Consider the following 72,089-nt stretch of genomic DNA (forward strand, 5'->3'; position numbering starts at 1 on the left):
TAATCAAGGATCTTTTTCTTGTGATTTTATGAATCATGTATTTATTTTATTAACAATGAATTAGTGCTTTAATAATCACATATAGAGAAACCAATGAAGGAAAAGAGACCCAGAAATGGATCAATTATGATGACTGGCCACATAGAGTCATATATGGTGAGTGTGAGGTGTCTGTAACTTGTGTTCACAAGAAACAGAATCTGGTTTATCTTCTCTTGTAAATGACCCTGTGGGTTGATGTTAGGAATATACAAAAATTATATTCTCATTTTGAGTACATAGATTTAGATTTATTATTATTAATGAATCAATAGTCAAACCATTAAGAATGTAATAAACAACTAAAGAGAAAAGAGTGAGAGACATTGTCCAGCTAGGAATATATGTCATGAGGCAATAAAATTACAATCATACTTATGAAGCCATAAGTGGAAGTAGCATATGCCTCTTTGCCTAAGAACCATATAGACAGTGATGAGTAAGAGTCAATATTATTTTGCTCTTGATCAGTCTCAATTTTAAAATTATCTTTTGTTCAGAGAAAATATGTTGCAATATGAAAAATTAATCAATGTCTAAGTGAATAAATAAAATGTACAACACAAGGATCAGTGGAGGTAAAGTTTGAAAACTTTTTATCTGCTGCTCTGCTCTGTACTCCATAGAGTGGACACACTCGAGCTGATTTAAGGATTCTTCCACGATCACACCAGGTGGGCAAGGGTCAGTATATTTATATACTGCCTAATAATGATCACAATGAAGTTTACTTTAACATTGGTTACCATATATAGTTATAAAATACGTTTTTTGGTGAAGAAAACTTTTACGATTTATTATCTTACCGACTTTCCTTTGTTAAGATAAAAATTATACATTAAAATATAAGTACCTTAATACCGAGTCAGTGAAACTCAGAAAGCGAGACTTGGCCCCGGCTTTCCTTTACCGTCTCCCTTCTCTGTCCTCTTCAGAACGCAGACACGCGCCATGACGTGTGCACCTTTCTCAGTCACAGACCCGCTGGTTCCCACTTTAGAGGAGGAGCTCGAGGGTTAATGTGAGTTCGGGTTGACATTATTTTCTTGGTTTCAGCGTGGTTGTTGTTGTTGCTTTAAGTTTATTCCCCGTATTATTAAGTGTGAAGTATCAGTAAAGAAGGCAACTGTATCTGGTAAATTCGGACTATAAGAGAAATTATATCCAGTAATGCATCATGGGAACAGGTGATAATAAAGAGATATATTGCTGTGAGAGTAAATGTATATTAAGTTTAAAGATACGAGGGCTCATCTTGTTTTTTGTGAATAATAGGCTTTCAGAATTATTATTATGATTGGACTAACATTTAATCAATATACAAATATAATGAGGAAATGAGAGAGAATAGTGAATTGATGATGGCTACTGTTGGCCTAGGAGTTACATGGGGCAAATACATGTCTGGAAATCTGAGTTCCAATTTAAACTTACTATAGTCCATTCCCACCTCCCAGGAACCTTCTAGACAGTTGACAGGAAGATCCTAAGATCTTGTTTCCGGTCTTAGTGTTCATGTGTTCTCATCTATTATTATAATTGGATAAATTATAGAATCTATAATAAACATAAATAAAAACAGATCAATGAAGTAGTGTCCAATTATAAAAATATGTAAGGAGGCAAGAAATAGTATTCATATATTATGCAAATCATGAAGTTCAATTCAAAACAAATAACACATTACTGTCACCTGTACAGTTAAAGGATGAATCATAGAAAGTGCTCATAGTCTGGGTGAGTGGTCCAATTAAAATTTGTTTTCTTAGGAGAAAAAGTATATACCAAATCAATGATTGCTCAAATGACTGACCATGCGAGAGGTGAAAAGCAAATGTCAATGAACAGAAGGTCTCAACCATTTATATCATCTGCTCTGCTTCATACTCCTCAGGACAAGTACACTGGGTCTGCTGTAAGGTTATTCCTTGACCATGAGCCATAGAATTGCACCTCTGCTTTAGGAGCCTGGAGACCAATGTGAGTCATAATGAAAGTTCTTATTTTGGTTTGGGTGGTCTGTATTAATAAAAGCATGACATACTCAAGATGGCCAATTGCATCCTCGTGGCCAAAATGGGATTAATAGGCAGCATTATATTAAATAATTCATATATGAAAAATTTTAATAAATATGACAGATGTGATGATGGTTTCAGGCACATGTAGGGCTATCAAGACCCTTTTGAGTTCTTGTTAATAATAGAGCTTTAATTTTTTATTTAGGGAATTAATGAATTAATCAATAAACTATATAGAAATGAATAAAGAGAAAGCGTCCTTTTTTGGATCAATGATGCTAACTGCCAGAGTATGAGTCACGAATGATGAATAATATGTCTCCAACTCTGAGATCCAACACAGAAGGAATGGGTTCTTTCTCTGTCTGCATTTTCATTCTTAATTATAATTGGACCAATGATTTATCAATGATCATATATATATATGGTAGTTGCATTGTCCAATTTAAAACATATGGGTAGGCAATAAATTCTTTTAACATAATTGAAAACAGTGAAAGTCCAAAGAGAAACAAATGGTCCATGACTGTAACCCTTTGGCTTGGGATGCTATAGAGCAGTGATGGCGAACCTTTTGAGCTCGGCGTGTCAGCATTTTGAAAAACCCTAACTTAACTCTGGGGCTGTGTCACATGTAGAAATTTTTTGATATTTGCAACCATAGTAAAACAAAGACTTATCTTTTTGATATTTATTTTATATATTTAAATGCCATTTAACAAAGAAAAATCAACCAAAAAAATGAGTTCGTGTGTCACCTCTGACATGCGTGTCATAAGTTCGCCATCACTGCTATAGCGGGTAAAATACAGACAGTGTTGATATTCTGTGTCAGTGGGAAGTTCACAATAGTTTTCCTGAAGGCCAATAACATAAATCTATTCCCAATCATGAATGCCTAAATGACTGGTCACATGAAAGATGTGCAGGAAGGATCTATGAAAAGAAGTCTGAACCCTTTTGTCTCCTCTGTTTGGACTCTTCAGAACAGATGCTCCAGCTGATTTCAGCTCTGCCCTGGTGATGTTTGCTTTGTTGCCTCCACCTTAGGCGAGAGATCAAGGTGAGTAGTAATCAGATTTTGTCTTGGTTGGGTTAATTTGTTTGAGGGTATTATTCATGGTATTATTAAAATTTAATAATAGCAGCATTATTTACAATTGCTCAGATCTGGAGACAGCTGAAGTGCCCATCAGTAGAGTGGTAGATAAAAGAGTTGTGGGATATTTTACACAATGGAATACTATACAGCTGTAAAAAAGAAGGATTTCTTACCCTTTGAAACAGCATGGAGGGACCTGGAGATTATTATGCTAAGTTAAATAAACCAGTGATAGAAAGGTAAGTATCACATGATCTCATTTATCTGTGAAATCTAATGAAAAAAACAAATTGATGAACAAAATAGGTCCAAAGACATGGAAGCATGAAACAGACTGACAAATCACACAGGGAAGGGGGTGGGTGGGAAGAGATTAATAAGAACCCATGCATAACCCATGGTCAAAGACAATAGTGTGGTAGAGGCCTGGGGTGGGGCAGGAGCCAGGTGGAGAGGGGCAAAGGAGTAAAATGAGGGACACCTGTAATATTCTCAACAAAAAAATTAATACATTTAATAAAAATTAATTTATTGCCCCATGCTAAATATGATATGAAACATTACATTGATTAGTTGTAATTATGTAACATTGGGATTGATTAATGAGAAGGATAAAATCTATGTGGGCAGTTATTCTGTAGACAATAGTTAGATATGCTCAGAGGTGTTGGTCTTTCAGTTGTTGTTTATCATGTATGTATTTTATTATTGTCAATGAATCAGGATTTAATCAACACAAATGTAGAAATTAGTGAGAAGAAAGTTGGCCTCTATGGACCAATGATAATGACTATGTCAGAGGAGTTATGGACACTGAGTAATCTGGAACTGTGAGGTGCAAATATCTACATTATAAAACATAAAATTTTTAATGTTTAAAATATTTTTATTATATTTTTGGGATTCCATTGGCTAATAAAATTATATAGGTTTCAAGCGTACAATTCTATCATACATCATCTATATATTGCATTGTGTGCCACCACCCACAGTCAAATCTTCTTAAGTAACAGCAAATATGAAATGTGGAAAGCAAGAATCAGTAAGGATTAAAGGCTTATTTATTTATTTATCTTCGATTGTGCTTTAGGCTTTTCAGAATGGACACATGTTAGCTGGCTAAGCATTGTTCTTCGCTGCCGAGCTATATGTTTACATCTCTGTGAAAAGCACACGGACCGATGTGAGTAATAGCCACAGTTCTCATCTTGAGTTTAGTGATTGATTTTTTCACGATATCATTAAAAAGTTTTACGTAGGATTTCAGAAGGCCAGGTATAGCTCAGTGATAAATATTGTATTTTATGAAATATTAAATTGATTAATGCATAAGTGCAAAACAATATAATTTTTAAAAGATATTAGATTCCATTTATAGGTTAGGGATATCATGACTCTTCTTGGGTTTATTTTGTATGTGTGAGTAATTAGGGTTTTAAAATTATTAGTCAATAAACAGTGTAGAAATGAATGAAACAAATAGGGGTATACTGGATCAGTGATGACTACTGGTGGCATATGAGTCCTATATGATGACTACATGAAGACTACATGTTGAACTCTGGGGTCCAACATGAAATGTAGTCCATGCCCGTTGTTTGAAGGGATCCCCTAGAAAGTTGTCAGGAATATATGAGGGTCTTGTTTTTGATTTTTATGTTTATGCATTTTCTGTCTATATAATTGAATCTATGAAATAATTAATAAGCAGACATAAATAAAGATGGAGGTGGCAAAATATTGTCAAATTATAAAAGTAGCTGTTTAGTCAAGGTATATTTTAATGTATATTTAAAACACTGATTTTGCTAAGGGATTATATGGTATTCGGTCATTATTCTTTGACTAAGGATGATACAGGTATTGATAAGTGGTAGTTAATATTCATATCTGTCAGTGGTCAGATCAATATTGTTCATTGACTCATGGGAAATTAAAATATATATTGTTCTAATGTAGATTACATGAAGGAGTGACTCAGTGAAAGGTGAAATGCAATGACTAATTACACAGTATCTCAATTTTTTTTTAATTGTCTGTTCTGCCTTGAACTTAGCTTGTTCACATCTAAGATGATTTCAGCATTTCATGATCAGAAGCTCTATGGTTCCATCTCAGTGTTAAAAGCATGGGGACCAATGTGAGTAATAGTCAAAGTACTTTTCTTGGTTTTGTGTGTTTGTTTAAAAAGGTTTTCACTGCATTATTAAAAATGTCATATAAAATAAAAATTATAACCACGGCCTATCAAACATTATATTAAGTTAATTAACGAAAGATTTATAGTCAGTGGAAGTTTTTTTTTTACTTTTTGTGATCTTTGTTATTAGTTAACAAATTAATCAGTAAAAGCATTAATGAATACAATAAGGAAGTAACCTGTACCAATGATGGTAATTGGTCATGTACAAGTCTTGGATGATGAATATTATAGGTCTGAAACTGAGGTCCAACATGGAACATAAATCTATTCTTTTAGTTGGAATTGCTTCCATAAAGAGATGTCAAGAATAAACAGTGATCATATTCTTGTGAGAATTTCCTAGATGTAGATTTATTATTAATGCTACTGGTATATTGGTGGAACCATTCAACAAATATAAATAAGTATTTAAAAAATAAGAAGGTGAGGCATGATCTAACTTTTAGTGTGTGGTGATGCCTCTTAAGAGATAAATGGATAGAGGTCTCACCTCTTTGACTGAGTCATAAATACCCTTCTAAGGAAGAATCCATTATATTCTTCTTGGTCTTAAAGATTGAGTTTTTCCTTTTGTAAGATATATATATATATATATATATCAAAAGAAAAATAAATCAATAGTGAATTGGTGAAATATGGAAAGAAAGCATCAGCGATGATGGGCTCTTTCTCTCTTTATTCTATTTTATCACCTTCTACTCTGTACTCCTGAGAGTGGAAACACTCAAGCTGAGGAGAGCATCTTCCATGTTCATGAGCTGCGTGGTTGTTTCTATATAAGAAGACGAAATGTAATGTGAGTAACAGTAAAAATTCTTTTCTTAGTTCCTGTGTTTTTTAAAAAGTTAATTCACTGTTTTATTAGAAAGCCTGAAATATAATTAAAGAAGGCAAATGCATCTTAGTGATAAATATGGGATATATGAAACATTATATTGATTATTCCAGTGGAAAACTGAGGATAATTAATGAAAGTGACACATTGATGTTAGAATAACCAATGTATAAAATAGGGATATAAAGGCTTTTGGGTTTTGTTTATCAGTGTTTAGAAATTAATAGTAGTAAATTAATGATTTAATCAATGAACCTATAGAAATGACTGAAGCAAAGGAGAGACAAGATTGGATCGATGAGGAGCACGTGTGGCTATATGAGATCCATATGATGAATACTAGTATGTATTGATCTCTAAGGCCCAACACAAAAGAACTATAGTCCATCCCTATTGTTTAAAGGGGTTCTATAGATAGATGTCAGGAATAAACAAAGATCTTGCTTTTGCGGTTAGTCTTCATTCATTTTTATTCTATTATTTTAATTAAATAAATGGGAGAATCTATAAGTTTATAAATAAAGATGAATGTAATGAAACATTGATCAATTATAAAAATATGTGTTTATGTAAGACATACTATTGCTATATTATGAAAATCCTAAAGTTCCTTTAGAAATAAATGCTTCATGACTACTACCTGTATAAAGATGACAAACATTATAAGTCATAGACATTGTTCAGATGCTGGATCAATTTGCAAGATCAACATTGTTCTTTTCTTAAGGGAAAAATAGATCCCAAATTAATCATTGCCCAAACTACTGAATAAACAAAATGTGAAAAGCAAGGATCAATGGAGAGAATGTCTCAATTAGTTGTATCATCTGCTCTGCTCTCTGCTTCTCAGGACAGACACACTGGACTAAGTTAAGGATTCTTTCTTGATCCATCCAGAGCCCTGGAGCTGACCAATGTGAGTTATAATGAAAGTTCTTGTCTTGGTTTTGCTGCTTTGTCTAAGTATATTCACTGTATTAATAAAAAGTGTGAAATCCAATCAAAGAAGGTGAACTGTATTCTAGTAACAATCATGGGATTAATAGGAAGCATTATCTTGATTAAAAGCACATAAGAAAACAAGATAATGACAGATATTAATGTAGGGATGATTCTTTATACATATTAGGGATCTTAAGATCTTGTTAAGCTTTTGATTGTCATGGGGATTTAAAATTTTAATTAGTGAATTAATGAATTAATCAATAAACAATGTAGAAATGAATGAAGACAAAGTGGTCTTCTGGATCAATGATGATACCTGCTGGCATATGAGTCACGGATTATGAATAATATGTGTCTGAAAATGGGGTATTTCTCTATATGCATTTTCATTCTTTATTATAATTGGATCAATGACTTATCAATGAAGAAATATATAAAAATAAAGCTGAATGATAGTTGTGTTGTCCAACTTAAAACATATATGGAGAGGCAATAAATTCTATTAATATAATTTGAAATAGTGAAGTCCAAAGAGAAATAAATGGTACATGACTATAACCTCTTTGGCTAAGGGTGATGTAGACAGGGTAAATTATAGACTATGTTTATGGTGTTTGTCAGTGGGAAGTTCAAAGTAGTTTGTTTTCACAAGAGACAATGAGGTAAATGTTCTTAATAACAAATTTCTAAATGCTTCCATAAAAGATCAATGGAAGGAAGTCTGTTTTTGCTATCTGCTCTGTTCCCGACTCCTCAGAATGACGCACTCCCGCTGATTGTAGCATTCCTCCGTGGAGACCATGTGAGTGATAATTAAAGTTATTGTCTTCGTGGGAATGGCTTCGTTAAGGGTATTCACTGTATTGTTCAAAAGTATTAATTATGATCAAAGAAGGTGAAATAGGCCATGTTAAATATCGAATTGATAGGAAACATTTAATTAATTAATCCATACATGTAATACTAAGGTTAGCTAATAAAAGATATCTAGTCAACGTGGACATGATTCTACAGATAGATGATAGGGATGTCAAAGGATCTTATTCTTGTTTTTAAGATTAATGTTTATTTTTTATAATGAACTAATAAACACATGTTTATTAGAATGAAAAGAAAGAAGGACAGCCACGGACCCATGATGGCTGGTGGACAATGAATACTATGTGTCCACACGAAAGGTACTAGTCCACTCCCCACGTGTCAGTGGATCCTCCAGATGAGCCTGTGGAAGCTTTTTCCTGCCAAGGGCCATGTGGATATTTATAACATCAATTGCTGAATATAATTCACTTAATATAAATTTATGTTGCTATGAAAAAAGCTCCTAGATTTATTGAATTTTGAGTCCCACCTGCAGTTGCCTTGGCAGGGCCAGACCAAATGACTTCGCAGGTCTTACATGGCCCACAAGCCGGTAGTCCCCACCCCTGCTCTAGACAGGTGTGCAGCATATACATTTGTGTTGGTCTGCAGGGTCATGATTTTAATAATATTAACAAAGTATCAATGGCAGAATAAATAACAAGTATATAAATGAATAAAGATGAAGAGGGTGAAGCATTATTCTCTGATAAATATCAAGGTAAATGAATATTAATATGCATTAGAATGAATAATAATTGAACCAAGTGTGTTGCAACTCTAAGGTTCGTAAAAACAATGAAATGGAAGAGTCAGTTATTGCCTGAGTCAGTTGTAGGTTTAAAGTTTATTAATTTAAAAATAAAAATAAGTATTATCATAAATTAATAAATGCCTAAATGACTGTTGAAAACTATGAATCAATGAAGAGAAAGTCCCAATGTTTTTATCAACTCTCTGCTTGGTACTTTTCAAAGGAGGTGATCAAGTTAATTTTGTCTACTGTGCCATGATCAAGATTGTTATGTTGCCTTTATCTAGGAAAGATACTAAAGTGAGTAAAAGTCTAAGGTCTTGCTTTGGTTTGGGTCATTGTTTTAGGATATTTACATTATTACCAATAGTAATATCAGAAAGGAACCTATTGCCCAATAATAAATCTAATAGAAAACATTATCTTGATTAATTAATAACATGTAACATTGAGATTGATTAATGAATGACATAAACCTAAGTTGATAATGATTCTTCAGGTAGAAATTAAGGATATTTAAGTATCTTGTTAAGTTTTTGTGAATAATGTATTTTCATTATCAGTGAATTAATGAATTAATCAACACAAAAATAGAAATAAATGAAGAAAAAGTAGACTTCTGATGGACCATGATAGTGATAACAATTTGAAAATATGTGTCTGAAACTCAGGTCCAACACAATGCCTAGTGAATTGTCTCTGTTATATTCGATACTGTAGACAGATGTTAAGAATATACAAAGATCATGTTCTTATTTTGGCTTCATAGATTTATACTTTTTATTATTAATGGATCTATAGAACCAGTAAAGAAATGTGAATAATAGGTAAAGAAAAAAGGGTGAAGCATTGTGCGACTTTGAACATATGTGGTAAGTAAAGAAATAATATTTTAATTAAAACATTGTGTTCATTAAGAAATACTGAAAGTAAATCAACAAACAAGAAAAACAAACAAAAACTCACAGCCACGGGAGGGGTTGGGAGGGTAGTAAATGCTAATGCGGGTCAAATATATGGTGACGGAAGATGATTTTACTTTGGGCGGTGGGCATATAATACAATATACAGATGATGTATCATAGAATTGACACTTGAAACTTACATAAACTTATTAACCAATGTCACCCCAATAAATTTAAGAAAAAAGAAAATAATTGGGTGAATCTGTTGTTTTGGGTTAGTCTCAAGTTTGAGATGGTTCCTTTTGTTAAGGGAAGATAATATATACACAGAAATTTTAAATACCTATGTAATACTTTAATTTTCTCCTGTTCAACTGTGCTTAGAATCTCTCAGAATGGACCATTTGAGCTAATTAAGTCTCATTCCATGGGGGCAGCTCCATGCGACCATCTGCATGTGAGCAGCACAGAGAGCAGCATGAGTAATGAATAGTCAAAGTTCCTGTCTGGGTTTTAATGATTTTTTTTAGGGTATTTAGTATATTTCTAAAAAGTGCCATAGGGAATTTAAGTAATCCAACTGTCATCCATTGATAAATATTGAATTAACAGGAAACAGTATATTGATTAATGCTCCAATGAAATTTGGGATTATTTATGAAGGAGGTATATTGATATGAGAATAATTCTAAATACATAATAGGGATATCATTGTCTTCTTGGTTTTGTGAATCATCAAGTTTTAAAATTATAATTAGTACTTAATTAGATCAATGATGACTACTGGTGGCATCTGAGTCATATATGATGAATATGTGTCTGGAACTCTGATAGATAGATGTCAGGATCAATACAAATCAATACACAGGTCATGTTTTTGTACTGATTTCATTGATATACCAGTAGATATTTTATTAATAGACTGATAGAAATATTAAACAAATAGTTAACTATTTAAAGAATTAGGATGAAGAAATACATAACCATGAATGTATATGGTCAGGCAAAGGATATTATCAAAATTGAAAGGACATATTAATTAAGAAAACAATGTAGCTGTGAATTTCATCTTTGGTTAAGAATCATATAGACATTGATTATATGAGTCTATTATATTGTTCTGGGTCAGTGTCAAGATTGAGTTTTTCATCATGTTAGGATAAATATACAGGGTGTCCCAAAAAATGTGTACACACACTTTGAAGAATTTATAAAGGCAATGTTTATTAAAATGCATTTCATTTTCAAAATTGAGCTATCAGCTGTTAAAGTATGTATACGTTTTTTGGGACACCCAGTATATACATTAAGATAAAAGAAGAAATATCTAAACCCTGAGTCTATGAAATGTGGTCAGCAGGGATCAATGGCCATTAGGTCTTACATTAAATATCTAGGGATGTTTAGGACTGCTTCAGTGTCTTCCCTGCTTGCCTCTACATAATAGGAGGATGGAGATTAATGTGATCATAGTCAAAGCGTCATTTTCTTCGTTAAGTGTTTTTTATAAGGTAATTCACTGCAGTATTAAAAATTATAAAATATAAATAAAGATGGAATTTATTTCAGTGATAAATATGAGCTATATGAGCCATTATATTGATTAATCCATGTATGAAAAGCAGGATAATTAATCAAAGAGGGACACTGATATGAAAATAATATATGTACAAGTTAGGGGTATAATAACTCTTCTTGGGTTTGGGTGAGTCATAGTGTTTAGATATTAGTATTAGGGAATTAATGATTTAATCAATAAACAATTAAAAAGGAAGAAAATGGGTTCCAATAGGATCAGTGATGACGACTGGTGGCGAACGAGTCACAGAGATGACTACATGTCTGCAACTCTGAGGTCTATCATAAAAGAAACCTAGTTTGGCCTAAGTGTTCATACATTTACATCCTATTATAATTGTATAAATGAGAGAATCTGTAAACAAATTATAAGTAAAGATGAATGTAGTGACATTTTATAACAACTTATTGTAAAAATACGTGATTGCGCCACAAATGACTATTGATACATTATGAAAACCTTGAAGTTTAATTAGAAGTAAATGGTACATGACTGCTACCTGTATGGCTAAGGATGACTTGAATAGTATGATTCACGGTGTTCAGATTCTAGGTCAGTGGCAAGATCAACGTTGTTTGTTTTCTTAAGAGAGAAAAGAATTTATACCAAATTAGTGACTGCCTAAGTGCCTTGCGAACTCAAAGGTGAAGAGCAACAATCAATGGGGAGATTTTCTCACTTTTCTTTTTATCATCTGTTCAGCCTTTTATCCCTTAGAATGGACAAATTCGACCTGCTTTAGGGGTTCTTCCTTCACCATGAGCCATAGGATTGCATCTCTGTTTTTTGGAGCATGGAGACCAATGTGAGTAATAATGAAAGTTCTTGTCTTTTCTGGTATTTGTAGTGAATAATTGTAACATTAATAGTTTTTTGATTAATTCATATGTGCAAAACAGAATAATCAACAATGATATCTTGTTATGAGAATGATTCCAGTTAAATTCTAAGAATGCCTAGTTATATTCTAAGGCCTTGTTGGTTTTTAAGTTATAATTAGTGAATTCATGAATTAATCAATAAACAACATAGAAATGAATGAAGACAACATGGTCTTCTGGATCAATGATGATACCTGCCGGCGTTCTGAGTCACCATGACAAATAATGCATGTCTGAGACGCTGAGGTCCACCTCAGAAGCAGTGCGGTCTTTCTCTTCCTGCAAAGCATGCCTCATTTTATTATCACCTGCTTTGCTCTTTATGCCTCAGAATGGACGCACACGACCTGACTTAGGCATCTTCCCTGGTCCTGAATGTTCTGGATGCATCTATGTTGTAGGAGCATGGAGACCCACGTAAGTAATATCAATATTTTAGATTGAATGGCTTGTTTTATGGTATTCACTGTATTATTCAACATGTTAAATGTAATTAAAGAATATGTGCACCCCTATGTGCATAGCAGTGTTATTTACAATAGCTGAGATCTGGAAACAGCCCAGTGCCCATCAGTAGATGAGTGAATAAATAACCCATGGTACATTTACACAATGGAATGCTATGCAGCTGTAGAAATGAAGGATCTATTACCCTTTGAGATGGCGTGGAGTGACCTGGAGATTATTATGCTAAGCAAAATAAGTGAATCAGAGAAAGACAATATCACAGGAAATCACTTATATGTGAAATCTAATGAGCAAAATAAACTGACCAGGAAAATAGAACTAGTGACATGGAAAGATGGAACAGACTGACGAATCTCAGAGGGAAGGGGGCATTCAAAGAAATAATAAATAAATAAATAAATAAATACAGGGTGTCCCCCAAAATGTATACACACTTTAATAGCTGATAGCTCAATTTTGAAAATTGTACATATTCTTAAAAACACTGCCTTTATAATTATTCAAAGTACGCATATACATTTTTTTTTGGGGGGGGGGAAATACCCTATAAATATAAATATGAAGATGGTGAAACTTTGTCCAATTTTAAAAATATGTGTTTAGATAAAAAGCTATTAATAAGTGTATTGGAAACAAATATCTCTTAGTATGTAGGTACAAAGTGTTATTCTTTGACTAAGTATGATATAGTTATTGATAAGTAATAGTCAATATTCATATTTATCTGTCCCTTGCAACATTGATATTGTTCATTTACTTATACATTATCTCAATTCATTACTTACTGACTAAATGGCTGACTAATAAAAAGGTGACATTCTAGAATTAATGAATTAATATCTCAACGTTATAAATTACTGTTTTCTCTTGTACTCTTTAAAATCCTTGCATGTGGGTGAGTTAAGGGTGCTGCCATGATCACAGCCTTTGAGGCTGAATCTATGCATTAAAATCATGGAGCGCAATGTGAGTACCATAGTTCTTCTCTTGGTTTTGTTGTTTTTTAAAAAAAGGTTTTCACCACATTATTAAAAAGTCTGAAATAAGATCTCTGATTGCCAAACATGCTAAAAAAGAATAATGTTGCTAATATGAAGTATTATGTTAACCTTTGTAGGAAATTAATTAACCTTTGAGGTCATTAATGAAACATATATATTGTTTATGGAAAGTATTTTAAAGACACATGTTAGACATATTTAAGACTCTTGTTTCAAGTTTTTGTGACTCCTTAAGGTCTTTATTTTGTTATTCGTAGTCAATTGATGATTTATTCAATAAATATGTGTAGACATGAATGAAGACAATGAGGCTCAACCCTAGATGAATGATGATGGTTAGTGTGCGTAGGAGTCCTTTTCCCCCCATTTGAGGTGATCCCATATGGAGAGGCTAGGTATCGAAAGGATCATGCTCTTGGTCTTTGTATACATGAATATTTAAAAATTTCATTAGAAATGGCAACGTAAACAAACAAATATATAGTCAATACATATGAAAAGGGTGAAACCCTCATCATTGTTAAAAATATATAGTGGGATGGAAAATAATACCACCCCGTGTATATGTCCTTGAGTAAGTATGAAAAACAGTGATAAATAGTAGTTGGTTACCGATGGAGTCAGTTTCAACTTTGACATTTGATTTATTGAGAGAAAAATAAATAAATATGACCAGACATTAATAAATGCTTAAATAACTATGCAAATAAATACTGGAAACTCTGAATCCACGGAAAGAAAGTCTCAACATTTTTATAATGTTTCTTTGGCCGTTTGTCTCCCGAATGGACCCTGGAACTGATTTTGGCTTCTGCAGTCTGTCATGTTCCCTCTGTGTATGAGAAGCGGTCAAGGTACCTAACTGTCATGTTGTTATCATGGAGTGGGTCGTTTGTTTAAGGATATTTACAGTATCATTTAAAGACATTAAATTCATAAAAAGTTAGCCATGTCTCATTGTTAAGTATGACATGAAACTTTATGTTGATTAATTGATAATGTGCAAGATTGGGGCCCATTAATGAATGAAGTATAGTCTATGTGGGAAATGATTGTGTAAAATGACCTCATTCTTAAGTTTTTATAATCCATGAATTGTTTTTATTATTATGAATGAATTAATCATTTTATCGATAGAAATGTAGTAACAGATGATGAAAAACAGACCAAGTCATGGATCAATAATGATTCTTGGTGGCGTAGGAGTCATGACGATGAAAATACATGTCTGAGACTCTGAGATCTAGAACATAGTCTGTTTCTTCTGTTGAAATGGTTTCTATAGAGAGATGTCAGGAATATAGAGATCATATTAGTGTATTGATTTCACAGAGATAGATGTGTATTTATTAATGGAATAGTGATAAAACTATTAAATATAAATACACATAAAGAATGAGGTGAAGTATTGTTAACTTATGAAGGTTTTGTAGTGAGGTAAAAGGTAGTAATGCCATTGAAAACATTGATTCCCATTAAGAAATTAATGGCTCAATCGATCACCTCAGTGACTAAGGATTATATAGATACTGATAAGGAAGTCTATTTTATTCTTCTGGGTCAATCTCAAGATTGAGTTTTTACTTTTCTTAAGATAAAGAATGTATATTAATAAAAATTAATACATACCTAAATACTGAGTTAATGAAATGTGTGGAAAGCAAGTATCAATGACAGTTAGTTTAATTTTATTTTTTATCTGCTGTGTCCTCCTCAGACACTCTCGAGCTGATTTATGCATTATCCATGGTCACCAGCTTTCTGGTTGCCGCTAGTAGGAGGACAGAGATTAATGTGGGTGATAGTTCAAGTTTTTTTCTTGGTTTCAATGTGGTTTTTTTTTAATTATTCATTAGAAAGTGCAAAAGATATTTAAGAGGGCAACTCTAACTCAGTGATAAATATGGGAAGTTTATTTTATAAAGATAAAAATAAATTTTACCATAAATGAATAAATACCAAAATAATTATGGAAATTATAGATCACTGGAGACAATGTCTCAATCTTTTTATCATCTGTTCTGCTTGATACTCTGTAGAAACACAGCACCCAGCTGACTTAAGCTTTCTTCCATGATCAAAATGAGATGTCACTTCTGTTTTCAGAGAGACAAGGTGAGTAGTCATCGAGGTTCTTGTCATGGTTTTGGTCATTTGTTTAAGGTAATAACCTTAATCAAATTCCCACTATTATTAAAAAGTATTAAATATAACAAAATGTTATCTATGGCCCATTGAGTAATATAATATGACACATTATGCTGATTAATTGATAATGTTCAAGATTAAAGTTGCTTAATGCAAAAGATATACTGTATTGGGAAAGATTTCTATAAATAGATCTTAGGGTTATTCAGGATTTTGTTCTTGCATTTTTGTGAATCATGTGTATTTTATTACTGTCAATGAATTAATGATTTAATTGATACAAATTTAGGAAGAAAGGTGGCCTCACATGGACCACTGATGATGACTGGTTCATATGAGATATGAATAATGAATAAGATGAATCTGGAATTCTGAGGTTTAACACAAAATATAATTAGTGTATTCCCTCTGTTAAGAGTCCTAGCAACAGAAATATATGAAGATCATGTTCTTATTCTGGATTCCTAGATTTAGATTTATTATTATTAACAGATCAATGATTGAACGATTAAACAAATAAAAATAAAGAAAGAAAAGGGTTAATTATTGTTTAACTAAGAACTTATGTGATGAGGCAAAAAATATTAATAATAATTGATGCCCATTAAGACATCAATGAATTGAAAGTTTTACTTCTTTGTTTAAATAACACTGATAAATAGACACTGATGACTAAAAGTCAGGTTTATTGTACTAGATCAGTTCCAAGTTTGAGGCTGTCCTCATTTAAAAAACTAAATTTATTGGGGTGACATTGGTCAATAAAATTATATAGGTTTCAAGTGCACAATTCTATGATACATCATCCGTATATTGCATTCTGTGCCGCCCACCCACAGTCAAAACTTCTGTCACCATATATTTGACCCCCTTTACTTTTTACTACCTCCATATCCTCTTCCCTTTGGTTACCACCAGAGTGTTGTCTGTTGTTCTTTTGTTAAGAGAAAAAATATATACATTTTGAAAATATAAAAATTACCTATATGACTGAATAAATGAAATGCAGAAAGCAGGATCATAAAGGATATCGTCTCAATTTAAAAAAAAATCATTCGCTCTGTTTTGTTTGAGGGGGTTTTATTGACAGATGTCAGGAATACACAAAGATGCTTTATTACATTTTTGATCTTTGTGTATTTTTATTCCATTATTATAATTTGGTAAATAAAAGAATCCATCAATAAATATATAAATAAATAAAGATGAATGGAGCAAAGCTTTGTCCAATTGTGAAAGTATGTGATTGCGCAGGAAATGCTCCGACATATTGAATACTCTGATATTATTGAGGAAGTAACTGGTTAAAGGGCGTGTTCTCTTTGGCTGATGATACTACAGACAGTGTGAAATAATAGCCCTTGCTCTGCGTCAGCGGCAGGAATGATACTGTTTATTTATTTCCAAGAAGATAAAATGTTAACCCAAATCACTACCCCCCTGAATGACTGACTGAATGGAAGGTGGGGCGCACAGACCAGTGCAGACAGTGTCTCCCTCTTTTAAAAATCATTTCCTCTGCTCTGTACCCTGCAGTCTGGACTCACTCGAGCTGATTTAAGCATCACGAGCTCCATGGCTATATCTGTGCATTATGAGCATGGAGAGCAAGGTGAGTAATAGTCACAGTTCTTGTCTTGGTGTCATTGTTTTATGTTTTTTTAAAAAAATATTCACTGTGTCATTTTAAAATTGTGAAATGTAATTATTGAAGGACAGCCCTGGCCCAGTCATAAATATGGGGTTCACAGGAAGCATTGCTTTGATTAATCCCTAAATGCAACATGGAAGTCGAGTAATGAAAGAGATTTATCGCCATGAGTAATAATTCTATAACAGAAGTTTTATGAATGTATCTTACTCTCAAGTTTGTGACTTTAGGTATATATTTTATTATTATTGGTGACCTGATTAATTAACAAAATTCATGTAGACATGAATTTAAAATCTGAGGACCATGTCTGGATCAGAGGTGGCCACTGGTGGCATAGGAGTCATGGATGATGGCTGCTATGTGTTTGGAACTCTGAGGTCCAACACAATACAAATCTCGTCTATTGTCATGTTGGAAAAAATCCTATAGATAGATGTTAGAGATATTTAAGATTCTTATTCTTCTAATTTTATGGTTCATGGATTATGATTATGTTATTATGAAAGAGTCAATATCAAATAATTAATGATGGAGAGCGTGAGGCATAATCCAGTTATCAAAACATGTGGTAAGAAAGAAATTAATATAATTTGGAATGGATAATAAGGGGACCAAGTGTGTCACCCCTTTGGCTAAGGATTACAGAGCTATTGATAAGTAATAATCTGTGCCTTGTTTTGGATCAATTGCAAATTCAACATTTGTTTTAAGAGAAAATACCCAACTAGTCCCATAAATTAAGAAATGTTAAATTACTGAGTAAATGAAAGGCCACTCCTGTGCTGATTTTAACATTTTGCCATGGCCTCCACATCAATGGCCATCTTAGGAGCATGCACTTCCAGCATGAATAATAGGTGCAGTTCTTGTTGTGGTTGGGAGGGTTGGGCTGGTTAATGCATTATTGATAAGTAGACAGTATAATCAGAGAAGACTAAACATGACCCATAATGACCATGGGATCAATAGGAATGGGTATATTGAGGCAGCCATATTTGAAACACTGGTATGTTTCTTAAAACATCCATTCAAGAAACATAATCTCGTGTCTATGGGAAATGATTTTATGAACATTAAGGGTGTCAGAGCTCTTATTCTGAGTTTCTGATTCATGTATATATCTTTCTTAGTAAGTTGTAAATTAATGAATAGATCAATAGACAAAGAATGAATGAAGACAATGATTCATGTGCTTGGACCATTGGTAACGCCTGGCGGTGCATGTCGAGGATGATGAATAACATGTGTCTGGATGGCTGAGATCTGACACAAAAAGAAATCTAATCTATTGCTCCTTTAGATATGATCCCATAGACAGTTGATAGGAAAATATTCAGTTATCCCATTCTTGTGCTTTTGTAGTTCATGGATAATTATTACAGTGAGCTGATACATGAAGGGTTTAACAAATAGAATTGAATAAAATCCCTGCCACACCAGTTCAGCTGTAGCGTATGTAATGAACAAGTGTCAGGACCAATCTATCTTTGAGGATCTGGGATTCATGTTTCTTTAAATTTCAGAATGCAGCACATATAGACAGATATATGAATTCTGGGATGTCTTTGGTCTACTGGTTGTTTCTTTTATTACTGCATATAAAGTATTTATAAAATTAAAGATTAAGCACTATTTAAATTAAAGAAGGCCAGTGATAAGTTTTGTTATATACCTAGAGCTGTTGTGCCCACTAAATTCCACAGTGAAGTGACACACCAGTAGTTGGTAATGAGCAGCAATTGCACATGCGTTACTATTACTCAGTGCTTTTGTACTGAGTGTTTGCAAAGATCTTGCTTTTATCACTGTGGTGAATAAATAAGTTCATAGCTACTAGTGGCTCAGAGGGACAAAGGAATAATGTTTATGATTTAACCAGTTCCCCGCAGATGATAAAGCTTTTAATTAAGTAAAACATTTGGCCTCCTCTTAGTTCTGTGGGTGAGGGACAGAGTTCTCATGTTGGGTGGCTTATTGAAGGGTGTTTGTTATGTTATTAAATGGATAACTAAGTACTTGAAGACAATGGCAGTCTATTCATGAGCCAGAGATAAGACTGTGACATAAAGCATTGTTTGTGATTAATTTCTTTCATGTTTGCCATATTAAAACCCCAGTCTGGGCCTTTTCATTTATCGGCATTCTTTTGACATCCCGTAGGATGGAAGCACCACAGCTAATTAAATTATTCTGCAGTCATGAAGATCTTCGCCTTATCCCTCTGGGGAAGATGCATACCGTGCTATGTAAGTAACAATGTTCTTGGTTTGAGTGGTTAGTTCATAGGTTTCCATTACATCATTAAAAAGGCACAGAAGTGGGCCTTCAGCTTAAGTACCAGGCACTTTATGGAAGAGATGATGCCTGAGCCAGTAACAAGCTCACAAGGCTCTAAACTCCATGAAGTCAGGAACCACACTCACATGCCCATTGTGCCGTGCATGTATATCGCATTTAATAAACCAGTGGTTCTCAACCTTCCTAATGCCACGACCCTTTAATACAGTTCCTCATGTGGTGGTGACCCCCGACCATAAAATTATTTTCGTTGCTACTTTATAACTGTAATTTTGCTACTGTTATGAATCGTAATGTAAATATCTGATATGCAGGATGTAGTTTCGTTGTTACAAATTGAACATAATTAAAGCATAGTGATTAATCACAAAAACAATATGTAATTATATATGTGTTTTCCGATGGTCTTAGGTGACCCCTGTGAAAGGGTCGTTTGAGCCCCAAAGGGGTCGTGACCCACAGGTTGAGAACCGCTGTAATAAACATTAATAGAATGAGTAGCTGAATAAACAATGATTGAAATAAAGAATGAATGAAGCAGTGAGTTAATGAAAGAATGAGCCTTTGTGTCAACAAAGGATGAAAAAAATGAATGAAAATACGAAGTAGCCCACCAATGGGTGAATGATTTGGCAGTGTGTTGAATAACTAAATTAATAAGTGCATACATGCGTGATGAATTAGTGAATGGACCTGTAAGTAAAATTTTCAAAAAGGGAATGAGTGATTGAATAAAGTAGTTCAATGACTCGTAAGTGAAAGATGAGTGTACAAATGGATGAGTGAATAAATAAGTGAATCTCTGAATGAGTTAATGAACTGATGGATAAGTGAAAATTAATTAGTAATGAGGGAATAAATGAACCAGTGAGTCAATCAGTGAATGAGTCAATCAGTGAATGAGTCAATGAATAACCAAATGACTTGATTAATAACTCAGAAAATGAGTGAACGAATAAATGAATAAATCAATGAAAGAGGAAAAAGTTGAATAATTTAACTAATGAGTAAGTCAATGAATGAAACGAACTAATGAGGGAATGAATCAGCAAATGGAGAGGAATGACTATATTAGAGTGAAAGAATAAAAGAAGGAATTAGTGAGTGAGTCAATGAGTGTGTAATCCAAGAATAAATTAGCTGCTCTGTGAATGGATGATTGAATATGCAAATTAACCAATAAATGAGAGGATGAGTCTGTGATCCATGTGTGAGGCAACTAGCGAACGACCTCACCATGGGCCTCCTTCCCTGTCCACTCCAGAGAGTTAGCCCCACCCCAACCTCACAGCACGTGGTAGTTACCTCACCCAGATCACCAGTCTTACTCCATCATGAACATTTGTTCAAAGTCATCACTCAGCTGATGTGCCCTGAGAGCCAGAAACTGGGTCAAATTTTTCTCCGTGTCCCCGGTGCCTTCCCAGCCCTGAGCGTAGCAGGTGCCAGTAAATTATTACCGAATGAATGAATGAATGATTAAAAATACATGTGCTTTTGTGGAACCAGGATAACCCTTCTCAGGCGGCCTGAGAGCCGCTCTGTGGTGAAGTGCGTTGCGTATCAGATGGCCGGTATCTCCCGTCCAAGTTCAGATTCTCCCTGGAGTCCAGCGCCAGACAGTGAGGCAGGATACTGGCAGTTCTGACTGCCCTGGATGTTGGCCCGTCCTTGGGCAACATTGGCTTGGCATGGTGGAATGGGAGCCCTGGGTCTTCCCGAAAGCTGCCCGTGTGCCTGCCAAGACAAGAGATTGAAAATAGCCCAGCCTTGTTTTTATGCCTCTTGTTTTTATGCCAGTGAGTGGGCTTGCTCCCTGCCTCCTGGTTCTAGTTGTGGGACTTTGGGTTACATGCGAAGCATCCTGGGACCCAGCCTCAGTGTCATCCATGAGATGGAGACACTGACGCCCTCCAGCTGAATGGTTGTGAGAATTAAGTTGGCCTAACAAGAGCTCACGATAAGGCCCTTACATGGCGTAGGCTCCTCGGTCAGGTCAGTGGGGGAGAGAGATGAGCAGACTCGGGAGTTTCTGCAGCTGCCTGGCTTGGGAGGAGCCAGCTGCTGGGTTTCTCTCCAGCACCAGCTTGTCAAGGAAGCTTATAGTGCCCAGCTTTGATCTGCCATGTCCACCCTCAAGTGTTGCACTTAGATGTGCCGCCAACTCACAAACTTAGGTTGGGTGGCTATGCATTGCATTGGCCGTTTCTTCTCTCTCCATCTCCCATATTCACCCTGAGCCTCTTGCAGTGGCATCCCCAGGAGCCCTCCCACTGCTAACATTGCTGTAGTGTCCACAGCGCACCTCTGCCTCCAGTCCCGCCCCTTTAGCATCTCTCCAGTGGGCCAGGGTCACTGTGGGCTCACGTCAGTCTTCCGGTTGGTCTTCCTGTCCCTGCTCTAGTCTGTTCTCACTCCAGTCATTGTCATCTTTCTAGAAGGCTTGAGGATGAGTCCCATGCTCTTTAGAGCCTTCTTGTGAGTTCTGGAAACTCCAGGCGAAGTCCAAGCCCCTTGGTTTCCCACTCAAGGGTCTTCATGATTTGGCCTCTAGCCACACCTCCCACCACACACTCCCTGGCCTTTTGTACCAGCTATAGCCGCTTCCCCACGTCTCCGTGTGTCTGTGTCTCTGGGCCTTTGCACAAGCTCGTCCTCTAGCTGGAGGGATGAATGACCCCACTCTTAGAACGGATACATGGTTGCAAACTTGACCTCCATTCAGAAACGTCTGTTGCTCTGTCATGACCTATTTAGGTATCTACCTTCCCAATCAGACTCTGAGCTCCCTGAATGTGGATACTCAGTCTTGGGGGCCTCAGAGCCCCTACTGTCCAGTGTGGAACCTCTGCTAGTGGATCCCCAACTCGGTGACAGTAGCCATAATGTAGGTATTAGTCTTCCTTCTCAATGTCTGGGGCACGGCCCCAGTCCCATTTAGTGCTCTGACGGCTGATGGGTCCGTCAGAATGCTGGTTGGATGGCGGAGTGAATGCACGAAAGAATGACTGTGAGGTTGTCATCCTGGCACAGGACAGGGTCCATGGTGCTGAGGAGCAGCATCCCCGCCCTCCCGAGGCCTGTCCTCCCGATCCTGCCCACCCCACTGTGCCTCCGCCTGCGGCTCATTAAGAAATATGTAACCTTAATCCTTGAAATTGCCTGGGATGGAGCGTGTTTGCAGTCCATGACACAGACATGGGGATTTTATTCCTTCCTTAAATAAATCTCACTCCCCCAGGAAGTTTGGACAGGATGTGGGCAGTTGGACTAGGGCTTGAAACTGAACATTTTGCAAAAGGCCCGTTTCAAAATTTGAAACCCCGTGGCCACTGGCCAGAGCCGAGCCTGGTTTGCGAGGTCGCTGGGCCTCCTCTCAGAGAAGGGAAGGGAAGGAAGATCAAAAACAAACGGCTGCTGCCACTGAGCGGGCCGACGGTTTGCAGGAAGAATTCCGCGGTTTGGTTGCCTCTCTGATGAAGCTGGAGTGAGCTCGGTCACGGTCACCCTCATTAGCTCTTTTCTCAAGCTTTCGGCTCAGGCCTCAGACCTTCCCAGAGCCCGAGGAGCCTGAGCTGGTCCTGCAGACGATGGGACAAGTGTCTGAGCACTAAATGGGACTGGGGCTTTGTCCCAGACGTGAGGAGGAAGAATAGTAACTACATTATGGCTATTGTCACCAAGTTGGAGATGGGTGACATCAAGCCCTCATTGAGGAAACAAGCCTTGGGAAGGCAGTGCCATGTTCCTGGTCCCATCAGGGCCACAGTCTGGCTTGGGCAGCCCTGACTCCATGCCCAGTGCCTCTCCAGGCTCCTCCGGCCACAGAGCTCAGAGCCTCGCTTCTGGCTTGGCCACCAGGGCCCTGGGTGCAGGCCACCCTCGGCCTGCCGGAGCTTGTCCCTTTCCACTTGCTCCCAATCTCCTGCTTTCATGACCTTGGGGAGAGCTTCCTGTGGGTGCTGGGCTGTCTGTCTGTCCTTCAGACCAGCCATTTCTTCAACGAGCAGAGCTCCCAGGCATGGCTGGGACTGTATCGATGGGAACAGGGTGTGGTGAAGGTCAACTCTCAAGTCCAGATCAGGGGTGTGGCCACGGTGGGTCTCAGCCGTGTTCGGCAGGACTGACAGGGAGCTGCAGGACCACCCGGCCCAGGGGGGGCAAGTTACAGTTAGTGTTTCTGCTCTGCTTAGAGCTGTGGTGGGTTTATGAATGGGCATTTAATCCTTAAAATGTTGAATAAAGATCAAAATACAAAAGGACCTTCATGGAACAACGATGTCTGGTGTCATGAAACAATGATGGCTGGCAACCCCAGGTACACATAGAATTTGATCAGATTCTACCTGGGGTTGCCGGCAATTAGAGTAACAATAGCCAGAACTCAGTGAGTTGAAGTCTGAGAGGCTTGATCTGCTCAGCCAACTGCATAGCCACCCCGCCCCCTATTCTATGCTCTTTACTGTCTCCCAGAGTCCTGGGCTAGACCTGACACCTGGCCCCTGCTCCTTGCTTCATCCTGAGTGTCTGCTAATTACCCAGTTCACGCCTCCTATCGGCTCTGTCACTCTGGGAGGGTCTCCCTGACGCCCCAGCCCCACTGGAGCTGCTCAAGGTCTTCCCCGTACAGAACACCCGTGTTCAATACCATCTCTATCCTTTTCCCCTGGAATTTTGAGTATCCCGGTGCTGAGTCCCCCACCCAGGAGTGGTTCCGTGCTCCCGGTACCCCGTGGGTCAGACAGTTGGGTTTTGTGACACGGCCTTCTTGTCTCGAGGGTCGTCTGCAAAGATCCTGGAGGTGTGGCTGCCTGAGCACAAGCCCCCCTGAGAGGACGCCTCTGACGGTGGAGCCCTCGCCTCCCGGGTGAGTTCTGCGTCTCCTGCTGACACTCTAGGAAGCATACATGCCGGTGGGAAAGGGCCAGACAGTCTAGGTCAGTGGTTCCAACGTGGGGCACAGGCCCGCCGGGGGGCAATTTGATTTTTAAGGGGGGCAATTGAGTTATTAACAGTCAATGTTTTGCATTTCTTATGGTTCTAGGGGCCTCATATACAGTATATAAGTATATATTGTGACATTTATGAATTTCAGTTCTCTATTAAATGTTTTGAACTTTATTTGCTATTTTTTCATATCACTTCATTATTATTATTATTATTTAACAATTTCTTAGCGATTTCTTCCTTAGTACTTCACCTGTCCTTTTGTTCTTTTATTTTTGTCTTTCATGGATGCCATGTTCTTTGGAAGCTTGTTTAGACCAAGTCAGTGGCCTTTTAGGGTTCCTCCATGTGAATAGGAGTTCACTTTTTGAATAATAAGAATTATATGTCATGGAGGGTGGGGGGCATCAGGATTCTAGAGATGCTAGGTGGGGCGTGGCCAAATAAAGGTTGGGACCCACTGGTCTAGGTCATGTGAAGACTGTAGGTGATCACATGGGTGGGTGGAGCCCACGTGAGGGCCTCAATGGCCTCAGCAGGTGCACACCCACCGGGGGCAGGGCAGGGGAGGCTGGGCCAGTCCTGGCAGATGCCTCTCTAAGTGTACTGCAGGGCCAGTAGCGAAGCTGCTCAAAGTTATCCAAGGTCCTTCTAGGGAGAGGGTGAGCCAAGAGGTGAGGTCAGCAGGGGCTCGACCCTTGACCCTCGACCCCAGAGAGCTGTCCGACTGGTCTCAGGTCTCATCCAGGCGGTGGGGCCGAATTCACTTCCCAGCTGACCAAAAAGAGCCCTTTTTGGCCACTTGAATCGGGGCTCGGGGTTACCGTCACACTCCTGCCCCAAGCGAGTGTCCTCAAAAGTATGCAGGTCACTGCATTCTGTGAACTGTCATGGAGATGCAGTCAGTGGGAGCCATGAGAGATTTCCCATAAAGGACTCTCAGCCAATAACTGAAACATCTTGAACGTAATTCTAAAAAATAACATTTCTTCTCATTACAAAGGAAAAATGCATCTGTCTTATAAAAACTTGTAAAATGCTAAAAAGAATAAGCTGGTCCCACCATTCAAAGATGACCACTGCCCACATTGTGGGAGCTGCCTCTCATCTTGTGTTTGCCCCATCCATTTCGTGTGTGTGTGTGTGTGTGTGTGTGTGTGTGTGTGTGTACATACGCATATGTATGTATGTATATTTTTAATTGGGGATCCTCACTGTCATCTTAACTTTTTCACCCAACTCTGAATGTTTTCCCATGCCGTTAAGTAATTTCCTGTTTGTTTTTTTGTTTTGTCTTTATGGTTACATAGTGTCTCAGCAAATGACTGTACCATAATTGGCTTAATTGGTTCACTCGCATCAGATATTTAGATAATTGGTTTAATTGGTTCACTTGCATCAGATATTTAGATAAGTCTAAAAGTTGGCTAGAGCACCTTGGGGTGAGCAGCCGTGTTCCTTCATCCTCACGCATCCCTGACTTGTTTCCTCGGTTCCTTTTAAAAGTGAAATGACCGCCTCAAGAGCCATGAGCTTTTTATGGCCAGATTGACCTCCTCAAACTTTGTACCAACTGACATTCTCAGAATTAGCTTAAGAAGGGCCTGCTTCTCTGCTAATTATGGAGGTTTTTAACATTGGCTCTTTTGTCAAAACATGGTCTTCCGTTCTCTTTATTCCCAGCTCTTTTATTATCTTTGATATGAGCATATCCCCCCATATCTTTATTGGTTCTTTGTAGTATCTGAATGGCCAGTTCAGGTCCTTTGCATTTTTCATTTCGTTTATTTTAGATGAGGTCACGCATGTGCATCATTTTGAGTCACATAGTTCTGCAAGGTTGTTTTAGAAGCTTCAGTCCTCAAGCCTCCCAACTCTTCAATATCCTGCTCCACAGCGCAACAGGGTTGCTTTTTAAATGAATTCTCTTGACATTTATATCCATATTTCTAAGTAATATTCTTACTTTTCTTCTTCATTTTTTTTTTGGGGGGGGGGGGGCGTTAGGCATTATCTTGACTCTTTACCCACAGAAGGTATGACTTTCACTCACACATGCCCTTGAGTTCACCACACATCCGTTAAGCACACCTCCGCTCAAAGATGTTTACTTCAGTGTTGTTTGAACAGTATTCAGTCTTTACATGATCATAACATTGTAAACACTCTTGACAATGGAACAATGCAATATATGATGCTTTATCTCTTCTTCAAACTTTTTGTTTCTTCTGGAGTTGATAATTGCTGTGTCTTTATTTCTTTGTTTATTTTTTCTTTCTTTTATTTACTTTTTTTCGTTGATTGGATTTTAATGAACATCACAAATTTATACTAAGCTTATCAATATATTCAAACACATTAGTGTTTTGTTTGTTTTTTTCATGCTTTATCATTTAAACAAATCTCTTCCTGGCACCTCTTGCCTGCTCTGTTCTGGATTGGTTGATCTTTGGGCTTCCTGCCTGTGTCTTGGGCTCTTCCCTCATTTTCTTCCTAGGGATTCCCTTGATCCTTTCTCCTTGGTTGAATTCCCTGATGTCATAAACCCTGTGTTATCCTCTCTTTTTGGTTTATTCCCCTGTTTTGCTGCAGTGCACACTCTAGCAAAGTGTAAAAGGATTCATGGGAGATAAACTTTTGGAGACCTTTCACATGTGAAAAGGCAAATATCTAGTTCTCACTGACATTGATAGTTTGTCTGGGTATTGAATTCTAGTTGGTCATTTTTTCTCTCCTCAGATTTTTGAAAGCATAAATAATTGTCTTCTGACTTCTAGCATTGTTGAGAAGTCTGAAGCCTTTGGGATTATCTCTTTTATGTGATCCTCTCCCTTCCTTCCTGATACTTAAAGGATTTTCTCATTGTCTTCTAGTGTTTTAAATTTCATTTGTATGTGACTTGATGTAGAGCTACATTCATCTATTTTGCCAGGTCCTTTTGATCTGAAATCTTGTGTCCTTCAGTTATGGAAATTTTTCTTGAACAATTCCTTCGATAATGACCTCCCTTCTGATTTCTTTTTCTAGAACTTACATTGCTCGAGTATTGGATTTCTTTGACTAGTTGTCTAATATTCTCATATTTTCCCCTCTGATTGTCCACTCTTAATTTCTTTGTTCCCATTCTGAGGTAACTTTTTTATTTATCTTTTGACCTATTTTCATTTCTATGGTCTCTAATACTCAAGATTTTATATTATATTCTAAATTTTATTTTATAACATTTTGTTTCATGGGTGCAATTGCTTCTTTGAGCTTCCTGATAATATTAATAGATTTTCTTAAAATTTCTTCTCCCTATAGCACCTCTAATCTTTTTTTCCAAGTGTGTGTATTTCTAACCTCCATGTTATATGCTTTTCTCAACTCGATATAAATACAGATGAAATAGATAGGTCTCTGTTCTAGTTATCTTCACTTTTTTGTCTCCATGTAACACATTTTTAGTCTTCTGTCAGTGTTAAGGAAGCCTTCTGCCCAGGGAGTGAGGATTTGGGGAGCTGCCTTCTCAAACAGGTGTTCAGCCAACTCTTATCATTTAGGCCCAAGTTTTCCTCCCACACTGGGGTACCTGGTGCTCTCAATTCCTGAGACTTCTGTGGATTCCTAGAATGCTGGGCTTTATTTCTGTTTTCCTCAGAGCCAGTTTAGGATTCCTAGCTTCGAGTCAGTTACAACTCCCGTCTTTCTGCCTTTGTCTCTGTGTACTTATGCTCAAAATGAAAGTCTCTTCACACGCATTTAGCAGTTTCAAGGGGTGCCAGGAGCAGGTGAACATCTATATTCCATTCACCATATTAAACTGGAAGTTATTTATCCATTTCTCTCTCTTGGTGTGTTCATCTTTTATTTTTATTTTATAAAACCTTTCAAAATTAGAATAGTAACTATTTTTTTTATCATGTATTACCAATGTTTTTTTCTTCATGAAATTTTTAACTTAAAAATTTTATGTTGTAAAAATCTATCACAAAAATTTCTTAATAGTTTCTTCTTGTTTAGAAAGACCTTTCCCATCCTGAGCTCATATAGTCACTTTATTTTTTCTAGTTTTTTCGTGATTTCATCTTTTATAGTTGCATCTTCAATCCATTAATTTAATTATTGTGAGAAATAAGTATATGTCCCATTTCCACATTTACCACATGCTGGATATTTTTATAGTTTTTGTTTCTTGTTGTGGCTTTCTGTTATTCCATTAATCTGCCTATTCTTACACCAGTGTTGCTTTGTTTCAATATGTGGTGTTGTTATAATGTGTGTTATTATTTGGTGGCAATAGTCTTCCTTAATTCTTATTTTTCAAGTTTATCTTGATTAGTCTCACTTGTTGATACTTCCAGATGAATTCTAGTGATATTTTGGAGTTCAAAAAAATCATTAGAACTTTTCTGTGAAATTTCATAAAATTGTAAATTACAGAGAATTGATATTTTTGTTACTTGGGCTGTGCATGATTATTTGCAGTTTAATGTATATATTCACATTTTGTCAGATTTTATAAATTTATCACTTGTCATTAACTTATTTCAAGGAATTAAGTACTGCTTGTATTATTCCTCTTTCTTATATTTCATAACTGCTTATTACTGGTGTGTTGTGAAGAGATTATATATTTATTGTTATTGGCTGTCTCACTGATTTCTCTCACTTGGTCTACAAGATTTTAGTTGAACGTTTTGGAATTTCTAGGTAAAGAACCATTCATTTCTATATAATGCAAATTTTGCCTTTTTCAGCATTTTTTCTCTTTTATTTCTTTTTCTTATAGTATTGGCTAGATCTTCTAAAACATTGAATTGTTGATAATAGAAATTTTTATCTTGATTCTGGTTCACTATTTAATATGGTAAAAATAAATTTAGGCTCTACAGTTTTCATAATGCTATTGAAGTATTTATTTCTACTTAATATGTGACTAAAATCAGGAATGAATGTAGAATGTTATGAAATGGTTTTTTGATATCTATGGAGATATTTACGTTGTTTTTCTCTGTTGACTTGATACAATGAGTTATAATAATGTTTCATAACTTTGAAACATTTTTGGATTAATCTACCTGTTTTGGGCATATTGTTCTTTTAATAGATGACTGGATTTGCTCTGCTGTTGTTTCATGTAGGACTTTTCCAATTTGTCTTTTGTTGATTTTGCTGTCAAAGTTATGCTGGCTTTGTAAAATGAATTAGGAAATATTCCATCTTTTTCTATATTCTGTACCATGTATACATCACTTAAATTATCTATTCCATGAAGGCTTGAAATAATTCACTCATATGACCTTCCTGAGATAATTCTTTGAGATGTTTCCTATTTCTTCTGTATTTCTTGGGTTCGTTATATTTTCTACATCTTTAGAATTTTTTATTCTTTTTCTAATATAGTTCAGTGTTTAAATGTGCAGACATTTGAAATTAAATGTGCAGGCAATTTGGGTTCATATTTGTGCTCTGTCATTTTCCATGTGACCTCAGGAAAACAATGTCTTCCTCCTAATTCTTAGTTTTCTCATTTGCTAAATGGTAAAATGAGAGCCTGTAGTTAATAGGGCCACTGTGAGGGTTACCGAGATAAAGTAACTTGCACTATGTCTGGCACAGTAACTGCCCAATGACTTTTTTAACCTAATAATAATCGTAGGAAATAATTTCTTTTTCTGTGATATAAAAATTCTTAGCGTAGAGTTTTAAATATTACTTTTATGACACATTGTAATCTATTTCTATGATTATATAATATTTTCAATTCTTAATTTTGTGTATGTGTACTTTATCTCTTTTTTTATTTGATGAGTTAGAATAGTGTCTATTAGAAGTTTTTCATAGAATCAGTTCTTGGAATAATTTATCAATTCAACTGTTTTTGTGTATGTGTTCAAATTCAACAATATCTGCCTTTTGGTTACTTCTTTCTGCTGTCCTTAAGCTTGTTTTATGGATTGGCCTATATATCTCTTATGTTATTCTTCTTTAATAATGAAAACATTTCATGGTATGAATTTGCCTCTGGATGCAATTTTGACTGCATATCAAAAGTTTTAGTATGTAGTCTTTTTAATATTTTAAAATATTTGTAATTATGCTTTTCATTTCTTATTTTTCTTAGAAGAAATGATTACCTGAATTAAATGTGCAAAAGTTAGAGCTTATTTGAAATTAATTGCTAATTTATTTGGGTTGTGTGTTGTGGCTTATACCTTTTTATTGAATTGTGGTTATATTTCATTGTGGGTTGAGAATGTGGACATAAAAATTCTACTCTGGGGAATTTATTAATGTCTTTGTGCCTTATACAGTCAATTTTGTAAATGTTTCGTGGGCCTTTAAAATAAGGTGTACATCTTGTTTATAGGTTACTGATTTTGATGTGAAGACAATTAGTTTTACTAGGTTTACAGTTTAGTCTTTTGGATTTTCTTAGTAAAGAATTAAGAATTCTATAAACAATCACAATTTTAATCTCATTCTAGTAGTTTATAAAATTTATCTATCTTTTGTTTTATCATATCGGTTAGAGCTTCGTGGACAGTGTAACCTAATAATCATGCCTTATGCATCTTTTCTTTGTTTCTTATTTTCTGTGAAATATGATGTGACTTGCCTCTAAGATTATCATTAACTTTTTGCCTATTCAATGTCTTTACTATTGAAAGGGCTTTGGAAACTGTTTTTATCTGTTTCCCCCAGTTTGGGATGTTGTTCTATTCCTCATGTAAATGTTTCTGACTGTTATATCCTTGTGGCTGTACCTTTCGACTCTGAGAGGTGATTTTCGTCGGCCTGCTTAATGATTTTGCTCTTGGGTACTTGGAATTGTTCTCCTGCCTCTGCTTTCTCCTCATTTGTGTATCTGAGTTGGGTAAATTGACTTTCTCATGTAAATGTTTCTGGAAGCCTGTTTTCAAGACAGAGTGTTGTTTGAAAGCTGAAACAGACACTTGCATGTTTGGAAGGAGTCTGCTCCACGAGAGCTCACTGTTCTGCACAGTTGCAGACAATTTCTAGCATTTTCTTCTGTCCAAGCACGTAGTTGACTGCCTTACGTCCGATGACCAAGGCTAAAGATTGGCCACAATGGGCTCACCTCATGATTCCCATTTTGTCTTAATTTTTAAAGTATATATGAGATCTATGGTCTTACCACCGATATCCCTAATTTTATTTTTCCATTTTCCACTTATTTTTATAAAATAATATGAGCAAAATGTAATTAAATACTGGGGTTTCAATGCGGCCAAGCCCTTTATTCAGACCAAATATTACCCAGAAGTCCAATAAAGGAGACCAAATCCAGGCTGCCCTATTTAGAGCTGGGCAGTGACCTCAAGCTGTGGGCATCATTTTGCCAGAGACATGGGGTTGGTCAGTGATGGCGAACCTTCTGAGCTCGGTGCGTGTCAGCATTTTGAAAAACCCTAACTTAACTTTGGTGCCGTGTCACATAGAGACATTTTTTGATATTTGCAACCATAGTAATACAAAGACTTCTATTTTTGATATTTATTTTATATATTTAAATGCCATTTAACAAAGAAAAATCAACCAAGAAAATGAGTTTGCGTGTCACCTCTGACACACGTGTCATAGGTTCGCCATCACTGCGGTAGAGGCAAGCACCCCTCAGAATACCCTATGAAAGCCTCTGCAATGAGATATTTAAACAATTGTACACAGAAAATTGAACTAATTGCTATATGTGCAGAACTGGGATGCCATCGGTAGGGAGTCGATTGCTGGCAGTCAGCTGGTGTGTAAATTCCGTGGTTTTTGACATGTCTGTGCATGAGCGTGTGGTTGCCTGAACGTCACGTGCATGAAAATTGAGATCTTCCCTTTTATCTGTGCCCATACCTTCTATTTGAATTTTTGGAATTCATTTATTTAAAGTGTGTCTCAAATAAACAATCTATAGTTTAGATTTGAGGCTGTTGACTTGAAAAATTCCCCTTTTAGGAATGTGTAACCCATTTACATTTCTTTCTTGATTCTCTTGTATGGACTTAAAAATTGCACTTAATGCTTGTCTTTAAATTTGTCCCTTTCCTGGTATCTTTTGTTATACAGACTACATTTCTCTTTTTAAAAAATTTACCCTGGGGATTTCCGAAAGTACACAAGCAGCTTCTAATGTTAGGGCTTACATTTTAGGTGTTTGGTTGATTTCTTTCTCTCTCTCTCTTCTTTCTTTCTTTCTCCCTTCCTTCCTTTCTTCCTTCCTTCCTTCCTTCCTTTCTTTCTTTCTTTCTTTCTTTCTTTCTTTCTTTCTTTCTTTCTTTCTTAAAACCAAACATCTATATTTCTTTATGGTAAAAAAGAACTACTATTCTCTTGACTTTGCCCTATGTATAATTATTAAGCTGAGTATGTATCTGTTTCTGCCCACCCCCCTGTGTGCACCCTTCCAAATGATAAGGTGTGAATGGGTTTCATCACCAACTCCTGTACTTAGCTCCCAACTGCCCCGCCTCCGGGAATTGCCTGTCTTGGTTTTCTCTGGTCCAGCCCCCTCTGCAGGAACCAGAACTCCTTACTGTTTCTGGACTATAGATTGTAAGCCTGGAATCCTACCACTTTGTACACTTCCATGTCCCCCTATCAGCACATGGGTTGAATGTCCGTCTTTCTCCTACTAGACTGTGAGCTCCTGGGAGACAGGGTCACTGAGTCAGGGCCGCATTGCCCTCCGCACAGGGCAGAGGCCAGCAAACGTGTCATGGCTGCGTGTCTGAGAGGACATGTGGGCAAGTCAGGGCAGGGATGAGGAGCTGGGGCGTAAATGAGTGCACGAAGGTGTGAACTTGAAGGCGAGAACTTGGGATGGAGAAGGGTGCAGAGCCAGGGGGTGAATTAGCGAGCTGTTGAGAGAATGGCTGGGCAGATGGACAGGGGAGGCAGTGAGCAACGACCGGGGCCTGAGGAAGCGAGAAGAGCCACCGGCTGGCCGCCGTCTGAGGTTAGAGGCTGTTCGGCCCAGGCTGCGTGTTCGACCGCTGCGAGGCTGGGTGGGGAAGGTGGGTTTGCCCACCTCTCTAGACGTCCAGGAAGCTGTTGGGGACACATGCCACTTTATCCGGGAGGACAAGGACACTTCGTTCAGAGCTGTCCTTTCTTTTATTCCTCACTACTTTGTAGAATGTCTGGTCCTGGTGACCGGGGCACCCGGAGGGGCTGGTGTGACATCTTCTTGCCCAGAGGCATTCCGGTCCCAAGGGGAGACATGAGCAACTTTCTCCTCAGTCATGGACACAGAGCAAATAAAAGCCACCAGAATAACTCCCCCAGCCTCCCGCCATTCGCCTTGTCCCCTGGGGTGTCCTTCCCCAATGACCAGAGGAGGCCACAGCCTGCACTAGCCTAGCGGCCCACTGCCACCTGCGCTTGGCTCCATGCTCTGACTCTCAGGCGTCTTCATCGACACTTTGGCTGCATGTCAGAAAGCCTCTCCCTGACCTGGAGCCTGCTGAGCCTCTTACCATGCTCTAGTCCCTTTAATCTGAAAAATCTCGGGAACCCATCTCCTCCTGCTGGCTACCACCCTCCAGGCGACTTCTTTGTATTTCACTTGTATTTGGCTTTTGACCCTGCCAGTGTGTTGGAGGAACTTTCCTTAAAGTCACTGGGGACCTGGCATCTCCACAGGATCTCTCACCACCACTCAAACTCAACTCCTGCTCCTCCCCAGCATTCCCGGCCTCAGCTCAGACAGTGGTGCCACCCGCTCCTGGCTTCCCTGCCAGGCACCTGCAAGGTTCTGGACACTTTCTTATTGCTCGCAGCTCCTCACCCCATCTGAGACATGACCAGTCTCTCCTGCTCTTCTTCCTGACTGTTCTCAAACATGCCATTCCCTCATTTTTTGGACTCCTATACTCTTTCTCCCTACCCCTATTATTGCCCCCAACAGTACTCTCTTTTCCATATCAGGAAGAGATACCTCATGAAAACATGGAACGCAGGCACTTTATTAGATAATAAGGACTTCCCCTTGGATGGAGAATAAAATCTGTTACGTTTCTTTAGCCGTTGTTATAGTTGTCCTAATGATCTACCCCCATCCAGCTCCTCAGCCCCATTATTGGCGCGTTTTTGGCTCTCCATTCACAAGGATGCGCTTTTGGTTACCAGGCTCCCTTCAGAATGTGCTCCACTCATCCGGTCCATGAGCCATGTATCTGGTTCATGCTTCATCCATCTGGTCCACGAGCCATTTACTTGGTTCATGCTTCATTTACCTGGTTCATGCTTCATCCGTCTGATTCCCGCTCCATCTGTGAGGCCCATGAGCCATCTCTGTAGTCCATGCTCCATTGATCTTGTCCATGCTCCATCCAGTCCTCTGCTTCCATTCTGCATTGTCCACTCTTGTCCCCTCTCTTCCTGGCTTAGAATCTTCATTATTGTTCTTCTTCTTTTTAGTCTCTTCATTCTTCATATTTTTTCTAAACTTCTTCTAAGAAGCTCCCCCCCCAACCCCCCCCCCCCCGATTGGTCAGATCTTATTAAATGCTCCCTGCTCCTTCACAACACTTTGGCCTCTTCTAATTTTGACATCAGTGCCCTGCAAACATTTCTTTCTATGTGGGTTCTCTGCCCTCCTGCTAAGCTAGAAGCTGCAGGAGGGCCAAGCCCTCTGGCTCCAGCACCTCACGGGTCTTTAATGAGCATGAGCTTATTTCTATGACTGACCACATGGACAGTGTGACTGGGCTGGAGGAGAGGCACAGGCAGGGTGCTATGGAGGATCCGGGGGTGAAAAGGCCGGAATTGGCTGGGGTCGTGTCAGGGCTCAGGGAACAGGGAAGAGAATGGGAGTGAATGTCATTCTAGGGAATTTGGTCTTTAACCACCTGTGTTGTGAGCAGGAGGACGACCCGCTGTGCACTGGGATTCAAGACTTTGGATAACCGGGCCCTCTCACCATGCTGCCTAGGAGCCGACCCTTCCCTTTCCTTGGAGACCAGCCCATCTCTTGGCTGTGCATCCCATTCATAAGGGGTTGTGGTATGGACAGCTGGGCTACCAGAGGGGATGGGGAGACCCAAGAGAAGGCCTCCTGGGGGGGTGGGTGCAGATGTTGAGGTGGAGCTGGAAGCGCGCACCCCCACTCAGGTGGTGTGGAGTATGGTGAGGACTGTCATAGCTCGGGTGAGCTTGGGCAGGCTGTTCCCCAGAACTCGAGGGGCCCTCTTTCACATGGGAGCTCTGCCCTTAGAGCTTCCCACTCCGCCATGCAGAGCCAACCACTGCCCTTCCCTTGGGTTAAGACATAGTTGACCATGTAATGGCCAAAGCGTGGCCCAGGTCGCGTGGTCTGCCTCTTCTCAATCTTTCCGAGTTGGCATGGCCTTCCCAGGGGAGATGCTGCTTCTGGGGAGAGGCACCTCTCCCCCCCTCCCCCAGCACTGTTCCCCACACTTGATGGGGGGTGTTTGTGTTCACACAGGCCGGCTTCCCAATGCCAAATCAGGCTCGGAAAGCTTTCTGGAAGTGACACCAGCTTGAGGGACACACCCTGGCTCTGGGGTCAGCAGCACTCCATGGTTCCTGAAGAGATGGTAGACTATGGAACGTAGGCTTTATGATTTTTGACCTATGTAACATGGTCCACTAACTCTCGGTATCCACTCCATCCTCGGAGGGCGCCCCGGAGGTGTGGCCAGCGTGAGGGAAGAGCACACGGGGTTAGCGCCAGCACCGCTCATGGTAACGCCCGCTGCCTCTCTTCCATGCCTGAACTGTGCAGCCAGGCCGGTTAAAGGCATCCTCGGGTGGGGGTGGGGTGTCTGGAGGTGACAACCTGGGGGCAAAGACGCCGGTTCCAGCCTCAGCCATGGCACTTGAAGACATGCTTTTCCATGTGGCATATGCACCAGGAGAGATTTCACTCCCCAGTAGCCCGGCTGGCTTTGGAGGGCTTCATGGAACTGACACTACCTTCAGGGGGACCCACCAGTCCAACCTCCACCATGTTCCATGCCATTGAAGAGATAATTCCTTATGTGGAAGTCCCGTTTGTACTCATGTCCACCTCTGGTTGATAGTCAGTTCAATCTCAGAGGGTTTCCTGGAGGCAGTGACAAGATTGGGATGAGACGGAAGTTCCGACCTTAGGGAGCCTGTTGGCCAAAAATGACATCTGCTTTGTTTACGAAGATGGCATGATGGCTACTGCTCACATCCAGTCCAGCCTAAGAGAGCCCCTGACGTGAGGCAGAGATGGCTGTCAGTCATTCCTTGTGCTGTACTTTTTATTTTTTTTATGCCCCCAAACTAGGGCTCACACCCTGGGCTTCACATGCCCTGAGATTGTTTGCTTGGCCTGCTCAGTCTGACTAGAGCTCAGGTGTCCTTTTCGGTTGCTCACAGGCCATCTCATAGTTTTCACTTTGCTCATCACTCCCCGTGTAGTTCTCTTAGCCAGCCACATGGCATACCACTCTCCCACGGTGCCCACCTAATTCATTCCCTCCGATTCACCAGGGTGCCTGGCACATAGTAGGCACTTATTCAGTATTTCTGGAGTGATGAAAGCCATAAGTCCACTTCTGCTCAGTGGGACGTTCAGCCTTGGAGGGCTTCCTGGAGGAGTTGTCAGCTTTGGGGATAAGCCACCAGTTCCAGCGTCAGCATCAACTCCTGACGGTGGAGACAAGACTCCTAGCCTGTGTGTGCTTGTCGCATGGTGCATGTGTTGTGCTCGACCTGCCTCTGGTTCGCCCCGGTTCTGGAAGGCTTTCTGGACGTGTCCTCAACCTCTGTCCTCGGCGTCCCTGTGTGGTACTTGGAGAGATAGTAGACCGTATAGCGTACGCTTTATCTGTGACGTATGTAACACGGTCCACTAACCCTCAGTATCAAATCCATCCTCGAGGCTCCCGGAAACCACCCAGCCGCAGGGCGGCGCCCCTGGACGCGACGTGAGGCCTCTCCGTGACACTTGAAGCTGGTTTCTGTAGGGCATGCTCTCTTCTGCATGATGCGAAATGACATTCTCTCACTCTTCCTGTACCAACTTCTGCCTCGGGAAATCTCGCCATCTCTGGGGAGGAGATCTTGATTCTTTCTGGGATCGGTGCTGCTCTATGGCATTCAATGACATGGTTGACTCCACAACTCTTGTCTCGTATCCACCATTACCTGCTTCTTCTCAGCGTCAAGTGCAGCCCTGAAGAGGTCCCCAGACGCAACCTTGGACGCAAGCCTTCTTCCAGCCGTCCCTGCCACCGTGCGGTACTTGAAGAAATGGTTTACCGTCCCACATACATTTTGAATATGTATGTGGGACGGTAAACCGCTTCTTGGTATCCAGCCCAGCCGTCCAAACCGTCCCGCAGAGCCTGAAGTCAGAGACGCAGCGCGGCCTTGGCGGCGTCCCCGTGCTCCGGTACCGGCCTGGCGGAATGGTAGACTGTTACATGTGTACCTAACCTGTTCATGCTTGCAGCACCGTCTCCTCCTCAGTGTCAAACGCAGCCTCCAAAGGCTTCCTTAGGACAATGACCACCTCTTGGAAGGTGTCCTGCTTCTACGCCGGCACATCCCCCCAGAGTCCCCGAAGAAGCGCTGCTCAGTGTCGCGAATGTTCACGAATGAGGGATGTTACACGTCCTGCCCCTCGTCATCCTCCAAGCTCTGCTCCGATGGCTTCAGGACCAAGTGCCCCTGGAGAGGCAGCTAGGGGTGCGCGAGAGACAATGCCGCGCCAGGTACTGGAAGACACACCGACTCACGGTTTTCCATGACGATGCGAGTCCCGTCTGTCTTTCTCCCATATCGAGTCCAGTCATGTCAGGGAAGATGCCCTGGCTCTGGACTCAACTCTGACCATCGACCCTCCACGAAGATGTGCTGGGCCCCGCCGTGTGCATTACAGTTGATGCACGTGCCATGGCCCGTGCATATCTCCCCCTACCTCCCGTCCGCCTCGAAGAACTGGCTGAAGATGCCGCCGGCCTGGGTCATGTGGGAGCCCTGGTTCCGGCGTCCACACCCAGCTCACGGTACCTGGAAAGGGTTGGACTGCATTGCATGTCTGTTATTAACCGCCTATGGAACATGGTCTGCTTCTCTTCAGTATCAAGTTCAGTGTGAGGTCTCCAGGGAAGTCACATCTGCCTCTGGAGACGAGCCGCCAGTGATGCTGAGGCATACGTGGTAGAAGCTGACCATGCTTCATATGTTTTACTCACAACGCATGTGACTCGGGCCTCCTTTTCATAACAGCAAATGCATCTCGGGGGGGCTTCCTGGAGGCAATACTAAGTGTTAGGCAGTGTTTGTTCTGATGTCATGTCCACTCCTGGTCCCCGAGGGGGTTCTCTGTGCTGCGTCCGCTGCATCTGTCGCAGTCCTTGCATGGTGGCCTCTTCTCAATACTGCATCTCGCCTCCAAGGGCTTCCTGAAGGGGGTGCTGGCGAGAGGACAGAGACGCCGGTTCCGACAGCAGCCCTTTCTACGGTAACTGAAAAGATGGTTGACCATAGAACATGCGCTATCTCTAAGTCGTATGTAATATGGTCCACGTCTTCTCAATATCAAACTCAGTCGCCGAGGGCTTCCCCGAGGCAGAGCAGACTTCGTGGGAGACACACTGGTGTGGCTTCGGCACCTTGCCTGGCATGTGGAGAGACGGTGGACCGTAGAGCATGCGTGCCATTTGTGACGTATGTGCTATGGTCCACTCATTCTCGGCATCAGTCAGCCTTCAGGGACTTCCCAGAGGCCATGCCAACGTGACCGCAGGACCTGTGTGGCAGGCACCGTCCAGCATCCATCACAGCCGACTGGCAGGAGACCATGTGCTTGTTTTCATGACCTTGGCTGTTGGGTCTCCCACCGACACTTAACACCCAGTCTGAAGGTGGTCGTGGCATTGGATGTGGGTTTGTGGTCATTGTCACACTTGCTGATTGTGGATCATGTATGGTGCCCATTGCAAGGGCTTCCTGGAGGAGGTGATGCCAAATTGAGGGGAGAGGGTCAGTGTCACATCCTGGTATTCGAAGATGCGGTTGACCATGGTGTGTACGCTTTATTTATGACGTAGGACACATGGTCTACTTCTTCTCAATATCACCTCTCGCCTCAGAAGACTTCCCAGAGGTGCTGTCAGCTTTGAGGAGGAGCCGCTGTCCTGGGCTCAGCACTGCCGCTGCTTGGTACTTGGAGAGAGGTGGTCCGTGGCGCGTTCGCTTTATTTATGGCGCACATTACACGGTCGACCTCTTTGCAGTATCTAACACCGCCTCGCAAGCTTTCCCGGAGCTAACACCAACTGCGGGGCGGGGGCCCTCTCTCTGCGCTGCTCTCCTCTCCTCTCCTCTCGGCTCGGCTCGGCGGGGTCTGTGACGCCTGTCCTCTGCGGTGGTAGCTCACCTGTGGCGGCCTTCTGCCCCGCACACCTCTGCTCTGCCTGGTGGCTTCGAGGGCGGGAGCAGGAGATCGGCATCCACGCGTGCCTGGATACATGAGATGGTTGACCAGAGAGCACACGCTTTATTTGTGTCGTTTGTGACCTGGTCCACTAACCCTCAGTATCTAATCCCCCCGGGAGAGCTTCCGGAAGCGCCGACGACTCCGGGGGACGCGGCGACGCCAGCGCCGGCGCCCGCCCGGCTTTACTGGACTCGGAAGAAAGAGCACCTGTGAGGTGTGCGCCGCACCCGTGACAGCCGTGGCCAACTCGGACTTGTTCTCAGTAGGATCCCTGTCCTTGGAGGGCTCCCTGGAGGGGAGGCCGTCCACTCTCGGGAAGGGGCATGCTGTCGGCGCCACCCCAAAGTCCTCCCGTGGTCAGCGGACCAGAGTATGAGCACTTGACTCACGACGTAGGTCACTGGGCCCCCCCACACCTCAGTAGCCAGGGGGGTCCTTGGGAGGAGGACCTTTGGAGGAGCCAGCCTCAGCTTGGGGCATCTAAGAAAGGTTCCCCCAGGGCGCGGGGGGGGGGGGCGGGGTTAACCAGAAATGTGATCGCTCTAAGTGACCAACATCTTCCTAACTTCACCACCCTCTGGCCATGAGGCCAACTTCAGGAAGTTCGGATGCCACTGGGGTCTGCCCCACCGAGGTACTTGGACAGGTGGTTGATGGACAGCATGCGTTCGACCAATAGTTTACGGCAGCAAATTGACAAATGCGCAGCATCCTGGCCCGATCAACAGGCTGTCCAGGACTGAGCGCCATGTCTGGTGCTCTCATCAGTGGTACCTGGAGAGAGGTTTCCGGGTTTCTGTTTCTTTAATGAGGATGAAACACCACCTGGTTAACCTCTTTTCCAGTATCAGATTCCAGCTTCAGCGGACGTGTCACTGTCAGTTCCCATCCAGTCGACTCTAATCAGTGGCTGACCTCAAAGCCTATGCCTGTGTCTATGACTGATGTCACCTGTTCTACTAACAACGGTGGCCAGTCATAGTAACAGGACTTCCAGGACTGAACGTCAAGCCCGGGGAAGCATTCCTGCCCACGTTAATTGGTAGCATCTAGAGACATGTTTTCGAGGAGGGAACACACCTGGGTAGCCTCTTTTCTAGTATCAGGTCCCCCCTTGGAGACCCCCTGGTCCAGATCCCAGCGTCAGGGAGGGGGCGCCTTGCATATGAATAAGTGGTTGGCCACCAAGCCTGTCCCCTATTTCTGAGTTTTACCACCTTTTCCACTAACTGTCAATATATGATTCATTTTTAGGATGACTTCCCAGGGCGGCACCTGCCGGGAGGACAACGGTAGTCACGCGATAGCTCCGTGCCCCAGAATACGCAGGTAGGTTCGCTGGGGTTAATTTATCTCGCTTCCGATCAGTAACCCACAGCCAGCTGAGCTCTTTGTCTGGCCGCACTTTAGAGTGACGGCTGGTCTTTGCCACCTTCAGTGGGTGTGGAGTTAACCCAGCCCATGTTGGAGGAATGCCCTTTGCATGGAGCATGTGCCCAGGACAGACAGTGTAGGTGGCCCACACCACGGCCCCTCTGCCTCCAGTCTATACTGAAGGAGCATTCTGGGCATAAGGACATCTTTGGGGAAGAAATAATGGTTCTGGGATCAAGATAAGACCATAGGTATCCTTAGGATTGGACTGGGTGGGACCTGTTTATTTCTAACAAGAATTCTAGAGTTGATTTATGTTAAATCCGGAGGCAGCCTTGTTGTTATGTGAATGTCGGGGGAAGGCTTTGTCCTCAACCCTGATCCAGGAGAAGTGAGCAGATAGGCCGTGGCTTACCAGGACACCCTGCCCACTGACCACTGCATCCAGCCCACCCTTAGGAGGTGATGCTGACTTCAGGGAAGAGGCTGTGTTTCTGTAGGTGGTCCTCCAGGTATGCTTTCCTTTGGTATATTTGTTTCTTTCATGATGAATCATCCTGCCGGCCGCTCTTCACTCAAAACCCAGCTTGGAGGACTTCCCGGACAGGACGGAAGTTGTCATCCCAGCCCAGGTGAGTGAGCCGAGCTGTGTTCTTCCCTCGCTCTGCATGTTGTGTCTGACACTAACACTCCTGCCAATCCTTCGCAGGAGGACTTCCTGGAGGCGACGCCAACCTTCAGGGAAGGAAGTTCTTCCTGGCCACTTCAAAGGCAAGGCTTGGAGGTAGGTTGTTGGCCCTGCATTTTGTTCAATGGCCCAACTCTGGGTCCTGGGCTCTTTCGTGGTATTTGGGGAAGGGGCATCGGGCTCGCAAGAAGGGCCAGGTCTTTCCATTTCCTCCCCCGTTTGTCTGACAAGAGACCTCCAGATGCGGTGGCAGCAATGATCGACACAACTGACCTCCATACCAGCTGATGCCCAACCATCATTCCTGCCACCTGAAAAGAACCTGGCGGGAAAGAAGAGAAGGGAGGACCTGTGACTGCGGTGGGCACGCCATTGTCTGCTGGACCCCCGGTAGCTGGCCGCTGAGCTCTCGGAGACTAGGCGCTCGGTGGGTGAGTGGGGTTCAGGAAGTTGTAGTGGGTACTCCCTTTACTTAGGACTCTCCTGATACCTGACTCTGATTTTAGAATCACAGCTCTCCTGGAAGACTGCCTGGACCCCACAGCCAAGTCCACGCGGGGCCTGGTGTCGGCCCGCAGCAGACCACGTCGCCTGCCTCCTGCCCACAAAGTGCGGGTTCACTCGTGAGTGCTCGCCTGATGCATGGACCTTGGTGTGCAAACCCTTGCTGGGGGCACTTCCCAAAGGGGGCAAGGGCTCCACCATCAGGAGAGCTCCCGGGAGAGGTTGTATGCGAAGTATTCTCTTCCTGGCAGAGAATATTTCGTGGGCGATCTCTTTTCAGTATCCTAAAGGGTTTGTTGACTGACCTCCAGAAAGACTCTTGAGTCTGCCTGGTGCAATGTAGACTCGGGAGACCTTGGAGGTGACCCCAGCATGCGTGAAGATTCTGTGGTTTTCTTTTTGTTGTGTTTTTGTTTGCTTGTTTGTTTTGATCAGTGCTAATCCTCGATACTCGAAGGAGAGGTTGTCCGTGTTGTGTTCTCTTGATTGATGATGAAACATACACGGGAAACCTCTTTTTTAGTATCAGATCCCACCCTGGAGGCACTTACTGTTCCCGGTGCGGCCTTCAGGGAGGGGTCGCTACCAGCTCTCGGGGACTCACGGGCTGGGGCGGGGCTGGGGCGTGGCCCTCAGGGTCCAGGCCTCCCAGGGCCAGCTCCTCGGAAGGGAAGCCAACTTTGGGAAGGGCCCACGTTGCTGTGATGAGGGAGGCTCCTCACTGTGGTGTCCTCTGGGTGACAACGCATGGCGGACGGTGGGTCTTCAGTGTGAAGTCCCGCCGGGCGACTTCCGGACACACCAGCAGCGTCGCTGAGCGGACAGTAGTGCCACCCACTCTCCAGGGTAGCTGAGGGGATGGTAGACCGGTGACGTGCACTTTATTTACGATGTAGGTCACCGGTTTGACTATCCGTCGGTACCCAATTCAGCTGTGGGTTGACAGCGGTTCACGTGTCAGCTGCGGAGAAGACGTGCGAGGATTGGGGACCAGTGGGAACCTCCAGTGTCTAAAGGGGCTGCCATAGGGGGCTCCCCCTCCTACCTCGTTAGAGTGAATATAAGCAATTGCCCATGGACAATCTCTCTTTCGTTGTCAAATCCCACCCAGGACTCTCAGCCTGGCCCCAGAAAAAGTCAGGGAAGGCGCGCCCCACAGCACCTGCTGAGTGCAGGCTGCATGCCAGTTGGCTCAGTCTGTCTTAGGAGGGCGTGTGTGTGCACCTGTGGGTTTGCGTGTGGGGGCACACTCGCGTACAGTCGTGCTGCTGTAGGGTGCGTCTGTGGCTGTGATGTCAGTTCTAGTCTGTGGTGCCTGAACCGAGGCTGCGACGAGCGTACCACGTACATGATGAAGGGTACGCGGCCCGTCTTTTTCAGGAGTCAGCGCCACCCTGGAGATTTCCGGGATGTGAACTGGGCCGTCGGTGTATCCAGCTCCACTGGCACCGCCGTCAGTGAAGGTAAGAGTGCGATGTAGCCCCGAGAGCACGTGTTCCGTTCAGCACACGTGTCTCCTACCCGCTAACCCCAGATCACCTTCCCAGGCCTCCTCTGAGTGGAGGTGGGGCTGGTCCTCTGCCACTTCCTCCTGGGCTGGTGTTGTGTTCACAGTGACACCGGGGCACAAGCCGGTACATGGAAACCCAGAGCACATTCTGCTCATGGATTGTTGGCCTAAACAAGTGTCACGTCCAAGTCCAAAGGCAAGGGGAGAGAGGTGGACTCCACCCACAAAGAGGCGATGGCCAGGGTGTGGATGTGGGGCTGGTGAGGACATGGAGCCATGGGTCAGTTGTCCACATGGGTCACTGAGAACTTGGGGTTCATCGTCATTCACCCCCAGTTTCCTGTTGAGTTGAGGCTGGCTGCCTGTGGTGACCCGTCCGTGTCCAGGGTTCACTCCATTCATTGCATTTGCGGCTGCCTTGTCCATGAGTCATCTGCTGTGTGTTGGACAGTCATTGCACGCGTCCCTGTTCCCACCCCATGAAGGCTTGTACCCATACATGCCCGGCCCTGTTTGCTCTCAGCCAGTCTGGGGGAAGCTGCCCGACCTCCAGGAAGCAGTGTCACGCCACGGCTCTGACCCACGGTACTTAAGGAGAAGTTGCCCGTGTCTTTTTCGCTGTATTGGTGACGAAACATTCGCGGTGCACTTCTTTTTCAGTATCCCTTGCTGCCTTGAAGACGTCATCGTTCGGGCGCCAGAGTCAGGGAGGGCATGTTGGCACTTGTGGGTTCTGGTCAAGATGGTTGCCACATGGCATCTTTTCTCCCTTCCTCAGTTTCCCTTGATGTTTCTCCTGAAAGCTGCCCTCTTCCTGCTACATGGTTTGGGTTGGAATCACACACACACACACACACACACACACACACACACACACCCGGGTGCCCAGCATTAAGTGAGTTACTTATCCCTCCATGTTCATTAGTTCAAAGATGGGCCCATAAAGCCACTGAGCCAAGGGCATCCACAGAGATGTTTGCTGAGGCTACCGGGAGAGGAGGTATTTATCCCTGACCAATGAGAGCTGCTACCGCCTACCCCCTATGCTCCTGGTCACGTGGGCCTTGAGGCTGCATGAGTGAACTCTGCAGACCCAGAGGGGAATGCCTGCACCATAAAAGGCTTACTGGGGAGTCAGAGAGGAGTCAGGACCTGGGTGATGGCATTGGAACCCCTGGATCAAACCCTGCCTGAAGCTTGCCCTGCCTCTGCACTTTTCAGTTGAATAAGCCTATACATCCCTTTATTGTTTAAGCCACTTTGCATTGGGCTTTCTCTTACTCGGGGTATAAACGGGTGACGTCACACACTGTGTGGCTGGAGAACGTGCATGTTTTCAGTGATGGGCGTCTTTTAGCTCATCTACCCTTGGTATCCTCTCGACAGTGGGTCCTTGGTGAAATTACTTTTTCTTGTGGATTTACTCTGTACTTCAAAAGGATTGTCCTGGTGTTTAATTTATGAGTTACAAGTCATACATGATGAATAAGCTTGTGTCCAGGTAGGGCCATTGGTGTGGGCCCCTCTCCAGGAGACCTGAAGGGCTCATCTGACCTCAGAGTGCCTGTCTCCCTGGGAGGACTCCCTGGAGGTGACGCGGCCCTGGGGGAAGACAGCGTCTTTGCTCCTGCTGCTCTTTGGCGCTCCGTGATGGGTTTGCTGTATGTGTCACAGGTCATACTGGGCCGCTGGTGCTTGAGAACCAAACTGTGCCTGGAGGGAACTGGGAGTGCTGTGAAGGAGGGCCGCGGGTGTCAGGACCATGCAAGGCACACGGCAGCTGGTCCACAGGGAGCCGGTGCTGGCCTGGTGGCTCCATTCGCCAAATTCCACATCCTCCGTTTCCTGCGTCTCAATAGGAAACTCACTGACTCACAGAGGAGACTTCATTTCAGGGTCCGGGACCGTCCGTTGCAGAGCACGTCAGCCCCTGTTACGAATTCTGCCCAAGAAGACTTCCGGGGACCCTGACGCAGAGGCAGGCTGGGATGGGTCGGCTTTATCCATGGTGAGGACCCCCCTTCCCTGGGCTCGAGTGGTGTCTGCCTCCTCAGGGGGCCCAGATGCCCCTCTGCTGTCCCAGCCCCATCGCCACCCCTAACCCTGTGTCCCCTCACCCAGGTGGGCCGCTGGAGGTGACCGGCACGGACGATGGCATCGCGCTCCCCTGGTACCTGAAAAGAAGTTGCCCATGTTCTTTTCGCGTATTATGTGACGAAACAAACATGGTGCACTTCTTTTCCGGGATCAACTCTCACCTTGCCCGATGGGACTCTGGGGAAGGGGCCTGGTTGTCGCTGCCCCTCTGGGTACGTACACGGAGGACTCGCCCCCGTCCACTGTGCGTTGGAGGCTTCGGGGACACTCCGTGTTTGGCCGTCCTCAGTCCCACCGCAGGCCATGCCACCTCTAAGAACAGGCACAGCTAGCGAGACCCGGGTCACAGGCTGCTCCCGAGGCCGGGAGACACACTTCCAGGCTCGGTGGTGGAGCATCCCCAGCCTTCAAAGGGCATTCAGAGGAGAGCAGCCAAAAACACCACGCAAACACCGCATTAATGACAACAAAACCTGTGGCCGCGAGCCTGTCCTTCAGGTCCCTCCCGAGGGGGGCATGGTGGTGGCCAGGGGTGCATTTTAACGGGCGTGTCGCCTGGCGGGCTATCACCTGCACATCCACAGTAGCTTTGACTGGGGACAGCGACCCTGGCAGAGGCCCAGGTCCCTGTGGTTCTGGGAGAGCGGTTTCCCCGAGAGGTCATGTCACTGCGACCCATCCTCTCCAGCCCGACTCTTTCCAGGTTCCGGTCCCCCTGAGGGATGTGCTCCTCAGTGCCATCCATGGAGACGGGACATTGGCGTCAGTCCGGTCAGGACCAGCGCGTGGATGTGACTGCGGAGCATGTGCCTCCGAGGTGCCCCCACATCAGTGCATCCTCGGCCGTCTTCCTGGAGGTGGTGCCATGGGGCTCTAGTCTGTGGTACTTAGAGAGGGCTTTGTCCAGGTTTTTCTTGTGACGAATCATTCTTGCCCAACCTCGTTTCAGTGTCAAATCCGACTTCGAGGAGAGGCTGTTGGAGCCGGGACTCAGTGGCATTAGCACTTGGGTAAGTAAGGGGTCGTCATCCAGAGAGTGTGCACGGAGCCCTCAGGGTCGCCTGGCGACCTCTCCCCCTTCCCCTTAGAGACCACCTGCCCAAATACATGTTTGGTCCCAGCATCTGTCTTCCCAGGAGGAGAAGTGATCCAAGATGCGGCAGACACACCAACCTGTCCTCCTCAGTCAGCTACACCTTCCAGATGGGGGTGCCCACTGCAGGGGAGGCACAGCCACGGGGCACCTCCCGGGAGCAGGTGTGGCCGCCTGACCCCCAGACCCTCAGGAGGCCCTCCTGTTGGGGTTCTGATGTGAGTCACCAGTGCAGTGTGAAGGACAGTGCCCCCTGGTTCTCTGCCCCAGGACACCCGAAAGGTACAGTTCTCTTTCAGAACGGGCCTCGCCGCCCAGGTGGAGGGCTCCTGACTCCTGCTGCTCCTGCTGGGGGGGGGACAGGGGTGGGCCGGTGGGGCACGGTTCTCCGCTTCCCCCGCTCATGTCAGAGGAAGCCCCGAGGACGCATCGCGTCTTTGATGGTGTTTCTTCTCTGTGCACTGACCCCCACCCCGATCTTTGCAGGAGGACGCCCCGGTGGCCGGGGGAGAAGCGGGGTCACAGAAGCTGGTCTGAGATGTTCGAAAGGAGGTTGTCCGTGATGTATTTGCTTTGATGATGGCAGATATTGCACGGTTGATCTCTTTTCCTCATCAAATGCCTTCTGAAGGACACTGCACGCCGGTCAGGAGCGGGTGGGCGTGGCCCCTCGGAGGGTGGGGAGCAGGTGGTTGACCAGATGGCACGTGTTTTCTTATAGCTTTTATGCTGAGCGTGTAGTTAATGAATCATCCTGTAACCCCGTTTTTCTTAAGGTAAATCTATACGTGTGAAAAATGAGATTCTGCAACACCCATTTGTCTTTTAAAAATCGTCAAAGAAATGTAAACAAATCCATGTGTGACCCAGTTTTCAGATTTCTGGGACACTCGGGGCATAGACCCCGTGCAGCCCCTTGGCTTCCGAAGCTTCACTTCCAAAAGAAAAAGCAAAAAGGACAAGTTAGAGAGGATCTTGAAGAATTTTTATGGCTATGCGGCGGGCCCGCCAGTGTGTTTGTACAGAACTGTTTTTAATGTAACTTTATTTCAATAACTTTTTAAAAGGCACGAAACCAGCTTGCTCGGGAAAGTTAGGACAATGCCCAGGTGCCTCACAGAAGCGGACGAGAACGCCTTTGCATGATCCTCAGGTGTCCCTCCCTCCGGCCCCCCGATCGTAGGTGCTACCCGGCTCCCAGGACCCCGGCTGGAGCTTCCCTTCCTGTGGGTCCCCGTGTGCTGTTTTCTTAAACTTGCGGGGGGGCTCCTCGAGTTTTGTGGGCAGGTGGCTTATTTAACAAGTGGTCTCTAGGGAAGGCCACTCCAGGGGGAGAGGGAAGGGGAGGGGGGAGAGGGAGGGGATAGTGACAGCGAGGTGAGCAAACACTATCCTCAGCTTGCCTGCCCCTCAGCCTCCGCAGGGAAACTCAAGGAGGGATGCCAGCTTCTTGGGAGAGACAACAGGTGGGTTGACACTGTTCCCCCAGGACACCTGAAGGAGGGGCTTTGTGCCTAGTCACTGCGTCTAGCCCAGCTCTTGCCTGGCCACCTGCACTTCAGTGAAGAAGATAATCACCCAGCCAGGAATTATTCCCTGACGGCACACCCTCCTGATTCACGGCCCCGCTTGCAGGAGCCATTCCTGGGGACATGAATGATGGTGGCCGCAGAGGGACCCGTAGGGTACTTATGCCTTCAAGCACCTGATCCCTAACCAGCATGTCTCCTTTCTTCTTGACAGGGCTTCATGGAGGTGGAGCAGCCTGGGGGGGCGTGGCCTTGCGCCCAACAGTGGGGACCACCTGGCCAGGGGCTTCTGCTCTATTTGTGATGAGTTGTGCTTGGGGGGCTTTGAGGGTAGAGCATTGCTTCCTTAGGAAGCGGTGGATGCTGGGAGGAGCCCTGGTCCCTTGACCCTCAGCGTCCATTTCTCCGTAGGAGGAATGCCCTGCCCCACCCTTGTGCCCAGATGTGCGTTTTAAGTCTGAGACATTGGGGGACCAAGTCCAACTTTAGAAAAGCAAAGGCCGGTGGCCTTTTGTGGACCATGAAGGTGTGGTCGTCCATAGAGCACATGCTTTGTGGATGGCCCATTCCTCTTCAATTTCTGTTTAGGAGGACTTCCTGGAGGTGACGGCAACCTTGCCACACAAGGAGGAGACATCCGGTTCCCCCGGAGGAGCAGGGTGAGTGACTGGCAGGGCCAACGCGGGTCCTGTGCTCTGACTGTGGGGGGTGAGCGCTGCTTCCTCAGCCACCCATTCCTTCCTGGGACGTGGGGCGTGTCCTCCCCTGGGTTGTGCTGGCTCTCGATGAGCCTGTGCTCAGGTTGGTGCCCTCCAGTGCTGCTTCGTTGTTGGTATTGAAAAGGTAGGTTTTCCTTCTATTATTACAGGCTTTGTGGTTAACCATAGAGGAAACCCACCATTTCAGTACCTAACATTTTGTTTTCAAGATAGTTCTGAGCACCAAGTCCGTCTCAGGGAATAGAGACAAAGGTCACCAACCTCCACCCCTCCCAGGGGTGGGGCGTGGGGAGGGGGGATGGAGGGCTGGTCCCCGTGGCGATGAGACAGGTCCTCCTTCGAGCGCCCGGAGGCCGGCGCCTGGTGCACCTGTCTCATGTGCCCTTCATTTTTGACAGATGACGCGTGGGTTCCTGTTTTCCGGACTAAATCCTTCTTTGGTATTTAAAAGGCGGATATTCCTTCTATGTTTATGTTATGTACCATTAAACGTAGAGGAAATTCCACCTTTTCAGTATCAAATACTTCTTCAAAACGCTCGTGCACGAACCCACACCAGGGAGGCCAGGTGGGGGCGGCCCTGCAGGGTGAGTGGTGGGATGGTGGGCCACCCAGCCCATGTGCCTCCTTCCTGCCACATCTGTGAACCACCCACTGTCCAGAGGAGGGGCTGGGGGCTGCGGGTTGGGGGCTGGGGGCTGGGGCTGGAGGCTGGGGGCTGGGGCTGGGGCTGGGGCTGGGGCTGGGGCTGGGGCTGGGGCTGGGGCTGGAGGCTGGAGGCTGGAGGCTGGCGTCCGGTTCTTTCCATGCCAATTACACGGTCTTTCCTGTGTGATGTCGCTTTCATTTCAGAGGGCTCGTGAGCAGGTGCACACTTCCCAGGATTCATCTTCCTTGGTATTTAAAAGGTAGATTTTCCTTTTATGATTACGTGGTTGATGGTTAGTCATAGAGGAAAATCCACGTTTTCAGTATCAAACGCTCCTTTGGAAACAGTTCCTGGATGGACGCCGGGGTGGGGGGTGGGGGGTGGGGGCGGCGAGCAGGGCCCCGCGACCCAGGAGAAGTGAAAGATGGTGGACGGCGGAACATGTGCTTCATTCGAGCCATATGTCTGCCGACCATCACCTTGAGAAGCCCCCTGTCGCTGAGGAGCCAGCAGGGCAAGGGGCCGCCGTGTGTGGTCACAGCTCGGCCACGGGGCTGGACACAACTTGGCTTCCGTTTTGGGGAGCTTTGCGTGGACGTGTCCTTTCCGGAACTCGATCCTCCTTTGGTATTTAAAAGGTGGATATTCCTTCTATGTTTACGTGATTCATAGATAATCATAGAGGAAAATCCATGTTTTCAGTATCAAAAGCTGCTTAGGAAATATTTCGGGAAGGGGCTGTAGGGCGAGCCCCCCTCCTGGCTCCCTCGGCCTGGGTGGGTGAAGGCCGTGGGCCGTAAGGCGTAGGCTGAGCGAAGCCAACCTGGGGAGGACCCGGTTACCCGGGGGAGCTTGTCTGCCCCGTGTCAGTGTCACTGTCATGTTTGACGCAAGCGCCAGGACAGAGTCCTTCCTTGGTATTTAAAAGGTAGATTCTCCTTCTATGAGTACATTATTTACGATTAATCATAGAGGAAAATCCACGTTTTCAGTATCAAATGCCGCTGGGAAACCTCCGAGGACGTGAAGTCGCCATCAAAGAAGCGTGGTCCCCGGAGCCCCCCAGCTCTGTGAGATGCGCCGTGTGCCGCCCGCCCTCGCGTGCACTGTGTGGTTGAGGGGCTAGACTCCGTATGGCTTCACTGACCTGGAATGGATTTTACTCTCTGTGTGTTACCGAGTTTATAACGCGTTTTCTGGACTTACCCTCTTCCGCGGGAACCTTAGAGGGCACTGCTGGGGCTGTGGAGTTTAGGAAGAGGTGGAGTGGGGTACCACTCCCGGGACGTGGAAGGAATGGAGGCGTGATCGATCTGTCTGTCTTAGGCTCACTCCTGGAGCTGATGCCAACTTTTGTTTTCAGTCAGAAGGATTTATTCCTGTTATTTTAAATGCAATATAATTTAATTTTTTCCACCACCGTTTATCCCCTCTATGCCCTCTTCCACCTCCACCGATTCCTCCCCCCGATGCCAACTGTTTTGTGAGAGTAGCTTTGCCACCAGTGGTATCATTTGCTCCCTGAAGAGAGGTTGTCCTTCCGTTGTTATTATTTGTGATATGTGTTCAAGGGCAAGCTCTCTCCAGAGGGCAGAACCTGCCTGGGGGGGCTCCCTAGAGGCAAGGCTGGCTGCTCCCGCGGGGGCCAGTGCCAGAGCATGGCTGGCCCAGGGCATGCGCCTCTCTCCTGCTGTCTGTGACTCGGTCTTCTCACCTTTCTCATCCCACGCATCCTTCCAGAGACCTTTCTGGAAGAAATGATGACTTTGGAGATGATGCAGTGGTTTTCTTCTCATAGCTGCTGTTCTGTTGGGAAAGTGGTGCTTTCTTAACAGTACCCATGAGCTGCTACTCTGGTCAGTCTCACCAGACATGATGCCCAGCCCTGAGATGTGACCTCAGGGTCCGTCCCTCTCCCGGACAGGTGACAGAATGGTCAACAGCAAAGTTAGGGTCTCATTTTAATTTGGGTCATCTGGTCTACCTACCCTCCAGGCCTAGCTCATCCCTGGGCTGACTTCTGGGCCTTCATGTCCATGTCATTCAGAGGCAGGGGAGGGGTGTTGGTGCCCCAAAGTGCTGTGACTTATGGGACTGGGCACTGGGACCCTGAGGCCGCAGTGCCCCCTTGTCCATAGGCATCTTCCATCGTTGCCAATTGTGACGGAAAGACTGGCATTCCCTAGGTCATTTTCATCATCTGTGTAAGGAGGGAGTGTGGCCTGGGGTCTCCTCTCTCTTTGGTGGATCTTGCACAGATGAACACTTCTGAGTAGCAGCTCAGGTGGCTTTCTGCTCGCAATGCCAAGTTCAGGAAAAGGGCCGCTTGTCTTAGCACTGCCTCGCGATTAGTGAGTGTGCGGGCACTCGTGGAGTGTGTTGGTTCTCCTTCTTGCTTTTTCTCGTTAATGATGCATGCTATCATGTTTTCTAACCCCCACCAGCCTGTGTGCCATCGGGTGGGCTTGCTGGAGGCGGTGGCTTTGGGCAGAGGCATGGTTGTTGCCCCAGGGTGGTTGTGGGCCACGAAGGAATGTCATAGGGGATTCCTTTACCTCCACTTTCTGCCAAGCCATTGGGTTTGGCCTGTCTTTGGGGAGACAAACCTATCTTGGAGAGATCCTGGCATGTACAGCCCCTTTCAGAGCTGGGTCACAGCATGCAGGGTGTGGGGTTGTCACTGGCCCTCCCTCCCCCCACCTTGTACACCTCCCCCGTCCCCCGTCCCCCCCCCCCCCCGCCTCCATGGTCTTACCCCCTCCAGGAACCTCCTCTGTGGAAGGCGCGTGTGGTCCTCACCGGAGCTTCTCTTTGGTACTTGAAAAGAGAATACCCTTTGTATGTTCACTTTATTAATGGTGAATGTACAGGGGAGACTCTTATTTGCGTATCAAACTGACCGGGAAGGCACCTGGACCCAGAAGCCTTCAGGACAGGGTCGCTGATGTCAGCCACGTCAGGTATGTCCTGGCTTCCCGGCCTGAATGTGGATGTGTTCCCTCTGTGATGGTGCCCCCAGCTCCTCCTCAGGCACTCCCCGGAGGCCAAGCCTTCTGGGTAGGCCACCTATTGCCTGCACTGGTTTAATGGTGGTTTGCTTTTTTAAAGATGAACCGTACATATACCTGCCCTATGTCAGTGCCAAGCCACACCCAGGAGACTTCCTCACGTGGAGCTCATGTGTCACGGGTAACACATGAGTGGCAGTGGACCACAGAGCACCGACTTTATTTATGATGGTTTCCAGCCTGATTGACTAACTAACTCCTGTGACTCTATCCTGGAGGACTTCCTGGAGGTGGCATCTGCCTTTGGGAGGAAGCTGAGATTTGCTCATCATTACTCCTCGTCAGTGTTTGGTGGACATTCTCCGTGTGGCCCCTGAGATGAATCTGTAAGAGCTATTTCTGTGTGTGATTTGTGGTTCAAGTCCCACCTGGAGACAGTGTCCTCCACAGGATCGGCACGGCTCTAGGGAAAAGCCGGGGGAGCCATCTGTCTCCCTGGACCAGGTACGTGGATGTTGGAAGGTCAGAGGGAAGGGCTTCTGTCTTGATGTTTGTCCTCTGGCCCTCTGACTTCCTGTATCTGCTCATGTCTAGGATGCTGGCCAGGAAAGCAAGCTCTGGGGCTGTGTTGGTGGAGACGATTCCTGGGCCGTGTGACTCTCCGCCTTGCACACGTTGACTACCAGCATCAGAGGAGGGGTGTTGCAACACCCCTGTCAGGGAGAATGAACATCGTCCAAGAGAGGTGAGCCCCTCACCGGGGTGGGGCGATTGGGAGGGGAATGAGTCAGCCCACCTGTTCACCTGTAGCCTTCAGTCCCACTCCTGTAGGGTAGGGAACTCCCGGGAAGAGGCCACCATGGGAGACTGGCCATAGGTCTGAATCCTTTTTGGTAGCAGACCTTTACTAGCATGGCTTCAAGAGGGTGGTGAGGAGGGGGCGGGCCCTGGGGAACACGTTGGCAGTCCTATCTCTCATAGACACTGGCCACAGGGCCTTTGCTTCTATACTATGTCCATTCACTCAGTCCCTATGCCCTCGGTGCCCATACACTGTCGGCAGAACTTTCTGGAGGAGGTACCCACTGTTGTTCTGCAGAAACCGAGAAGCTGGGCTCTGCGTGCACTCCAAGGCCATGGGCTTGAGCTCCATTTCGGGAACAAGTTCTGATTTGGACGGGTGCCTGGAAATGATGCCAATTTCACTGAGGGGCAATGGCATCTGCCCCTCCCCAGACTCTGAGGGATGGAGAGCTGACCTGTGGGCACACACCTGGCAGGAGGTGTGTGCCCCCTGGCCTGCAGATCCTGCATCTCCCACCCCCTCTCTAGGACCAACCGCGCGAGTCGAGGCCGGCCCCGGGATCGATAGCGGTGGACCTGCCCAATGCTATTGTTTGGTACTTAAAGCGAGGTTGCCCTTTGTATATTCGGGTTTTTGACATAGAATATACAAGGGCAAGCTCTCTGTGAGTATCAAACCTTGACCCAGTGCACACTCAGCGAGGGATGCGGTATGTGTGTGCATGCCAGTGCGTGTCCATTTGGTGTGTGGCACCTTGCTCGCGGGTCGCCACTCTGCAGAGATGATGACACAGCCACACGGCCGACTGTAGGGAAGGCAGTGGCCTGGGGCACACCGCCTGCCCTTGTTCTGTGTGGCCGGGGGTGGGGTGAGCAGGCATGCGCTGTGTGTGGTCTGGTCCGAGCCCCCCAGGCCAGTGTCCGTGTGGGGTGGTGCCGTGTCCTCCCTGTGGTTGGTGTTCCGTGCTCGAGCCCGCATGCCTGTGCTGTGTGTGTGACCTGGCCCACTAACCCTCAGCGTCTAATTCATCCCCAGGACTGCGCCTGGAAGACGTGCCGAGGCCTCCCCAGGCAGTGGCTCTCTTTTCCGTGCTAAACTTTGGTACTTGGAGAGTGGTTATCCCTGTCCTGTTCGTTTTACTCATGTCGAATCGTACAGGGTCATCCACTTTTTCAGTATCAAGAGCGCAGACTGTAGAGTTCGATTTCCTGTGTTTGGATCCCGCCTCTGACACTTACTAACCATGCAACCTTGGGCAAGGATTTCATCGTGTGGGGCCTTCTGTCCCACGTGTCCCACGGGCATCGGGGGCTGCTGGGGCGGAAGGAGTTAGACCGTGTGCGAGGCGCAGGGCAGAGCCTGGCCTCAGCCCTTCCCGCGCCGTAGCCTGGAAGCTCTGTGCTCTGAAGCCCGTGGTGGCGGCGGTGGTGGTGACGGTGGTAAATTATCTCCTGGGCGTTTTGGAGCGATGTCCCACGTGGACGTCAGATGCCCCCTCAGGTATGGGGATGGAGTGTGGAGCCCAGAGTTTATGCTGTATTTACAATGGCGGCAACCAAGGGCAGCAGCGAAGCCCTTCTCGGGCGGCATTTGGAAAACCCAGAGCGTTGTCTTGGCTCCCTGTGAGAGGGGCCGGCCTTGGCCTCAGCCTCAGCCTCAGCCACCATCCACTTTCTGAACGACTCGCGGGTGCAGACGCCAAGCAGCGTGAGGAGTGGGTTATGGGGCATGTGCCATGCCTGTGGGGGGGGTATGTGCACATGCGTGCGTGCACGTGTGTGTGTGTGTGTGTGTGTGTGTGTGTGTGTCTGGAGTTCTGACTTTCCATCACTGTCCAGCCCTGAGCCACAGACCTGGAGGTGCCGGTGGTCCTCTCCGTGCTCCTGTTTCATACTTGGGGAGAAATTATCCTTGGTGTGCTCGCGTCTTTTGTGATGAATCATACAAGGACAATTTCTTTTTGAGTATCAAGCCCTGCCTCGGCGGACGTCCTGGGCTCCATGGCCAGTTCTATCGAGATGTGAGCGTCCGCCACTCCCCGGGGCTGGTGCTGGGGTGGGGAGGAGAGAGCGTGCCGCTGGCCTGTGGGGGTGCACTTGTGCTCTAACCTTCAGGACCCTGGAGGCGAGGCTGTGCTTGGCAAGAGGCCTGTGGGACCCTGGGTGCGGCCGCCGGCCTGCGCTGGCTATGGGTGTGTGTTATGGGTGACGCGGCCTTCACGGGCCTGCTTCTTGAAGGCACTTCTTGACCTAGAGCCAACTTTTGGGACAGGTCGTTGGTGTCCGTGCCCCTCCCCGCACCTGAGGGATGTGACTGACCCCCAAGCACATGCCTTCTCCTACTGCGTGAAGCGTATCTGCTCACCCTCACTGTCTGGGGAGCACTTGAGAAGAACTTTCTAGAAGGGACACGGACTTTGGAGAAGATGCATCTTCTGGATGGCGCAGACCTTTGGTGCTTAAAGAATGGCTGTCCGTAGTATGGTCTCTCTATTTATGGTGATTAATATCGGACAACCATTGTTTTAGTATCCAAATTTGCTTCACAATGTTCTCTCGAGCCCAGCGCCGACCTCAGCCCGAGGACACGGGTGCCTGCCCCGCGGCGCACGCCTCTCCTGGGGACCTGTAGTCACCAATTCAGCCGCCAGCGTGCTGCCCTCACCCTAAGACCAGCTTCGGGGTGGAGGTGCAGAGTGGGCGTTTGGGGCCATTTGGAAGATGTTGATAATTTCTCATCTGTCTTTCTCTTCTTGTATTAAATCTTAGCCACGAGGAATTCCATGAAGAGATGTTGGTGCCAAGCATCTCTCTAGGCAGCTAGATGGTGGCCCCCCCACCCCCGGCCTTTGGCATACACTCAGAGCGTGGAAGGCTTCCCGGAGGAGGGCCAAACATTAAGGAAACAGTACAATGACCTGCCTCTACGACTGCTTGGGGCTTCTGAGCAGCCGTCCCTGGAGGGTTCTGTTTATTTTTGAAGGACGTGGCATGGCCACGTGCCCTTTTTTTGGATCCACTTTATCTTAGAGACTCTCTCTCCCATGGGACACAAACTTTAGTAATAAGACACTGGTCAACGGCACCTCTGGGGTGTGCATGCGTGTGTGCATGCGTGTGTGCGTGCGTATGGATTGTTGGCTAGAGTTGTGCTTCTCAAACTCTAAAATGCTTCTAAGATTTTCATCACCTAGGGATCTTGTTAAAAGGCAGATTCTGATTCAGGGACCAAGATTCTGCATTTTTAGCAAGTTTCCAAGTGATGCTAGTGCTGCTGGTCAGTGGACGCCGCTCGGAACCGTTTGGGGCTGGAGAGTTGGAGATATGTGCTTTCCTTGCGCTGTGTCCCGCCCCTGACCCCCACCGTCCCTATGCCGTCTGTCCTGAGGCCTCCCCAGAACCCACGGGCCGCCCTCTGATTTGCGAACCCTGGTGATCTGGGGTGGGCTCGCTTTATGGAAGAACACCATGCACTATGCCTCTCCAGAATCACAGATGCCCCAAAGGGCTGCCCATGTACATGACCCGCTTCTGGGAGAGGCTGCAGGTGTCTGCCCAGGGCCAGGCTGGTCAGGGGCTGGGTCAGCAGTGTTGGTGGTGGCTGGGCCCTCTAACTCTGTCATCCTCCATTTCCAGTTAGTCCAAAGGACATGTTCCTGGGACCCAGGCCATCTTGCCCTGGAGACCCTGACTCAGGAGCCACGGTGCCCCGTTCTGTCAGGGGAGGTATTGTCCGTGATGGCTCTGCTTATCTTATCCTACAACACGCGTCGACCTGGTTTATTTACTGACTGATCGATTCAGGTACTAACTTTTAAAAACTAAAGGTATTGGGGTGACATTGGTTAACGAGATTATAGAGGTTTCCAGGGCGCAGTTCTGGTTATCAGATTCTTCTTTCATTTTTACTTCAGAGTTGGACCCGCATTGGAAGTCTCCCTGAGCGAGGTTGTCATGTGGGGGGCGCGGAGTCCGGTGTCGGGGCTGCCTCTGGGCGCTGGGGCCAAGGCGCGGGGCTGGGTGACGGAGATGAGACCACACTCGTGCTCTCTTTACAGGACGGGAACGCCCGGCTCCCTGGTCCCCGGGACTCGGCTCATCCTGAGAAGAGGAGGCAACGACGACGGTGGGGAAGCGGCCGTGGTTTTCATTTCAGAATATTCAGGGATATTTGAGGAGAGGTTATCCGTGCTATGTTCGCTTCATTCATCATGAATAATACATGGTTAACCTCTTTTTGAATATCAAACTCTGCCTCGAGGGCCACCCGCACAGGAGACGTGAGAGCGTGTGCCTTGTGTGAGCCGTGTGCCCCGAGGGTGCGCTTCCCGGCAGGGAGGCCAGCATGCGACAAGCCGGGGTTGTTTTGCAGTGTTTTTTGCAGTGAATTTGATGTGTTTTTACCATTTGTCCAGTTACCCCCTGTCAATGCTGACCTGCCTGGGAGAGAGGGACCCTGGGGGTGGGCCTCTATGTCCCTGGACTGCAGGGTGGGTTCCTGGGTGCCTGACTGTGCCCCTGACCCCAGGGGCAGAGTTCCCCGCAGCACTGACCCTGACCTCCATTCGAGTCCTTTGCAGGGTGGCTCCTGGGGCTCACTAGCCACGCTGGAGAGGATGCGGTCGCTGCTCCACGGGGACATTGCGAGCTTCCTTCCTTCTCCAAGACTTCTCCGAGGGCAGTCTGTGCTCCGGGGTCAAGAGGCACCCAGACGGCTCCCTGGACGCTGGCCACTGGCCCAGGTGTGTGAAGGGCAGGTCAGCTTCTGCTTACCCGCTGCTTCTCCCTGAGACCACTACCCTGCTGTCCTCTTCCTCAGCAGATGGACTCCAGGAGCCGCTGTCGCAGAGCCAGGGGCCTTTCCTCTCCGCTCCCGCTGCACTCCCTCTGCTCATTGGTGGGGAAGACCGCGCGGCCGATAGGATCCTCCTGCTTACGGGGGAGGAGGGCCCATGTGTGGTGACCAGCACAGTGAGTCCTTTCTTGGAGTCCGTTCAGGATGGGTGCCTGTTGGGGGCTCCAGCTTCCCCATAAGCAGTCTGTCAGCCTGGCCCTAAGGTACGTGAATACACAGTCGAGCCCGGGCCTGTTGCTGATGCTTGTGCCTCCCATCCACTAACGCAGAGTCCGTTCCACCCGCAGGAGAAGCCCCAGGAGAGATGCCAGCTATGGACACGGGGTGCCGATGTTGTCAGTGTTAGCACGTGGGGGTGACGAGGGACCATCTGGATGCTGTTTCATTGTTGGTGAAAGACATCACACAGTTGACCTCGCACTGGTGCCATGGAAGGTGATGTGGAGGTGTCCTACCTTCAGGGAAGGGATGGGTGTCAGTCCCGTCCCATAGTACCTGCAGGGAGGTAGGGTCCATGGTCCCGAAGAACACTGTTCTCTTTCAGGAACTTCTGGGGGCCAGGCCATTTCGGGCTCAGCTCCGCCCCAGCTCCCTCGGAAAGAGTTGTGGTGTGTATTTGTGGCACACGCGAAGTGGTCTTCCAGCTCCGTGAGGACCTCCTGGAGAAAAGGACATCTCTTCCAGGGAAAGGTTTTGTTGTCGGTGTCAATCCAAGGTTTAGGGAGGGCGCGGGGCGGGGGTCGGGGTGGGAGAGGCTCCTACTCTGCCACTCCCAAGCAGGTGCTGACCACTGGCCACGGCAGCATCTCTGTCATGCTCCCTTGGTCATGAATGGGGTGCTGCGTCACATCCTTCCTGAATAATTCAGCTTTGGGAGAATTACCTGCCCCAGTCCTTGACAGGACGGTCCATGGCAGAGCCTGGGCCTTCATCAGGATTAAGTCACGAGGTCCCCCAGCTATAACATGGGGCCTTGATGCTCCCCCTCGGGCTGGGCGGTGTCGGGCTGACTGTTGGGACTTGAATGTGTTGGTGGCTAATCACTTCCGAGCTGCTGTTTTTCAGGACAGGCTCCCACCTGGAGACATCCCCAACAAGACTCCAGCAGGGCGTTGTCCATGATAGGGGAATGGATGGTTGATCAGAGAACATACATTTTATCAATGATGTATGTCAACTGATCCACAGTCCCTACCTATCCAGTGACTTCAGGACCGACTTCGGAAGAAGAGGTGGTCGTTCCCTTATCTGTGCTAGTACCTGGCCCTTGAAAAGACCTTCTCCTTGCTGGGCTGGCTCTGTTGATGCCGAGTCGTCCGAGGGAAATACTTTAAGTGCTGATCTTGCCTGGGAAGCTGTCGGCCTCGGCTCCTTCTCGGGGACAGACAGGAATGCATGGTTGGCCAGAGAGCATGGGCTTTCTATCCAAGGAGCACCACCCAGCCCTCCTAACCCTCAGTCCCCGATTCATCTTTAGGGGACTAGCTGGAGGCAAGGCCCACTCTGGTGAAGACACGGTTCATCGGCGTTAGCCTTCGGTACTTGAAGAGTGGTTATCCCTGCTGTGTTCGCTGTATTTATGACGAATCATACAGGGACATCCAGTTTTTCAGTATCAAATACTGCTTTGGAGGGCTTTCCGGACAGCGTAATGCCTTCAGGGAGGAGGTCTGGGCTTCTGTGCCCACCCAAGGTATGTAGATGGACGATGGAGCTCAGTGCCCTCGCTGCCTACTGCTGCATGGCCCTTGGTGCCCCGACGGCCAGAATCTAAGCTGGGCAGAGCTGGCTGCCTAGGAGGGCTGCGATCTTCTGGAAGGGGTGTTGGTTTCAGCACCAAAGCATCATGGGAGGTTGGCCAGTGAGAATTTCATTCGCACAAAACATCTGCCACTTGCTACAAACAATACCCGATCCTTTTTTAAGATGAATTCCTGGAGACCAGGCCAACACGAGGAGGCGGCAGTGATCTGGTCTGATACACAATTGGTCATGCGTGTTGCACTTCTCCAGGGAAGACTCTTCTTGAGAGTCAACTCTTGCCCAGGAAGGCTTTCTGAAAGCAGCGCCAGCCGGTGGGCATCGCATCTTCCTGGCGTGCATGGAGAGCTGGTTGAGCTGAGCTACTCTTTGCTCCTGGTGGGTCTCACTTGGTTCGCTTTCCCACAGACCCGGCCTGTGTTTATCATCGCTTTGGGAAGGGTACCTGCTTCTTCCATAGGTGCTCTTTCTTCATGATCAGGTTCTCTGGTCATTTGCATAACTACATGGTTCATGAACTGAGGAAAGATTCAGTCATTCCACAAATGAGGACCGAGTACATACTGTATTCTAGACGATCTAGGCCTTAGCTGTTAGTACATACTGTATTCTAGACTATCTAGGTCTTAGCTGTTTTCTCTAATCTGGGGGTGGAGCAGAGGGCAAGACAAAGCACTTGCTCATGTGGGTTTCACAATCTGGTGGGAAAGATGGGCCAGCAAATGCAAACTATGAAACATAATTTGTCCACAGTAAGTTTTGTGGAGGAAAGCAAAGCAGGGTAAGGGGCCAGAATGAGGCAAAGATGGGGTGGAGGTTAATGTTACAGATAGGGGTCTGGAAAGGTCTCTCTGAGGAGAGGGGAGGAGAGTGAAGTTGGGACAGGACAGATGGCAATCTGGGGTAGGAGCATTTCAGAAGAAGGGTGTGGTGCAAGGAAGCCCTATGGTATCTTTGAGAAACAGCGAGAAGGCCAGTGAGGCTGGACCGAGCATGGACAGTCATGGGTGCTAAGGTGGGACAGGCAGCCTCAGAGGCATGGGCACATGCTTTTATTCTGAGTGAGATGGAGGCTCTGGGAGGGTCGTCAGCAGGGAGGGAGGCATGGCCCATGTAGAAAAGATCACTGACACAAGGATGGTCTAGAAGAGAGCGAATGGGAGCTTCAGGGAGGACGGGAGCCCCTGCTGAGGTGGGGGCATGGAGCATGTGGGCTGCCCTCAAGGTGGAGCCAGCCAGTCTGCAGAATGGTTGGATTAGAGCAGTCGGTAGACAGTGAGATAGTGGGGGAGGGGACGGACCAGAGGTTCTAAAGGTGTGATCATTGCTGAGCAAGGTTCTAGAGCAAGTCAGTGGGTAGCCAGGGAACTTGTGTAGAAGAGGCTGTGACCAGCATTGCAACGACCCAAGCGGAGGCAATGACCTTGGCACTGAAGGGTCAGGTGGGGTGGAGGCAGAGGTAGCGGGAAATGAGGAAGTCGCCAGGCCAAAGCAAGGGAGCTGTTGATGTGCAGTCATTACCAGAAGGAAATCAGGTGTTCAAGGGAGGAAGATGGAGACTCAAAAGCTATCAAAGAAGAGCTGGGCAGCCATTATCCAGGTGGAGGGTCATGAGGTCAGACGAATGTGCTAGGAATGAACTGGAATTTTGAAAGGAAAGGGGCGGGGGGGGGGGGCGTAATCTGGAGGTGGAGCAAGGATGGCATCTGCCCACGGCACGCCTTGGTGTAAGAAGAGACAGGTGTCGCATGTGAGAGAATATGGACATGGAAGACCTGGCTGGCGTTGGGCCATGGTTCCAGGCTTTGCAAGAGTCTTGGGGGCGTGGAGGAAGGGTGGGGAGATGGCTTCTCACGTTGGTCCTTTGGGCATGAGGACTGGGTTCTGGCACTAGTGAATGGAACCTCGTCCTACTGGTCCAAGCTTGTTTGGGAGCGGGTGGGTCAGTGACTTTGATGGCATCCATCTTGGAATTGCTTTCTTGGATGGTTTATTGGGGTGAGGTAGGTGGCGAAGCAGAGGAGATGGGAAGCGACTGGGGGTCTCCTGGGATTGTGAAGAGCTTGGTCATCCACCCTGCAGTGGCCGTGGTGCTCTCTCTTGAGCTCCCCTGGTTCAGTGGATCCCGTAAGTCATGAAGGAGCTTGGCTAGTACCTCCCTGTGCTGATGGATAACTGAGTGTGTTCTGTTGAGAAGTCCAAGGTCCCTGTTCAGAAACTCTCGGGTTCACATACACGCGGAGAACTCCTGTGACAAGTTCACATTGTGAAGGACCACAGTGGCCTCCCTCTTCTCATGTCTAATATGCTGCCCCTGATGACTCAGGAACACAGTTTCAACTCCAGGGCAGGGGGCGGTGTTGCACCCCTCCAGAAGAGGTGAGTGGAAGACCCTCCCCCCCAACTCCCATGTGTTCTGAGGACATACATCAGCCATCTCACTAACACTTTCCAATCTGCCCACAGGACAGCTGTTGGAGGCCACGCCCCTCAGAGAAGTGGAAGGGGACCCCTTGTCTGTCTGGTCTCTGCTTTTCTGTGGTACTTGAAGAGAAGTTGTTCGTGGTGGATTCGCTTTACTTATGACGAATCATTCACGGACAACACTTTTTTCAGTACCAAATGCTACCTCTAAGGACTTCCTGGACACAGCGGAACTTCAGGATGGCGTCTTCATGTTGTCAGCCACGTGGAGAAGATAGCGGATGCTTGACCAGGGACACCCTGCTCGACCATCTGTAAGTCATCCGGTCCTCTAGCCCGAACATCCGATCCATCTGTAGGAGGCTTTCCCCTGGGCCATGCCGACTCAGGGGAAATGGCTCTGGTTCTGTCAACAGAGTCACCCTCAACGACTTTGAAGAGAGGCTGCCTGGGCCCAAAGCCAACTTCCCGAAGAGATGCTGGTGTCAGCACCGTCCAGGGTGTGTGACCAGAGGGGCAAGCACTCTGTTCCCCCTGTGGGTCACCTAGTCACCACCCCCCAGCACCCACCCCACCCACCCAGGAAGACCTTGTGGGAGGTCTTTTCCACTTGGGGCAAGCGGCAATGGACTGGTGACAATGGCTGCTTGGTGGGCCTGGACAGCCGTGGTTGGGAGGGTGTGTTCACTTAAAATGTGACGAGTCATCCTGTGGTAACCATGTTCTCGCTGTCACTATCGCAGCCTCCTTGAAGCGCTCCTGGGACGTGACATTGCCTTCTGACGAGTGACCTGAAGCGAGCGGGCCAGCTCCTCTCCATGGTGTGTGACTGTTCACAGAGCATGCGCTTTATTTAGGAGGTGTGGCACCCAGTCCCCTAACCCTCACATCTTGTGTCTTCACAGGAGTTGGCTGTGGTTCATTAAGAGCCAAAGGGATACCATGACATGCTGACTTCATGGCAGCTGTCGAACGGTGCCCCTGTTGGCGAAACAGACGAACCGCATCCACCTGCTTAGGGTAAGTGCGTCTCGGGTGAGCATGCGATTAACTGTAGTAGTATGTCACTCGGCCCACTACCCAATATGGTTCCACCCCTTTTTTACAGGGCTCCGGGGAGGGCAGCGCCTCAGCCAGAGGGACGATGGATTGCTCGCCAGCATTCACTTATGGTACTTGGAGAGAGGCTGGCCGTGATGAATTCGATTCATCAAAGCGAGTCATACACGGCTCTCCTCTCTTTTAGTATCAAATTCTGCCTCGGAGGGCTGCCTGAGCTAATGCTGATGGCGAGGTATGTGCCCTGCTGGCTGGCTGAGCTCTCAGCAAGTGCTTTCCTGAGGATGCACGCTACTGACGCACTAACCCAATGTCTGCGCAACTTCCCGGGGGTCGACCAACTTTAGGACAAGCTAGAGAGGTCGTGGGGATGCCCTAACTTTTAAAGAAATTAACATTGAAGTGCATATGGCTGACTTTTTTGCTATCAAATCCAACCAACCTTGAAGGGGCATGTAGAAGCATCTTTTTTTTTTTAGTAAGCTCTTAGGATATAGGTGAGAACAGGAGTAGGACCTGCATGACCCCTGGTTTACTAGCCTGTAGCCCCACACCCTCCAGGGAACTCCTGGGGTGATCCCAGGTTTACCAAGGAGGCAGTGCAACCTTGTGGTCTTTCAAAAGCTCATTGCTTCATTGAAAATGACTCATCAGTGGCTGACTTCTTTGCATTACTGAGTATTGCTTGCATGCCAGCCAAGTACAGGAAGTAGCATTCCTGTCCACACTAATCCTGGGTTGATGAACCAGGGGTTTGCCCGAGAGCATGGGTTTGATTTACCCATTGGTTCACTCATCCTCAGTGTCCCATCCGCCCTCAGAGGCTACTCCCAAGCTGCCCAACTCCATGGATGCAGGGATGCTGTGAGTAGCTCCACCTCATGGTACTCGGAGGGAGGTTGTCCGTGATGAGTTCGCATTGTTTAGTGATGCCCAATACACGGTCGATCTCTTTTTGGTACCACATCTCACCGGGTATTGTCCAGGAACTGATTCCAATTTCAGGGGAGCCACACTCATGTTGGTTCCATGCCAGTGTACTTGAACTTGTGCTTGGCCCTGGAACTACTGGGTTGGTGTCTCTAGTGCCCCTTATCCTCATTCAGTCTTTTTATGGAAGACGTTGCCCATTTGGGGGTTTAAGACCTAGGGAGCTAAGGGTGTCCATGATGATTCTGGGATTCTTTTTTTTTTAAGAAGCACAATAGATAATCCCCTCCCCTTTCAGTATTAAATCTCATCTTGGAGGGAGGATTTCTTAGAGATGTTAGCAGAGTCAGGGGAGGGGCATGATTTCATCAAATGCTCTGGATAAAGTGAATGAACAGATCCACATCTGTCGACCTGGAAGCCATACAAAATTTGAGGATGGAGGTCAGTTCTATTTTCAATATCTTATTCTTATTTTCTTTTGTTTTTCAAAAAGAATAATTATTTTAGCTAATTATCATAATTATAAAAATGGGACATGCTTATAATAAAAATTCATGCAATGTGGGAAAATGTAAATAAAAAGGGAGAAAATTTCCCAATTCTTTGTGTACCCAGAAATAACTATCAGTGTCTTAGAAATTTCAAATACCTGTCTGAGCATATATGCAAATAGAAATATAGATAGATAAATAGAAAGCAAAATATTTTATGAATATTATATTACACTGTACCTGATATTTTTATTTAAAATGTTAACTATAATTTTACTTGAATTTAACATAAAGATAATCTGAAGGAGATTGGGAGAATTGATAAATGTCCCACTTTACCATAAGAAATCTTAATTCCTAAAAGATCCCTATGAAACCAAGAATTGTGTAAAATATTCAGTGATTGGGATCCTTATGTTTTTTTTAACTGTTCAAATTTCACTGCTGGCTCAGAAATGTAAGGATATCCGCACTCTTACACTTCGCCCCACCTCTTGCCTGATTTTCACTCATACAATTTAATTTTTCCATGACAAATATTTGCATTTTGTTCTTTAACCACAATTCTTGCAGGTGTTTTTTATCATAGTTCTATATTTAAATGAAGTCATTACTAACCACCGGTTTTCTCTCCTTAAATTAAGCCTTCTCTGTTCCTGAGTTTTTAGTTTTAATTTATTCCTCACGGGAATGGCTATTACCATTGTTCATTCTACAGTGGCTCATGGACACTTCCTCTTAGTTCTTGTACATTTGAGAATATCTGTCTCTTGCTTTTGCCACACAAGGGACAATTTTGCTAGGTATAAAATTCTCAGCTTGCTTTTTTTTTTTTTCATAGACTTGTTTAGATACTGCTCCACTGTCTTCTGCATTTGGTATTTTACCAGCTCTTTTGATGTGGCTTCTCCACATAGCTCTTACTTATCTGGACAGTATTATCTGGTGGATCCTTATATTCTTTGTTTCAAACACTTTGGGGCAGTATATTCTGTGAGGTTTTTATTCGCTGAGGATGTCTGACCCTTGCTTGGACACCTTTACTCATCTGCCTAATTTTATTCCACACTATTCTCTTCAACCCTATGATTTCCCGTTCTTTTTAATTATCTTAGTCACTTTAAAGATACTTACAATATAAAGTCTCTCAGCTTTGGGGTACAAGTCCTTCTCTTTTTGTCTTTTGACTCAAGGTAGTGCTTTTCTCCATGGGGTTTGTAACTTCTCAATGTGGGTTATCAGGGGGGTTAAGGCGTTTCTGTTTTATTTCGTTCTCTGTGAAAAGAACTGTGACATATGGTTCTACATTGGATTCTGTCTGGCACCCATGGCTTTCACCAGTTGGGACAAGTTTTCTTACTTATTTGTTGACTTGAGGATTCCCATACCTTCTGGCTGTTGTAAAGCCTCACCCCATCTTTCTCTTGTAGCTTTGTTTCTCCCAGGAGAGCTCGTTCTACCCAAAGCTTAGGTAGAAACAAACTTTCTTGTCATTTTTCTGGGCCTGTATAGTTGTCTGCCTCCCCTTTCTGTTCTAGGTGCCCACTGCTCTTGGGCCCAGGTCACATCTCCAGTTCCTGCTTGGAGATTGTGACTACAGACTCTTCGAGCCTCTTGGTGGCAGGTTGCAAATTTGTCGCTCTGAATTAAATTCTTTCTTTATTAGCCAGCTGAGGGTTTCCCTTCCTTTCATTCCTTTCAGCTGTGCACTTATTTTTTTTTTAATATATTTTATTGATTTTTTACAGAGAAGAAGGGAGAGAGATAGAGAGTTAGAAACATCAATGAGAGAGAAACATCGATCAGCTGCCTCCTGCACACCTCCCACTGGGGATGTGCCCGCAACCCAGGTCCATGCCCTTGACCAGAATCGAACCTGGGACCCTTCAGTCCGCAGGCCGACGCTCTATCCACTGAGCCAAACCGGTTTCGGCCAGCTGTGCACTTATTTTACCAGTCGACTTCGGCTTTTATCCGTGTTTGTGGAGGAGAAAGTTCTCTCTTAGCTCTTGGCCAGGCTCTGACTCAGTCACTAATTATTTTAATTAATCAGTTTTTCTGAATCATATTAGTTCGTCGTTCCTTTGTTTCAAGGATGTCTTCTTCTATTACTTCTATGAGTACTTTTCTATTTACATCCTGGTCTTGAGTTAAATGATAATTTATTACTTCATTATGCCCTGGAAGAGGAAAGAACCTGTGATCTGGCCCCATGCTGCCATCTCTCTTTGGAAGCCTCTCTGTTATCATTTGCAATCTGCATCTGTGTATTTAACATGAATCGTATCCAGATGCCCCGCCCCCAGGATCGACTTGCACCTTGGCAGGATCCTCTTTGCAGTGCCAGCTTCTGGGATGGAAATGGAGTCGGTCCCATTGGCTAGGTATGTGAATTTACCTTTAGGAATGGAGGATTTTTTTTTTGACCATATGTATACTGGACTATTAACCCCAAGAACGCAATTTATTTTTAGGGAGACATCTTGGAAGTCACGCACACCTTTGGAGATGAGTCCACCATCCCCAGGTCAGTACCGTGGGATGATAATGTTTGCATTCCATGCCGTCATTGCCTCTATGGTTAGTACTGCAAAGTCAGCCTTTTTGGGACGAGCTCTACCTTTGGAGGGTTTCCTGGACACACGCCCTGTGTGAGCAAAGGGTCACTGCTATCCGCTGTGATCTGATGGGAAAGGGAGACCTATTCCCTCCTAGGATCAGAATAATGCATTCTTATGCACTTGACCTCTCCACGTTAAAACCCCTGGGAGTGCTTCTTAGATACCCCGCCAAGCACAGCACAGGTGTCGGTGTCTGGGCTGCTGTAGGGTCTGGGATGGGTCAGCTGAACACCACCATCGCTTAGTCGACTCATCCTCAGTGTCCACTCTCCTCAGCAGGACTTCCTGCGGGAGCCCGCCTTCGGAGAAGAGGCACTGGCGCCTGGTCGCGGCTAATGGGCGGTGTGCGGAGATGGGTTATCCGTGTTGCCTTCACTTTATTTGTCCCAAATCCTCCATGGTTCATCTACGTTTTAGTACCAAATCCTGCCTGGGAGGCTTCCTGGGGCGGAGTCCCACTGGAGGGCGGGACCTTGGTGTGGGTTCTCTCTGGGGTGGGCAGAGGGACTGTGGACCGCCGACTGCAGAGCATGCACTTTCCAGATGCTCCCTGCCCCCTCCGTGGGAGGATTCCTGGACGTGGAGCCAACCTGGGGGAAGAAGTGGCGCTTCGCTCACCAGAGTGACTTGGTGGTCCTTGAGGAGAGGTCTTCCATGATGCATTCACTGTACTAGTAGCTGAATCATACATGGTAGACCTGTTTTCAAGTATCAGATCTGGCCGCGACGTATCCCGGAGACGCCAACTTCAGGAACTAGCGTTCGGTTTCCGCGTGTGCATGCATGGTCAAGCTGAGCGTGGGCATGTCCCATGGATGTCCCCTTGCCCCCACAGCTGTGTGTTGTTTTGCTGCTAGGATGCCAGTCTCCTTGAAGAGGAGGGGGTCTCACTGTAGAACCGCTTCATGATTGACAAGAGGGCATCCCGCCTGTGTGTGTGTGTGTGTGTGTGTGTGTGTGTGTGTGTGTGTATGGCATGCGATTCTCTGCGCACCTTGGTTGCAGTGTGTTGCTCCCTAAATGGCTTCCTGGATGGGGGTACTCATTTCTAAGGACCCTGGGTGGCACTCGGTGGGGACTTAACAGAAAGGGGGTGGCCCACAGAGCTTGTGTGTGACCGCCGGCGCGTTAACAGCATCCGTCCTTGGGCCTGTTGCCGGGGCTGCATCGAAGCCTGCACCCTTATCTGGTACTTGAATGGAGGTTGTCCATGGTGTGTTCATTTTATTCATGATGAGTATTACATGGCCAATCTCCTTTCAGTACTAAATTCTTCTCGGGAAAACTTCAGGAACGTTTCCGCCGGCGCCTGCCCAGGGTAAGGAAGCGGTCCTTTCACCCACGATAAGTGCTTTATGTGGAACTTGTGTTGCTAGCCCCGAATTCCTCACTTTTTAGGTGAGACCGTGGTTGGTTTTCAGGTCATGGTTGCCCTCCCTTCCTTGGAGTCTCACAAGTGAACAGAGTGTATTGGTGGGTGACCTCGTTTTAGGGGGAAATCGTCTGGGAAATTGTCTCTCTGGTCAGCCAACAGCCCGATCAGCGAGACTTACGCAACATATTACCGCCCCAGCCCCGCCCCCCCCCCCCCCCCCCGCCATGCCCTCCCCCTCAGGGTGACCTCTGGGACTCAACGCTACCTCTAGGGCGGTGAGGGGGGGCTCCCGGGCAGTGAGAAGCAAAGGTGTTTGAAGACAGGTTCCATGGTGCCTGGTGTGCGCCCCCATGCTGACCTCTGATCTTTGACCAGAGGTTGCCCTTGGTGATTTCACTTGCTTTATCCATTTTTGTTTGAGTATCAAATCCTTCTGGGTTGGCTTCCAGGACTCCGCCCGCCTCTCCCGAGAACACGACTGGATGGTGTAGACGCGGGTGTAGACGTGGGTGTCGGCACCTCTCCAGTGGACAAGACAGAGGTGATCAGAGAACGCAAGTGGGATTCCTGATGTGGTCGCCTGGGCACGTGAGGATGGTGAGCCTGCTTCGCTTAGGACTTGGAACCCTCTTTGCGTCTCCGTTTTGACCATTGATCCCAAAGTCATTCTGCCTCCACCTCTTTTTCTCCGGAGCTATTTTGACCTTGTGGGAAAGAGTTTGCCCTCAACCATTTTAAAGACTGCGGCTTCTCAGTTCTCTGTTTCTCCTCTCTCCACCTCCCCCACCCCCTCAAACCCCCCTGTGTTCGCTCTGTCTGTCTCTGATTTGTTTCCTTGCCTCTCCTTGTTTCTCGCTCTCTCTCTGGCTTTCTCTCCCCCTGCCAAACAGCATTTTCTATTTTCTCATGGGTTATGAAATGAATAGACGCTATCAGTATTTCGTCCCATTTGTATCAAATTATAGTGATAAAAATAATCAACACAAAATAAAACTAAAAACAAATGAAATGGCACCAAGTAAAACATGTTCAATTGACTACAAATTGGCAGAAGAATCCAATTTTCTTGACAACATGTCAGCGGCACATCTGACCTGGGGAAATGGGACGCGGTAGACATGGCGGCCGTGGGAGGAAATTGACGCTGGCGGGGGCTCTGGACGGCGCTGTTTGATGTAGACAGAAGTACATGCAGGAACCGGATCTGCATTCAGATTTTTAAATGGAAAAGAATTGATCCTAATGAAAATGATTTGGGGGAAATAAAAGAAATGAAAACAGCTCAACAGCACAGTCAGGGAAACGAAACAGGGAATTGGATTAGTTTAATGGAATTCACTCTGAAAAACACATTTTTATGAAAATCAGTGTTGGCACAAATCTCATTAAGACCGTTGCATTCGTGGGTGTTTGGCGAGGAGCAGACGGTCAGTAGACACTTGGAGTCAGACACGGTGTCCTTTACGCCACTGACCTTTTCTTTCTGTCCCTGGTCTTCCCAGGGCACCTCCCGGACGGACGTGCTGACTTCGGGGTGACCCCCGGTGAAGTGGGGTGCGTGTTGAGGCAAGCACGCGCCATCTTGGTCTGCTCCCTCTATCCCTCGTGGGGTTTGGGGTGACATGCTGACTCCAGAGTGGGACAGAAATGCCTGGGTGAGTGGGGTCTCGGCCTGAAGGGCACATGGGAAGCTGGCCATCCCCAGGCATCTCCCTCCTTGAACCCAGTGTTGGCGCCTGACATGGGTCATGCCGACCCCACGGACATGTTCCTCATTGGTGCTGATTGTCACTTGTTGTTGTAGAGGCCGAGCCTTGTTGCGGGGCAGGGTCTCCTGGGTGGGGGCTTCTGGGATCAAAGCCACTGCCTGGGATGAGGAAAGTGCTTGTCCTTGTCTGGCACGAACATTGCATGTGGGTCTCTCTGCAGATCAGTCCCCACTTTGGAGGACTCGCAGAGCCCTGCTGCCCAGGAGGTGGCCAGCAGGTCGAGCCCTCCCCCGAATAGGTCCGTGGGCGCAGCCCCGGGACATGCCCGAGTGTTGATGACCCGTGTGGCCTGGTGCGTGCGCCATCGGAGACCATGCCAGCTCGGGGACCATCTCCGCGGCAGGTCAGTGTCCACACCTCCTACAGGGCAGCTGTCCATAGTGCTCCTTCCTAGGTGGGGCCTCCGGCCGCGGTCGCTGAACTGTCAGTCACTCCACAGCTCGCAGCATGGGTGGTGGGCGCAGAATTCAGATCCTGCTGTGGCCACGTCCTCTGCCCCTGACCCTGCAGCCAGGCCCTTATTCGGTGCCCTTTCTGAATGTGACGCTGGCACCCCTTTCAGGAGCGGATCCCACCTGGATCTCCCGCATAACTTCTGGGAAGGGTCTCTAGATGCGGCTCATTCGGGGGACAGGATGGCTTTGGCCTGCGGGGAGCAGGGGTCCCTGTAGAGTGGGAAGGTCCGACGCGCAGTGCTCCAGGGCCCTTGGGGAGGGTCTTCTAGAAGCACAGCCACCTGGAAGCATCCG

The 72,089-nt window shown here is 46.0% G+C and overlaps 2 long non-coding RNA genes across 2 annotated transcripts; both read left to right on the forward strand.

Annotated features, from left to right (window-relative positions):
- The first annotated feature begins 167 nt into the window (after positions 1–167).
- Positions 168–3,659, forward strand: LOC308532731. Its single transcript, XR_013996994.1, has 3 exons — positions 168–1,060; positions 1,934–2,019; positions 3,047–3,659. It is a non-coding gene; the product is annotated as an uncharacterized lncRNA (long non-coding RNA).
- Positions 3,660–12,699: 9,040 nt separating this feature from the next.
- Positions 12,700–20,773, forward strand: LOC308532737. The gene is made up of 4 exons (XR_013996996.1): positions 12,700–13,559; positions 15,634–15,709; positions 17,279–17,354; positions 19,557–20,773. It is a non-coding gene; the product is annotated as an uncharacterized lncRNA (long non-coding RNA).
- The last annotated feature ends 51,316 nt before the right edge of the window (positions 20,774–72,089 follow it).

The sequence above is a fragment of the Myotis nattereri genome (assembly GCF_964212035.1).
Source record: "Myotis nattereri genome assembly, chromosome: 1".
NCBI lineage: Eukaryota > Metazoa > Chordata > Mammalia > Chiroptera > Vespertilionidae > Myotis > Myotis nattereri.